Source organism: Rhyacophila brunnea, unplaced genomic scaffold (genome assembly GCF_057557595.1).
Source record: "Rhyacophila brunnea isolate RB1 unplaced genomic scaffold, BYU_Rbru_1.0 scaffold_28, whole genome shotgun sequence".
NCBI lineage: Eukaryota > Metazoa > Arthropoda > Insecta > Trichoptera > Rhyacophilidae > Rhyacophila > Rhyacophila brunnea.
In genome coordinates this window covers 3,414,224-3,486,312 of record NW_028232945.1, presented here as the reverse complement: position 1 = coordinate 3,486,312, position 72,089 = coordinate 3,414,224, and positions in this window count along the sequence as shown.

The window sequence follows — 72,089 nt, the reverse complement described above, 5'->3', positions numbered from 1 at the left end:
GTTACACACAGTTTTATAAAAAATTATAAATTTATTACAGTGTATATTAGCGCTTGGGCTGTAGCTTATTTGTACCTATTGTATAGTAGCATTTGTTTTTTCATCAATTAATTTAGAATTTCCACTTCAAGTGATAGAAATTCAATCATTTTTTCATTTTTCAATCTATAATGATTATTCAATCAGGTTACAGGCATATATTCACCCCAATTTATAGTATTTTTTTGGGAAATGCAATTTTTTCATATAACTATTATTTATCGACTTTTCTTTTCAAACAATATCAGTGATAAATCGTGGGATAGGGAAGCAAGAATGGCATTTTCGAAATAAAAAAATTATCAATCTTATCGTTAAATCTACAGCTTTTAGTTTGGCTGGTGTTTTTAATTTTTTAAAACCTCAGAATGATAAAAAACAGATCTCTATGTTCTTTTCATAATACAATCATTATCTATTTTATAAACTGCCTGCTTTCAATATTTCTCTATTTTATTTCTGAAAATTCTGGCATTTTATTTTTAATGGCTTTTTTTTATTTTTATTTTTAGTACATGTAAATAATACCTTCTTATATTCAATTCGAATTTTTTGTTTGCCAGATGAATCTCGTAACTTTTTAAGAATAGGTCGATCTATTTTTTATATTATTTTGTCATTTTAATCATTAACTTCCAGTACATATGATTAAAGCACTAAGATTTTTTATGTCGTCGCATGGTCTTACGTTGTTTTTTTATTTGAGTACTATCTTCTTGCACTTTAATAGAGCATTAAGTCCGTTTTATTCCAAACATTGCATAGCTTTTTATCTTCTTTTAATGTAATTATATGGTATGGGTGTTGTTTCTTTTTTTTATGATCTCTTCGTAATCTAACTGAATGTATTGCAGGATCATGAAAATTATATGCAAATTTTAGGTGTGATTAATGCTTGTCTTTATCAAATTATATATATCAGAAAATACTTTCTTATTTACTTCGTGTAATTTAACATTCTTTTTATTTGAAAACCATTATATCTTGATTTTAAACCTCGGTATATACTTTATGATAATCGGATTCACATTAAAAAGAACTAAAACTTCGTATAATCTGTATTGAGAACTAAAATATCATCGCTTTGTATTTTAACTTTTTTTCAAAGTTTCGTAATATAATTTTCGAACGGGTTTTAGAACATTTCAAACCAATATTATTATATTTCATAGCTTCTTTACTTGTTGTAAATTCGAGTGCGGAGCAAACTTGTCGTTATTGTAAGTCATTACTTTCATGCAACCAAGGATTGGCATTCACCTAAAGCATGAAAGGATAGTTTACACCATCTTGAACAAATTATTCTATTGAGTAAGAGCATTTTCGTACTTTTTTATCATAATGATATTATTCAAAGCATATTATTTTTTTTCTGAACTGTTTTAGTCTATTTATTGCTCCTTTTTTTTACTGGATCATTTTGGATGTTTTTGCTACATTAGTTTCTTTGTTCTGATATAATTCATAATTACAATATTTAATTTACGGGTTAATTTTTTGATTTAATTCTTTTAATTCTCAAGCACATCATAAGGTATAATTCTTCGCAAAACTCTGAAGATACTTTTTAATATTAATTCCTCTTCTATATCCTCTTCGATACCCCTTTCTATCTCAAGATTAACACATAAAGAAAATGATAATTTTTGTTGCATTTGGTATAGTAGAAATAATTTCAAAAAATTTTGCTTTATAATTATAATCAATCTGATACCATAATTTGAATTCACATTCTGTATATTTACAACTATACTTTTCACGGTTTCAATTTAATGATCTAAAAATACTTGAAAACGCTTTATTCAAATTTTATGCAGAATAATATGGTTTGTGTATTTTAATCCATTTTTTTGATTTTATCGCATTTTGTTAAGATTTTGCATTTAGATTATGATTCAATATCCATAATTTTATTGTACGAGCTTAGATAAAATAGTATGGGTACTTGTCTACTTTTGTCAATTTGAGACTTTAATAAAAATCGGTCTCAAATTTTACAATATATTTTTGTACAAAATATAATCTTATAGGCCTTAAAAGGAGAAAATAATCAAAATATATCATAATGTAGAGTAATTTATATCATAATTTAAATTCAATGTTCATTATCAATAAGCGGCAAGGCCAATTCTAAAATCGTTTTAACTGGATCAGAACCCACGGATTCATTTCTAAAAAAAGTGTTAAACATAAGCGCTATGACATTTTATTGGGCTGCAAAATACTTTAAAAACATTGTTTTGCAACTATTCATAAACATCTTGTTTGTATATATTCATGGGTTAATATGGTTTTTAACCGCTCGAAATTTTCTGGTAGCACTTGAATTACTTGAACACACGATTTGCTAATACTTATTTCAATATTTCTCAAACCACCTTTACTGTTCGAGACTATTTATTTATGCGTCTTTCATTACTGAATACTTTTGTTTGTTTACATGTTTCTGCCTCAGTTGACATTCCAAATGTTTCGATATACGACTTTTATTTGCTTATATTAAATAGCATTTACCAATATCGATAAGTATAAAGTTGTGATAAATTTCTTATTATCTTTTACAAGATATAGATCAAAGTCTTATTGAGGCTTCTAACATGAATTTGGATTTATTTGAAATAGAAAATATATTTTAGTGGTATTATAAATAAAACACAGAAAAGGGTATTGGTAACTTCAAATCTGCGATTTTACATTTTGATTATATGGTGTGGATAAAGGGTTTAACGGCCATATGTGTAAGAAAAGCTATGTGTATTTTATATAAGCTCTATATATATTATATATAATATCGTTTCTAAAACAAATATATTGCATTAAATTATTTTCATTGTACCAAATATCAGCTAAAATGCGTAAATATTTACATATTAGCTTCGAGCAAGATCAATTTGGGTTAAATTAAGTAACTACCCAAATTTTTAATAAATACAATATAATTATAAATTGGGAAATTTAAAATTTGATTTTTAATTAAGATCTAATTCTCAAAATTTATGTCTCGCATCAATTTGAGAAAAACATGTAAACAAAGCTTATGTAATCAAATCCGATAAATCATCGTCTTCGTACCATGATATATGTATTGACTATAGGATATACAATTTTTTCAAAGTAATAATATTGATAATTTTATATATTCTTAATGCAATATTCGTACTTAATATTTCCATTGCCTAGTTAAAAATGTTGTGACATAATATATCATGAAATAAACACTTTACTATAGTGATAAAAAAATACATCTTATTTTATATTTATTTGGCTATATGATAATTTTTCTTCTTTTTTTAGACACATTTTTCGAATAAAGTAAATTCTATACAATAATATTTAATATGACATGATTAATTTTAAAATTATATTAAATAAATACTTTTTCTAAATTCTGAAACTCGGGCAATCAGAATGAAGGTCGAAATTTTTTGTATTTTTTTAATTTATATTTTTCTGCAGATATGCAAATCAAGTATTACTAATAAATAACTATTTTTTAACGAATGAATAATAATAATATTTATTAATTTTATTCTTAAAAATATGATTTTATTATTTACCGTTTGTGATTTCCAGATAAGATTGCATTGTAAAGCTTGATATTGTTTTAAATCAATTTTACGCTAGTATCCAATAAAACATTTTCTGCTTTTGTATTGACCCATGATTTACCACATTATAAAAGTAATATCATTCAATATTTATGCATCTTAAAATATGATTGAAAGCAAAAATTCGTTGAAAATAGTTTATAGATTCTCTTTAAAATGTTTTTTTTTATTCGAAAATGCATTTGAAAAGAATTATGAATTTTTGTAAAGTACAAAATTATGTGTTTTTTATGCAATTAGTAACATTTTTATTAAATAAGACATAAATTGCTTTAGTTTATTGTACACTTCAAGATTTTATTCTTATTACTTTCAAATTAACTTTGCCACGCCTGACTGTATAAAATATAAAATTTTGAACTTAATATGTCTTGTGGAGGAAAAAGGCATAAAATGATTTTATTTTGAAGGTTTAATCGTTTTTATCTTAAACAAAATTATGTTTTGCGTTTTTGTTATATGTAAAACGAAATAATATATTTCCCTGTATTATTTGGCCAGCTTAAAAAAAATATCATGTATTTTTTTATGCTTTATTTTCGTTTTTAAGATGCAGCTTCATATTTATAAAGCCTCTTACTTATATCTTTTTATTTGAGACTATAAAAAAAAATTTCTTCCTTTTCCGTGCATGATAAAAAAGAAATATAATTTAAAAAAAAATGAAAGTATTTACAAACTTAAATTTACCATGTAATAAGAATCAATCTATAAAAAAAATACCATGATACCAATTACGGCTTTTATTATTTGCATTTGTATTCGCATGTTTTGCAGTGCTTTCAGCACCACAATCAGGTGTAGTTTTTTTAGCAGAAAATTTATTAATCGCATAAGACAATCAAAGTGTATGTTTTGTAAAATCGGTAGTAAGATGACTTTTAATTAAAAATTTATACTTAATGATGCCTTTTTTTAAGAGAACGAGAAACTTAAAATATTGATATTGAAAATTATAAGTAAAGATAATGACTCCGCAGACAGCTATCTAAGCGCAAAAAATATTCTTTAAAATCTAAATATTAGGTGTAAAGAGAGGCATAAAGGTTTTCTATATCCCATGCTATATTTTTTTGCTTAATAAAACTTAAAATTCAAGAACACTGCTATTTTCTTATCACTACAAAAAAAATGTACAAACTCATCCAAGATAATAATGCGACTACTTATATTTTATGCATTTTTTTAAAATCGAATATCATATGTTATTCTGTAAATTCTTTACTTGTTCGCATTCCTGTTTTTATACAGGTTTAAATTTAATTTGGTTTGGAAAATTTAAATCAGAACCAGAAAGTAAACATTTTTACAAAAACCTAAGTGCTAAATGTTTAACACAGTAATTCTTTGTATAAGAAAAATGAAGGATTAGCATTCTAACCATGGGGAAAATAAATTCAAAAGTGCTATTTTATTGCTTTTGGGCAAGAACTGCTTGAATTCAAGAAGTTATTATCACAAACTAAATTAAATATATTATATTGCTATATATGTAACAAGTTGAAAGAAATAACGAATATCTTCACGAATTTCTTTGATTTAACTCATAAATTTCTGTTTTTTTATATAATATGCTTTTATAATTTTCATCTCATTATTCAATGCAAAAAAAAATGAAAATTGATGGTTATCATAAGCCACGACAAAGTTTACCTATTTCATGTTTTTTTATGCTTATTTATAAAAACAATATACGTACAATTGAACTAAAAATGGGATTTATTGTGTAGTTATTAGCTGTATAAATATTTACCTTTTGAGCCAAAACAAAGTTAATAAAATTTTGGAAATTACTACCATTTATAAAACGATAATTGCATATCTTTTTAGATTTTATTACTGCATATTTTATAAAAACAATAAGTAAAATTTAACTTTTAATGCAATAATTTTTATATAAGATTAATTTAATTAATTCTTTTATTATGAATTACAAAAAATACATTTACTAAATTTGGATGATTAAAACAACGAGAAATATAAAAATACGAATTTATCGCATATACAACTCAGTCATTTTAGTAATTCAAACTTACGAATAAAGGTTTTTTATTTTACTTTTATATGAAAGGTGTTGTACATTATATTAACCAAAAGCTAAAATTATATTTTGTTGGCAATTAAATTCGAAGATTTTCACTTCAAGAGATTTCAATTCTTACAAAAATCGACCTTGAACCATAAAAGCTAAATCATATATTTTCAGAAATAACTATATACAAACGAATTATTACATCTTTTGCATATAATAAACTCGAATTTGTAAATTCATTTAGATACTCTTTTTATGTAGTGTGAGCGACAGAAAACGTTCTATTTTGATAAATTCAAAATATCAATGAAAAAATCGTTTATATGGTATACCCAAAGATGAATATTTTTTTTAGTTATTTTTCAAACAAATATTTTACGAAATATTTCGTTTTTTTACAAAGAATTTACGATATAAATTTTTTTTTTATTTTTACAAAGAATTTACGATATAAATATGTTTTTTTTTGTATTTTACAAAGAATTTTTGCTTTATATTTGATCGATAATTAGATGAAATTAATTTTACCATATATTTTCTAATTAAAATTGATGTATAAATACGCTTATAAAAACCATGAAAAAATACAAATTCGAGTCTAGAGTATCTAGAAGAAATATTCAACATCAAATATTTAGATCTAAGAATAAAATCATTTAATATAATGTATTTAAAAAGTTGAACATGTTTGTCTGTCGATAATTAATATATTTAGTTCCCTAATTTATACAAAAAAAAATATTTATAAATTTAGAAATTATTTTAAATATGTTTTCATATGACTTAAAATACAATTTTAATCACAAATATCTTTTTATTGTTTTTAAAATCAAACTTTTATATTTTTTTATAATGTCAATTAGCTAAGTTTTTTTGATGACTAATGTTCTTAAAAATTTTCTATGAGCTATTTTTCTATTCAAGATTTTTTAATTTATGTGTATTTCATATTCCTGTTGTTTTTTTGTACCCTTACACCATCCCGAAATTCTTAATCAGTTACACATGATTAATAATTGTGTTTTCGAAATACTACTAAAAGTAATATTGTGGTAAAATTATATGTAAAAAACGCCTTTTATATAATATAGCAATAATGATTTTAAGGAAACATAGTTAATCAGCTAAAAGAGATTAATTTTCTTAAATTGTTTGTTTTAAAGTTAATAAATTTATTACACAAATCACAGTTTTGTTCAAATTTGATATTTTATTTCTCTATAGGGCAAATATGGCTTATAATTCTTGAAATCATATTATCTTTGTAGCCTTCCTCTATTTATGTACCCCTCAAAACTAATGAACTTATTATGCTTTTATCACAGCCATTGTTTATGAATATTCTCCTTCGATTGTCATTTCATACTAAGTATTTATATTTAAAAAGTATATGCGCTGAAAATAAAATATTGAATACACCTCTTAGAAAATGGCAAATTCGAAGAGGAAAAATTTACATTGATATCTGACAGATAAATTAAGACAAAATATCACAACAAACTTTACTTACTTACCAATAGATGATTTAACTGTTGTATAATTCTTTATAATCTATAATTTCAAAAAAATAAGTTCTATGCAATTACAATCCAAATACTATAGTATATACTTTTCCTGTAAAAAAATTTTGCAGCAAATTGGTGCATAAATCCATTTTGTGTTTTCATCTGGATTTTTTTTCTTTTAAAATAACACTATCATCCTTATTATTTTCATAGATAATTTAAGAATTTTATTTTGTAAAATGGCGCTATCAACAAACCAAGTATACACATTATATAAATTTGAAGTTGCAAGCTTAGTTATATTGATGTATTATTATAACCTTAGATATTAAATTTACGTTAATCCGTAGCTTTTCGCTGTATGATTATGGAGAAAAGACGTATGGTTATTATATGTAAACTTCCTAGCCGAATGTATGGATGTTATACATAGTTTGACACTATCGATAAAGTTTTCTGAGTATTTCATCCACTCATTATTCAATATATCATTCAAGTGTCTGATTTCACCTAAATTGTCTCGCTATTTTATTTTTTTCATAGATTATAATAATATATTATTGCATACAATATAATTCTGCTACAGTCTAAATCAAATAAAATTAAATCTGCGAACGTCTACTAGAATGCGTCGATAGCATATTCTTATTGAAATACAAATCAATAAGACTTACAATTAGAAACAAGTTCTTCTAACACTAAAAATGCATTACCTTCCCCTAAAAGATATTATCGAATCGAATCAGGACAATATTATTAATAAAGATTATAGTGAAGAAAATATTTAAAACTAATATATTCTTCGCTATAATTACAGTCGATTTTCATTTTAGAATCTTTTCTTGTCTTCTCATTGCAAGATTCGACCATACAAGTAAGATTTAGAGCCTTCATAGATATTCAAGCGTATAAATAAATTACATCTGCTAAGTTCAAATTTCATTCGGAAGATTAGTTATTTTTGTACACCGATTTTCTATATACTTTAAAAAAACATTAGATCTACTCATATTGTTTAGTTTTGAAATTATAATTTACCTCTTATACTATTATTAACCAAATCGCAAATATTCAAATATAAATAATAATGTATGAATATTTCTCTGCTGTAAAATTATGTATGAAACTTAAGGATTAGTCCATCATAAAAACTACGAAATAATAAAGCATTATAATTCAAGTAATCAATAATTCATATATTACAAAACATATAAAAATTATGCTAGATCATAAAAAATCGGCATGCTTGCATTTAGTCTGCAAACAAATAGTCATTCTATAGAAAATTGAAGCTAATAGGTATTGATTCTTTAAACTTTTTGTATTGGTGTTTGTGAAATCCTACGTACGTCACAATTTTTTAATTTATAAATTGTTCAATAGTTTTATATGTCTTTATAAGCTAGTTAGGTATCAGAGTAAGTGTCTAATTATTCTATAACCTTTAATTTTTTTATGTTTCAGCTAATTATTTTTTTCGAGATGGCTTCAAAGTATAAATACGTTGCAATCGCTTCAAGGTGAATCACCTAACACATTGTAATGATTTGGTAAATGACAGATTTTTGTATTTTAATAACTAGTGTTTGTTGAGAAAAGGTATTTTCAGAACAATTTTATCGTTTAAAAAAAGTCACAGAATAATTTTATGTTTTAAATACAAAATTAAAGCTTTATCTTTTCTATATGTTTGGTTAGAAATGAGGCCAAAACATGAAAATATCAATAAAAAACAATTTATAGGCTTATAAATCTTCGTCAAACGTTGTATTGAAGCTGAAAGATGTAGTTATAAGGGCTACTATATGTGAAGCGTCTGGATTACACTTGATCATAAAATATAAAATATAAAATTATAATTATAAATTAAACAACTTCTTTACAAAGATTCTTAGATATATGACCAATAACATTAAAATGAAAAAAAAACAAGGCATCTATGAATTTATTGGCTATACTTTTATACTTGTGTATTTTTTTTGACGCTTTATTTTTTGTTTAAATGCTATCTTTAGTAAAAGGGGTAATTAGTGCAGTATTTGGACATCTCTGTGTGGATTCTAGACTTTTTATTTTAACAGATAAAAACTATTGAGAGCATATAATTGTATTTTTCTGAAGATGGATCAGGTATGTAGTTAAAATCATGGAACTTAGTCTATTTTATGACTTCAACTAAATATATTTGTCGATAATGTAATTGAATCAAGTTCATTTGGTTATTGTTTAGCAAAATATTCCGTCATTTTTTTGGTCTTTAATAGCAAATCCAATAAAGGTAATTTTGTGAATGACAAGAAATAAACCATACTAAGTAGTTTCACAATCTAATGCAATATATGAGTTTATTTACACTGGATAACATATTATTTTAGATCAATCAGCAGTTTATCTACTGTTAATCACCGGTCGATAAATTTCTGACTCTATACATTAATTTCCCTAACATTGTAAATATTAATTAAAAGAAGGCAAACTTACTGGAGCCTGTATATAAAAATAGACAAGTAGTTGTAATTAAAACTTTTATTTTAAATGGGCAAGAGTATAGATGTGAATAGCTCACAGGAAATTAGTCACATTATGCTTGAATATAAAATCCAAAATTCCAGTGCCAATATGTATCCACACATAATATGATTGTTTTTGCTGCCTTTGGTATAGTAGAATATAGTTTCAAATATTTTGCCCAATAATTTATAACAATCCGATACTATAATTTAAATTCACATTCTGTATATTTTCAACACTATTTTTCACTTTTTTTAATTTAATGATCTAAAAATACTTAAAAACGCTTTAACATAATTTTATGTAAAATAATACGGTTTGTGTATTTAAATCCTATTTATTTTTCGATTTTATCCCATTTATTATGATTTTTATGTTTTGAAAAAATTTAGATTATATTGAGATTTCAATTATTATTATTGTACAAAGCTTAGATAAGATATTATGGGTGCTTTAAATATCAAATAAATTCGAACCACTTTAGAATATAGGCTTTAATTTTATACTATATTTATAATAAATTACAATCTTATAGGTTCTTCAAAAGAGAACATAATCAAAATATTTCAAAATATAGAGTAATTTAATCCATAATCGTAATTTCAATGTTCATTATCAATAAGCGGCAAGGGTAATTCTAAAATCGAATTAAATGGATCCGAACCCACGGATACCTTTCTAAAAAAAGGTTTTATATATATGCGCTAAGACATGCTATTGGGTTGCACAATATTTTGTAACCATCGTTTTGCAACTTTTTATAAACATCTTATTTGTAAATATTTATGGGCACATATGATTTTTAACCGATCCGAATTTTCTGTAGGCGCTTTAATTACTTGAACACGAAAATCTGCCAATAAATACTTATTTCAATATTTCTCAAACCTCCCACAACATTCACGACTATTCATTCATGCGTCTTTCTATACTTAATAGTTTTGTTTGTACATATTTTTCTGCTTTAATTGGCATTCCAAATGTTTTGATATACGACTTTTGGTAGTTTATATTAAATAGCATTTACCAATATCAATAAGAAAAAAGTTGTGATGGATTTCTTTTTATCTTTAACAAGGCATATATCAAAGTCTTATTGAGGCTTCTAACATGAATTTCGATTTATTTGAAATAGAATTTAAATTTTAGTGATATTATAATTAAAATACTAGAAAGTGTATTGTTTGATTCAAATCTGCGAAATCACATTTTGATTATATGATAAGAATAAAGGGTTTTACGGGCATATTGAGCATGAAAAGCTGTTTGTATTTCTTATAAACTCTATATTCATCGCATCTTTTATCGTTTCTACGACAATAAAAATGCTTTTAATATATTACTATTTTACTATTATACCAGCTAAAATGCGTAAATAATTACATCTTGGCTTTGTGAGAATATCAGTTTGGGTTAACTTAATCTACCCGAATTTTTTTAAATAAAATTTAATTAAATTGGGAAATGGATTAATTTGTATTTTAAGATCTAAATCACAAAATTTATATTTTACATCAACTTGTACAATAACATGCAAACAAGGTTTATCCTATCAAACCGAAAAATAATCTTCTTCGTATCATGATATATGTGATGATTATGGGATATTTAATGTTTTTCAAGCAATAATATCAATGATTTTCCATATTGAAATGAAATATCCATACTTTTTTTTTCCATAACCTCATTAAAAAAATGTTGTGATATAATATATCATGAAAAAAACAGTTACCTATTGTGTCAAAAACTTCATCTTATTTAAATTTATTTGGCTATATGATAATTGTTCTACTTTTTTTAGACACGTTTTTCGAATAAAACTAAATTCTATACAATAATGTTAAATATGAAATGATTAATTTTAGAAATATACAAAAAAATAACTTTTTCTAAATTCTGAAACTCGTGCAATCAGAATGACGGTCGAAATATTTTATATTTTTAATTTAAATTTTATATGGAGATATCTAAATCATGTATTACTGAACTAAAATACTATGTTTTAACATATGAATAATAGTATGGTATTTTAAATATTATTGTTTAAAAATTTATTTTGATATAAAATTTGCAAGCTTTCTCTATCCGATTGTTCTGATCAGCCCGATTTGTTTTAAATAGATTTTACGCTAGTGTATATAAAACAATTTTTGATTTTGTATTGACCCATGATTTGCCGCATTATAAAGATGATATATTTTAGTCTATGTTTATGCGTCTTAAAATACAATGGAATACAAAGATTTTTTGACACTAGTATGAAGATTCTCTTTATAATAGATTTTTTTTTATTCGAAAATGCATTTGAAAAGAATTATGAATTTTTATAAAGTACAAAATGATTTTTTTTATAGCGGGCCGTAACTTTTTTTATTAAAATAAATATTACACTTCTATTTATAATACACAATTACAAGATTTTATTTTCATTATTTCAAATTTATTATGCCACGCCTGACTTTATAAATTACAAAATTTTGTACTTTTTATGTATTATGTATTGTAAAGGAACAAATGCCATAAAGATGATTATATTGCTCTAGTATTAACCTTTTATATTTTGAATATATTTTATATTTAAGTTATCGTATTATGTAAACAGAAATGATATATTTCCCTGCATTATTTGGCCAGCTTAGAAAAAAAATTACCCTGGACTTTTTGTCCTTTATAATCGTTTTAAGATGTCACTTCATATACATAAAGCCGCTTGATTATATCTTTTTATTTAAGAATATAAAAAATGAATTTCTTCTTTTTACGTACATAAAAAAAATAAATGCAATTTAAGATTAATTAACGGATGAAAACTCTATTTTACCTTGTAATCAGAATCTGATCTTCTTTAAAAACACCATCATGCCAAAAACGGCTTTTATTATTTGCATTTGTGTTCGCTTATGGTTCACAGTGCTTTCAACACCACAATCAGGTGTAGTTTTATAGCAGAAAATTTGTATATCGCATAAGACAATCGAAGTAAACGTTTTGTAAAATTAGCAGTAAGACGGCTTTAATTAGTGCATTTCTTCTTCATAAAAAGCTTGTTTAAAGAGAACGAGAAAATTCAATCATTATAGTGTAAATACCAAGACGCAATGATATCTACCCAGACGGTTATCTAATCAGAAAAAAATATTCTGAAAAATTTAAGTATTACGTGCAAAGAGAGGCAGAAAGGTTTTCTATGTCTCATGCTATTTTTTTTGCTTAGTAAAACTTAAAATTTAAGAACACTGCTATTTTCTTATCACTACAAAAAAAATGTACAAACTAATCCAAGATAATAACTGCGCTGTCTTATATTTTATACATTTTTCTTAAAATAAAATACCAGATGTCGTTCTATAAATTCTTTACTTCTTCGAATTCTTTTTTTTATACAGGTTTAATTTAATTTGGTTTAAAAAATTTACATCAGAACCAAAAGTTAAACATTATTTTTACAAAAATAAATCTAAGTGCCAAATATTTGACACTTTAATTTATTTTGGAAGAAAAATATAAGTTTGGTATTATAGCCATGGAGCAAATATAATGTAAAGTGCTATTTATTTGCTTTTACGTAAAAACTGCTTGAAATTCAAGAAGTTATTATAATAAACTACATTTCATGTGGTAAATCACAAAATATGTAACAAGTTGAAAGGAGATAAGAATATCTTCAAACATAAATTTACATTTTTTTCATAAATTTTTGTTTTTTTTTATATAATGTACCTTTTACAATTTTATCTCATTATGTCAATGCATAAAAGGATAAGAATTGATGTAGAATATAAGCCACACTAAATTTTACCTATTTCATGGTTTTTTAAAAACATTTTTTTAGAAAAAACAATTTAAGTACAATCGAACTACAAATAGGATTTAATATGTATTTATTAGCTGTATAAATATTTACTTTTAAGCCAAGACAAGGTTATACAATTTTGGGAATTGCTAACATTTAAAAAACAATACTTGCATATCTTTTTAGACTTTCTTACTGTATCTTCTATAAAAATAATAAGTAAAAGTATAACTTTATATGCAAGAATTATGATATATGATTAATTTAAATAATCCTTTTATTATAAATTACAATAAATTCGTTTGCTAAATTTAGCGGATTAAAATAACGAGAAATATAAAAATAGAAATTTTTTGCATATACAACTCAATCATTTTAGTAGTTCAAACTTGTGAATAAAGGTTTTTTATTTTTCTTTTATATGAAAAGTGTTGTACATTGTAATAACCAAAAGCCAAATAATAAATTGTTTGCAATTAAATTCGAAGATTTTGACTTCAAGAGATTTCAATTCTTACAAAAATCGACCTTGAACCTTAATTGCTAAACAATATATTTTTAGAAACTAAATTAGCAACAAACGAGTTTATACATTTTAAAATATAGTAAACAAAGATTTGTAAATTTATTTAGATAGCCTTGTTCTGATGTCTTAAAACGGAACACATTCTATTTAGATTATATAAGAATAAAAATTCAAGAACGGTTCTATGGTTTAGACAAATACCAACATTTTTATTCTAGTTAAATATAGGCTCAGGTATTTCACTAATTATATTGTATCTTAATTTATAATTTGGGACATAAATATTTTTTTTTGTATTTTACAAAGCATTTTCGCTTTATATCTATTCAATATGTTTTTCATTAATTTCAAAAATATAAAAATATAAAAATTCGAGTCTAGAGTATCTAGAAGATATATCAAACGTAAAATAGATCTACTCGTAAAATCTTTTAAAAGAGTGTATTTTAGTGTTGAATATACTTGTATGTCGATAAGAAATATATTAGTTTCCTAATTTATACAAAAAATTTATTGATAAATTTAGAATTCAATTTAAATATATGTGAATATGAGTAATTTATTTACAAGTATGGTTCATGTATTATCTTTTTGCTGTTTTTAAAATCAAACTTTTATATTTTTTTATAATGTCAATTAGCTAATTTTTTTGATGACTAATGTTCTTAAAAATTTTCTTTTAACTATTTTTCTAATCAAGATTTATTAAATTATGTATATTTCGTATTGCTGTTGTTTTTTTGTACCCTTAAATCTTCCTGAAATTCTTAATCAGTTACACATGATTAATTGCTGTGTTTTCGAAATGTTACTAAAATATACATGAAGGTAAAATTATTTGATAAAAACGTTTTTTTGTACTATATTAATGATTTTAAGGAAACATTGTTAATCAGCTAAAAAAAGATTAATTTTCTTAATTTTTTGTTTTAAAGAAGGTAATTTTATCACACAAATTATAGTTTTGTTCAAATTTTATATTTGATTTCTCTATAGAGTTCTATGGCTTATAATTCTTGAAATCATTCTATCTTTGTAGCCTCCCTCTATTTATGTACCCCTCAAAACTAATCGACTCATTGTGATTTTATCACAGCTATTGTTTGTGAATATTCTTCCCCTTAAATTGTCATTTTATGCTAACTATTTACATTTTAATAAAATATATGCGCCGAAAACAAAATATTGACTACAACTTTGGAAAATGGCAAATTTGAAGAGGAAAATTCACATCGATATCTGACAGATAAATTAAGACAAAATATCACAAAAAACTTTACTTACTTACCAATAGATGATTTAAATGTTTTATCATCCTTTATAATCTGTAATTTCAAAAAAATAAGTTCTATGCAATTACAATCCGAATACTGAAGTATAGACTTTTCCTGTAGAAATATTTGCATAAAAATAGCACAGAAACCGATTTTGTATTTTTATCTGGATTTGTTTTATTTTAAAATGACACTATCATCCTTTATATTTCATAGATAATTTAAGAATTCTATTTTGTTAAATGGCGCCATCAACAAAACAAAGATACGCATTATATAAATTTGTAGTTGCTAGCTTAGTTTTATTGAGCTATTTTTACGACCTTAGATATCATCTTTACGTTGATTCGTAGTTTCTCCGCGTATGATTATGGATAAAAGACATAAGTGCATTATATGTAAACTTCATAACTGAATTCTACGAATGTTATAAATGATTTGACACTATCTGGTAAAGTTTTCCACGTATTTTCCAAATGCATTCATAAAATATCATTCAAGTTTCTGATTTTACCTAAATTGTCTCCCTATTTTATTTTTGACATAGATTTTTACAATGTATTATTACATACAACCTACTTCCTCTACAGTCTAAATCAAGAAAATTATATGTGTAGGCATGTACTAAAATGGGCCCAAAGCATATTCTATTATAATATAACCGTAAAGACATACATCCAGAAACAAGTTCTTTCTAACGCTAAAAATACATTGCATTGCCTTAAAAGATATTACGAATCGAATCAGGACAGTATTATTTATAAAGATTATATTAATTAAAATAACAAAAAAATATTTTCTTCATTATAATTACATTTAATTTTCATTTTAGAATCTTTTCTTGTCTTCTCAATTTATAATTCGACCATACAAGTAATATTTAGAACTGTTCTTAGATATTTAAGCGTAAAAATTAATCTCACTCTCTTATTTTAAATTTTATTTTGTAGATAAGTTATTTTTGTACAGCGTTTCTCCGTATACTTTCAAAAAAATAGATCTACTCATATTGTTTGGGTTTGAAATTATAATTTACCTCTTATGCTATTATTAATTAAATCGCAAATATTCAAATATAAATAATAATGTATGAATATTTCTCTGCTGTAAAATTATATATCGAATATAAGGATTAAGTTCATCATCAAAACTACAAAATAATAAAGTCTTTATCATCCAAGTTATCAAAAACTCCATAATGCCAATATATATAAAAATTATGCTAGATCATGAAAAATCATTTGCTTGCGTTTAATCTGCAAACAAATGGTCATTCTATATAAAATTTAAAATAATAATATTGATGTTTTTAAGTTTTTGCATTGGTGTTTGTGAAATCCTTAACACATGTCTATTATTGGATTTTTTTTGTAGTTATATATGCATTTTAGAGCTATTTAAGTATCAGAATAAGTGTCTAATTATTCTACAACCTGCAATTTTTTAAGGTTTCAGCTAATTATTTTTTTCTAGATTGCTTTCGATGTTTTAATACATTGCAATTGCTTCGTGGCGTTTCAATGCTCGAAGCGAATCGCCTAAAAAACTTTCATGTAATTGTTAATGGCAAGTTTTTGTATTTTGAAAACTAGTGTTTGTTGAGAAAGGGTATTTTCCGCACAATTAAATCGTTTAGAAAAAGTCACAGAATAATTTTATGTTTTAAATACAAAATTAAAGTTTTATCTTTTCTTATGTTTGGTTAGCAATGTGGGGAGATCATATAACTATCTTCAAAATGACAATTTATAGGCTTATAGATCTACTGTAAACGTTATTATTTCGCGTAAAGGTGTAGTTCTAAGGGTTAATGAAATTCAAAGTCATCATTTTAGTTGATCATAAAATAGATCATTAAAATTATTAAATTAAAAGTATATTTTGGGCATTTAAAATAAAAAACCTTTTCACTAAGATTCTTAGATATATGACTAATAACATATATATGAAAAAAATCTAGACATCTATTAATTTATTGGCTATACTTTTACACTTTAATAGTTTTTTAACTCGTTTTTTGTTTAAATGCTATCTTTAGTAAAAGGGGTGATTAGTGCAGTATTTGGACATCTCTGTGTGGATTCTAGACTTTTTATTTTAACAGATAAAAACTATTGAGAGTATATAATTGTATTTTTCTGAATATGGATCAGGTGTATAGTTAAAATCATAGAACTTAGTCTATTTTATGTTTTAAATACAATATATTTGTCGATAATGTGATTGAATCAAGTTTATCTGAATATTATTTAGCAAAATATCCCGCTCGTTTTTTTGGTCTTTAATAACAAATTATTTTTGGAAAACGATATAATAAAATTAAAAAAAATTATTATTGTGTAAATCACCAATACGCAAGAAAAGGAAATGATTTTTTTACGTTCAACGTTCAATAAAATTGTATTAATTTATAATAAAAAGTAAAATAATTTTGAATATGAAAAAAACCCTTGCGACGTTATACAAAATTTTATACTGTATTTTCAGCCACTGATTCTTAAAATTAATTTTTTTTTATGTATGGGCCATTATATGCAAGATAATCAACGAAACAAATGAAATTATAATAAAATGCGGCATAAAGTAATACGCCAATAAATTTTGCAATGTAAATTACAAAAAAATTTATAAATTGAAATTAATTTGAAAAAAAAACATAGAGAATAATGTGAATATTTTGTGTATGATATGAATTTCAGGTCTAATCCTGTGAAAAGATATCACAAAGTGTTCTATGTCCGTTTATGTAAATACATGTAGGTTTCGGATGCGAATAAAGATTAAATTATCTTTTAAAAATAGCATTAAAAAAATAAAGTGTTTACGTTTAATTCTTTTTACACTAACATTTATATAATAAAAAAGCATATTTAAAAAATTGCTATTTATCGCTTGAAAAATATTTTAAAATTCTAATATAAGTTCAAAAAACTAGATTTTACAAAAGTTATACCATAAAAATCTTACTTTAATGTTGATAAAATTTATGTATGGATGGTTATTGTTTATTTAAATATAGAAAACTTCAATTACATAAAAATTGACGAGAATCAATTACTTGCTATATATTTATATATAACTTGCAATAAAGATATAAATAAAATATACTTAAGTGTTTACAAACCTAAAAAAAGGCAAAGAAGAATTTTAATACTTTTTTATATTAATTGGTGTTGGAATCGAAGAACAATATTGTAAAAATGTAAAGATTTAAAAACATGATTTTTTCATATAATAGGAAAATAAAAACCTAATTTTATAAAGATACAAAAGCATTATACGTCATTATGTTTGAATCAGATTAAGGTGATGTACAGTAAACTTATTTATGCGAATAAAGTGAGATTATAAAAATGAAGCAATAAAAAACTATATAATCCTACTTTGTGGCTATTATGGATTATTCTGCGTAAATTTTAAGCATGTATATGTTTTTTTAGGTACACCTGATATAATATAAATAAATTTGGCTCTATGTATTTTAAATTTCTATTCTGGTATATTTCAAATTAAAACTTGCCTGTATTTTTTGTGCATTGAAAATATAAACTACAATCCATTTATATATACAAGAAATCTTTATTTTATGAAATCTAATTTCTTATCACAAATAAAATCTTAGTAATTGATTTTCGCGCGAAACGTGATGTACTAACGTTGTGATTTACTTTAAAAAATATATTATAAACGTATTTTCAAATGATTAGTCGCTGCTTATGAGGAAATAAATATAATTTACGTACGAGATTTTTTTGAGTGATTCATTTTATAGTACAAATACATAAATGAGTAATGTCATATAATATCTTTAAGACATTTACTGTTTGAATTTGTTCAAAAATAAACATTAAATTTTTTTAAAGATGAATATGCACCAATATAAATTTTCATCACGAAATTGTCATGAGTAATTATATTGTATAAAATTTTAGATTTTCTATTACAATTTCATTATGTTCCATTAATAAATTTCATGAATTTAGGATTTATATTATATTTAATTTACTTGTGTAGGTAAGATAATTACCTTTCTCTGGTATAATACTGGCAAATATTGAGTTTAAATTGAAACTCGAATTTTTTAAAATACATAAATGGCAGATATACATAATAGGACTTAACAATATAAAATTAATATATAAAAATTTGATGTCCTAATAGGTTTTGAAGGAAGAAAAGGTATCTAAGAATATTAATTAAAGAATATATAGCCAAGAGTACAGATATTATAGTCCCACAGAAAATCAATCAAGTATAGCATTTTAAAAAAATAAAAATGCAATTCCAAAATTAACCCTTAAATAAAAAGATAATTTTTTAATTTAATTTGATTTAGTTTTATTTGGTATGGAAATTCATATAGTGTATAAAATGAGATAATTGTAAATAGAAGGAATAAAATATGCACATTTATAAAAATGTTTTTTATTTTACTGGTTTTCAGGTCTCTGAAAAAAAAGAAAGCTATGATTTTAGCTCTATGATTTATACATAAATTACTTCACACCTTCTTTTTTTATGCTGTAAATAAAATTTCTATTTATAGAAAATTTAAAGTCAGTGTCGAATTTTAGATGTCGAATATGTACTAGAATATATTTACAACTCAGACGGACTTTCTAAGTTCTTATTCTTTGAATTATTGTAATTTACATAATAGAGGCAGTAGATAAGATACGAATACTTATTATATAACATGGTAAAAAATGTGGATTATTGTCAAAAAATATTTATAACTTGCGAATTTCTTCTTTAAAAAGTATGTTAAGAATTATTTTTTTTATGATACAGTTTCGGTCATAAATATTGATCATTCCATAAAAATTATGTATAATGTCTGTGATTAGATCTAAAATACTCACCCTCTGATTGCATAAAATATATTCGAAATTTATTATTCATCTATGATTTTATTAGACAATATCAAACTATATATTACAGTGGACAGGACCAACGCGTTGGTTTCTTTTTTATCTTAAAATATATATTTTCTAATTTTTCGTGAGAACATTAATCAAGAAGCATTCTTTTATTTATGGAATTAATTTTATTATGCTTGATGCTCCGGAACCTTATATAATAATCATATTTAAAAATTTTAAAATATTGTATTATCATTCTCCCTCCGGAGTTTTATTCATAATATTGTAATTATTCATATTAAATTAATTATTTTTATTCCTGTCGAGATAACACAACCACAACTCTCACACAAATAATATATTTACAATAAAATTTATATGTCGGTTAGATTTAATATTTTATATAAATTTAAAAAAGCGTATTTTATGTTTCATTACCTATAATTAATTTTTAACATGAACGATTATTATAGAGAATATTTTTTTATTGAATGCATTGTACCAGAACAAACTATATTTTCCATAAAATTTTAGATTTAAAATATATATAGCTTATATTTACTTTTCGTATTGTATTTCTAGTCATTCATATCTATCTCTAAATATAGATCATTTTAATAGAACCAATACTGCGTTATGTCCACAAGCTATTTTACGATCAAGCACGATAAGTTTTTAATCTATAGAAATTTACATGTAATTAAATTACAAAAGATATAGTATTTAAAGGAGTATATGCATTATATATGAAAAACAGAGCATAAATTGTTTTTTGAAAAATAGAATTATTATTTAGAAATTTTACAACACGAAAAGATCTTTTGTGTTTTAAATATGCTGGCTAAAATATTTTATTTATACAGGTTTTTAACTTAAAATTTTTTTATTCTCCAAAAGAAACTTATTTTATTGCTTAATGTAAGTAAAAAAGTCATAATCTTCTAATATATGTCTTTTTTAATATGGGCTTTCGTAGTGAATAGTAAATTTTGAAAAAAGAATAAAACGTTTCAATATGCAAATAAAAAATCAAAATCTCCTAATATTAGTGTTATTATATGCATTCTTGGTATAAAATCCAAATTCTCCAAAAATAATCAATATATGTTGTATATAAATTAAAAAAATATTGGTTTCCTTCAATTAGTGCTGTTTTAATATGTAATCTTTATTGATAACGGCCTATATCCGTTTCGTTCTAATATATGAATTGCTAGTTCTGTAATCTTATAAAAATGCAGCAATATAATTTATTTTTTCTTTTTTACTGGGAAATAATTCTTAGATTTTTTTATGATTTTTATATGATTTTTATGAAACGATGTATCAATTCTAGAAATGAAAAAACTTGAAAATCCGTTTTTTAGCTTTCACAATATGAATGTGATATTATTTTAAATTGATTTGTTTAAACTGATTTATAAGGTTCTGATCTAATCATAGTTAGTAAATGCAAATTTTGCCACTGAGGTAGGTAAATTGTCCTGGATGAAATTGTCGTCTATCATGGCTTATTCAATCAAACAACAGCATAAAATTGTTTGAATTACGATCATGCGTCATAATGTACATATTTAAACAGTTATATCCGTTCTTTTCATTAACTTTAGAAAATAATATATTTTATTTTAAAATTAAATTTATCCACTAGAATTTTCTTCGTTCAATAAACATTGTACAACAAATTTATGGATTGCCTAAATTTTTAGCTATTTAAATTTGAATTTGAAAAAAATTAGATGGCACCACACTAGTTTAAATATTCTATCTCACAATCACATTAGCCGTATTTATTTCTCTCAAGACCTATTAACATAAGTTTTTTTCATTATATCTTTTTATTTGTATTTTTAAGCTTCAGTTGATTTTCTTAGCTGATTAATATACGACTATAGTTATAATGTGAACACACCATCCCATCATATGATGCATGAAGTTGATTAATTTTACTCAAAATGTTATTTTATATTCATGCAGCAGTATTTCAATAGATTCTAGTTTGTAGAATTTGAATAATTGGAGCAATTTTATTTATTGTCAAATTTTCGTCCCATTTATTTTTTCATCAATTATTTTATATTAATTTTATCATAAAATATTCATTCTAAAAACACTGAAAATCAGATGAATACTAGGATAAATGTATTATTATTTCTTGTGGCTGTTTTGCTAAATTTTATGTGTATTTATGAAATCAGCGTTGTTTTATTGATTGGTTTCGATTGGTAAAATAATATTTTGTGGAACTTAAAATTTTAAATAGACTTTTATATAAATTTAGAGTTTTTTAAATATTACTGGCTTTTTGCTTGTGAGTATTTAAATATTCTTTAATAAAAAGATAAATTTTATTTTTATTTTACAGCGTAATTCGATTTAAAAAGCATTGTGTGAGAATTCATGAAATTTATTTTGTTTCAAAAAAATTTTAAAATTCAAGTTATATTTTCTGCAACTTTGCACTAACTCTATTATTATAATTAATAAAAAAATGTTTATGTAGCCAGCACAAATTTAGTTTATATTTATCGCAAGCCACAAAATTTGTAATTAATCTTTATGATGGTGTATTGTATTATAGATTTTTTATATTTAATCTGGTGATTCTAAAATATAGTTTAAATTTTTTATGGCAGAAATTGAAAAAGTTTCCTAAACTCCAATCTTTGTAGTAATTCGCCGAAGTATAAAAACATTTGTTATTTTACCACGTAAAACAAATTTTAAAATAAAAACTGTATGTCTAATATAATACTTTACAATTTACAAAATAATTTATTTTTTTATTAAATTATTTTTTATGACTCAGCGTATTATAAATTTAATAAAAATAAAAGAATATGTTTTTTATATCAATTACCACGCAATCTTCCAAGATGCAATTCTTTTTTTTCTTTTTCTGGGGTAGGACATATTTCAGGGCTACCAGGTGGAGCTTTTACAAAAATCGCATCTTTTTTCTTATCATCAGCAATGTTTTCAGGCTGTGTTTTAGTTCCTGTATTTTCATCAACTACATTTTTTGAAGTATTTGTCTTAGGTGTTTTCAACAATTCCTTCACTCTGTTTAAATTTCCTACATCATGGTTAAATACAATACTTCCTCTTTCAAATTTAGGCGGTACACCAGGAAAGTTCACTTCATTTTCATTAGAAATAACGAGTCTTTCTTGTGTAGAATTAGGATCCTTTGGGGAACGATTACTGCCAAATCCTACCCTTGTAATATCACCCACTGTTATATCGTTTCTGTTAGGAATTCTAATGTCATTTGATTCTGGCATATCAGCAAGAATAATTTCACTCTCTTTCTTTCCTTCTTTATCCACTACACGTATTCTTTTCTTGAGGTTGAGATCGAATGGCCGCATAATTGCCATGGTTTTTTCTTTTCGAATAAATCCTTTTCCACCTAGAGGTATTCTTGATTCCGTAGTGGTTCTTACCGGAAGATATACCCTGATTCCTGAAGCGACAAGAGTTCCACCTAATGTAGTTTCTCTGCTTTCTATTCTTACAAGTTCATCATTTATCATTTGTTGCACTATTGGACCTAATTTACCGAAAATCATTTTAAGCTCTACCTCTGTTTCTTCTTTCTGTACTTTTACTTTTGTCTTTATGTCATCTGGTGCTTTTTGACTTAGAATGAAAAAATCGCGTATCCTATTCAGTGCCTCATCGTTTATCTTATCGACCATATCAGATATTGTATTTAGGTTAGGCAGATTTTTTTTATCTTTATGATTGTTTTTCAATCCCCTTTCAATTTCTGCTTTAAGATTATTTTTCAGTGATTTTCGGATTCTATTTTTCCACTCGAGCCATTCAAGGCCGTTTTGTCTAAATCTTCTGATAAACTCGTGTCTGTTTTCCTGTAGGTTATTAAACCCAAGTTCAAACCGGAATTCCCTCATATCAGAAAAAGACATGTGAATATATTTTTCAATGATTTTCACAATTTCAACATCCGACTTAAGTTTGATACTTCCTGAAGATCTGATATACCTTTCTATCCGTATCTCGAACTCCCATTTGTTACTAGAGGTCATTCCTTCTTCGTAATGGTATTCCCTTTTCAAATTATTTACAATCTCAATATTTTTCTTGATTTTTACGATTTTCTTTGATTTTTCAAATGCTGTTTCCCCGTCTTTAGAAATTTTCAACATAGAATCATCCTGTGCAACATCTGCTATTTTCTTCCAATCCACGCCGCCGAATACAGGGATTGAAATTTCCTTGACAAGATCTTCTTTTTCTTTTACTACCTCATTCGTGAAAGCATTTCTTGTATTTATCAAGAATCGCGTTTCTGCGTCTACGATCACTTTCATTCCACCATTAACACCAAGTTCACTGACACTACCACCCTCAACATACTTCTTAGTATCTCCTTCACCAGTGATTTCTTCAATACCATTTTGTCCGAACCTGATCTTTGATCTTGGTTTGATAAATGTACTTGGAATTATTTTCTTTGTTTCGTCAAGTCTAATCTGTTCGGCCACACCATATGCTGGTTTGAGCTGGACATAAACTTTTCCATCTGGGTTTACTATAATTTTCTTTTTTACAGTCGATATTTCTTCAACCATCTTCCTATCTTCATTCATAATTTCTTGTGCCTCATCTCTGACAGCATTTATTTTCTTTGCTTTACGAATAGTCTCTTTACTTGGAAATTCTTTTATAATTGCCAGATTGACTCTTGGTCTTAGTCGTCTTAAATATTCACCCCATGGAATAAGGATCACAGCTCCTTTTGATATATCAACACCTTCAGCTTCACTTAAATCAATGAATTTATCTTCTTTATATGCCATGTTGACAGGGTGTTGAGCAAGAGGTGTCGCAAAATCAATATTCATTCCCGATACATCAACAACGTAGTATCCCATACCTGCTGCTATGTCACTTCTTTCACCCGTGTTTATTTTATGTGCTAGATATTTAATATCGATACCATTCTTTACCATCTTCGCTTTAGCACTCTCATTGAAATAGGCTAGACCTTCTTGTATTTCAATTCTCTCTCCAGATTCTGGTACATTGAAATACCCCTTTTCTGTTTTTATAACATTCAATGCAGAGTCGAACTTACGTCTCGTAATTTTCCCTCTAAGATCATCTCTCAGTCTATTCTGTGCTTCAAGCGCCTCTTTCTCAACTAAATTTTTCGCAATCTTAGAATCGAATACTTTTAATGGAAATCGCAAGCTGCTATTTTCAATTTCTATTCTTTCTGCAGATTCTGCTATAGTTTCAACTATCCCAAGAACATCATTACTCGCTTGTTTCTTTTGCTCCATCATCAATTGTTCTGCAAATGCTTGTTCTTGCTGAATTTTAATCTTTTGTGCCTCCTTCTCAATAAGTGAAGCTGTTATTTCTTCTGCATTCGCAACAATAAGAGCTTCCTTGATTGGTGGCGGCTTAAATTCAGCAGAAACCATTTCGTTAATAGCAAGTGCGTCAAGCATTTTCGATGTAGAAACCGCGGCAAGAACATTTCCTGCTTCAGCATTCGCTCTTTTGTGTGCACTACTCTCATTTTTTAGTGCCATGTCTTCTATTGTCTCAGCAACTGCTTTATTAAGTGTTGCATTACCTGTCTCAATCATTCTCAAATTATCTTGTGTCGCTATCGCTTCCTTGATTCCTGCTGCTCCTACATTTTCTAAAGCTGTCATCTGTGTTTGAACTTGTTTGTTTGCACTTATCTTGTTCAATTTCTTTCCAAACTCACCTTCCGCCCTACCTTCTGCATCTTCTACAGCTGCTGCTGCATGTATGGCATTCATAAGATTTTCACTTCCTGCTGATTGGAGAATAAGAGCTTTTGCACGCATTTTTTCTGCCTCTAATGCTTTTGCACGAGCCATGGCTGCATGTTCTTCGCTTCCAATAAAACTTGTTTGGTCGAAATGATGGTCGAGTGCACCTATACTGGAGGCATATGCAGCCGCAGTCTGTCTGCCTCGAGCTGCCATACACTGTCCAGCCGCTTCAAATCCAGCTGCTGCAATCATATCACCATGTAACATAGCATCTCTGGCAGCTTGCATATGCCAATTAGCTGCTTGATCGACTCGTTGTTGTGATGCATCAATATGGGCCAGGACACTTCTCTTCATTTTTTCTTCTGCGCCACCGTAATTTCCGACCATAGCATCAAGTTGTGCATTTCTAGCATAAGCAAATCCCTGCCTATCCATTAAACTCGCTTTACCCTCAGCACTTATTCTCTTGAAATTTACTATATGTTGCATAGCCTCGATGTCACCACTCAAAGCCTTTTTTTCCATTGCTACATGCTGGGCCATAGTTACATCATGTCGATCACGAGCACTCAAGCCATCAAATCCAGTTGAATGCCCTTCTACAGCACCAATCATGGCATTATGTCGATGAGCCATTGTTGGTAAAATACCACTTTGACCATAATGCATGTGTTGATGTCCGAATGCTGCATCTGCCAATGCACCTTCATCGCCTTCAATTGCTACAGCATGTCGAAACACATTTCCATTTGCCATATTTCTCGCTATTTCCATACCTTTTGCATGTTGTCTTGCATGATGCCCAAATGTCTGCCCATGTGCATGTCCACCTCTAAATGTTCCTGTGACTGGATCTACAAGACCTTCATCTTCATAGAAATTAACTACGTTCGCGCCTATACCAGCATCACCTGCTAATCCAGCTCTACCAAAACTTGCAGCAAGACCGTGCATTGCGCCCCCAAAAGCCAGCTCATCGCCTGTTGCACTCAATAGCCCATGCCCACCTAAAGCTCCATTATGCTCAAGACCTCCACCATAAAGACCACCATATCCGTGTCCGAACATATCACGACCATGTGCAGCAGCTTCACCTGCCGCAAGATTCCCAACACCCCAAGCATGTCCACCAGCACCATATCCACCGGCTCCATATCCACCGGCTCCATATCCACCGGCTCCGTAACCACCTGGCCCAGCAACTCCGCCGAATGCGCCTGCTCCACCATGAACACCACCATGCCCAAAAAAATACCCATCACCATGAACGCCACCCATCGCAGCACCACTTCCTTCTCCATACAACCATCCATCCGCACTATGACCACCATGATCTTCACCACCATAGCCATCATTCCAGACACCAAGTGCTCCATGATGTCCATTAGCATCCCACATAGCATTGTCATGCAACTGTCCACTACCCATTCCCGAATGCGCTCCGCCATGACCTGGACCACCCATATGATACATCATCTGATGTTCCATACGCGTGTGTCCATCATTGAACTCACCATGTAGCTCATGGGCTGGTCCGTATTCTTGCTCGTGTGCATGGAAGTTTGCCCCACCACCAGTTTCTGCTTCATGACCTTCACCTGGATATACACCATGAACAGAATTTGAACGAATATCGGCGTGGTTATTTCCAGCATGATCGTCGTGATTTACGGTAGCACTCAATTGATAATTGTTTTGCCCGATGGATTGTGTACACCATGTGGTGGATAGCATTAATACCGCCATAAGTCCGATGTTTAAGCAAAATGGATTTCTGTTTTTATTTTTATAGTAGTAAATCTCTTGATAATTTATTGCTAATATATAATGGCTCAATATAAGTCTCGTTTCAAACACAAACCAAATTAAAGAATACCAAATCTTAGTGTAAACATTTTTACAATCGATGATTTCTTCGTTTACCATGAAATTAAAACTCAATAATCTTCTTCTTGCGAAATAGCTGAATCTAGAAAATTCATCGAAAATTAAATTATAAATATCAGATCTCCTAATAAATTTCCAAAGTATAATATTTGAAACTAAGCAACCATATTCCAAATTTAAATTAAACATATATAATGTAAGTATAAATATTACGATTTCTGTTGAGCCCATGAAATGATTTTTTAAAGCCTTATCCCAAAAATTACTTGATTCCACATTGCGTTTAGATCCACATATTATCTCCGTTATATACTCAAAGTATTTATAACTGCTATGAATTTTACGATTCTTTATCATATTAAGATAATCAATTAGATTGAATATCCATCGATTTGCGGATGTAAACTTTCTTTTTCTTGTAATAACTTCATTGGATATTGACTGATCCGAGTGAATCAACTTTCTTTCTTGATAATACACATCTTTCGAGATATCACCCATTCGATTTGAAATCATACTCTCTTTTGTGTTTTGCCTTTTGAAGTAAAAAATGTAACTGAGTTTGGAACTTCGATAAGAAATAACGTCATGGAAAGTTTCAATGACCAGTGAAACGGAGCTTACGTAAACACATGACTGGTATGTGTATTACCTTGTATTTTACTTGTTTTTGTTGGCTTCTTTTGTATATTTTTGGTATTCAACTCACTGTATATTTATTTATATAGTAAAAACCGGAGAAGGCATATAAACACTTCGCTTGATTTTCCAATTGAAGTGGTTATAAATTATTTTATTTGTGAGAATTTATTCAATGCTAAAATCCAGTTTGTTAACTATTTATGTGGGATTTAAGATATTCTTTTTGATGTACTTAAACCTATATCATAGATAATTTAATTTAATTGTTTTGTTAATATAATACTTATACGCAAAAATCAAACTAAAAATTCATGGTTTGTAATTATGTTGGTGCAATATTTATTTCTGAATTAGATTGACTATATTTCGAGATATTCATAATTTCAATGATATTATATTAAAGGTTATATATCAACATTCAAAATAATACAAGAAAATAATTATATAAAATAACGCTTCTTTTTATTAGATTTCTATTTTCCTAATACGTTAATTAGAAAGTAAAATAGTTCTCAATAAATAGTGATAGATTAAATGATTATATGAATTTTAATTCGATATAAAGAAGTGTTGCTTTTTTCATCAATTAAAGCTTCTGTATTTTAATTTTTTTATTGCTCAAGAACACATCTTATATTTATTTAGTTCTCTAACTGTAATGTGAAATCTAGAAATATAAATGCTGTTTAAAGTATATTTGAAAGCCATAATCCTTATCTATGAATTAAAAGAATTTTTTATTATATTATTGAAATTAAAAATAATAAAAATTGATTTATCCTTATATATTATTTATGGGTAAATATTTGAATTTTTTTAATCATAATTTATTGTATCAAAATCTTATTATTATTTGTTTTTGAAAAATATTTATGGTATGAGATATGAATTATTATTATTTTATATTATTTCTCTTTAACAAATAATCTATTTTATGAAATATAATTTGTTTTTTAATCATATATTATCCTTGAATATTTTAAACGAATTATAGCATTTAATTTAAATTACTCGTTTGTAAAATTACTGTTATTTTGAATGTAATTTAAATGCATATTAATGTATAAATATTGTTATTGTTATTAAGATCACAATTTTATTTCCAAATAATATTTGTGTATGGTTAAGGATTTATAGTTCTTTTTTCCCCATATACATTGTATGTATTATATCATGATCACGAGTGTATCACAAAAATTATTTCAATTTTTAAAATAAAAAATCACTTGAAATTTATAAACAATTTTATATAAATCTTAATAACACTGCAGCATTTATCGAGAATCTAATAATTAAAACTTATCGGGAATATCATATTTATAATCTAAAATCGAAATGCGTAAATATATCATTTGAAAAAAGACTACCTGCTAAATCTATATTTTCATTTTCTGTGTTTTTATAAATGAAATCCTAAAAAATAAAATTTAGTTTTATATTTAAAATTTAGGATTATGAAGGTTATAGAATAATGGTTAAATCAAGAAAGCTATAATTTTAAAATAATAGTGAGTTCGTGAATTTGATTGAAAAAATTTAAAATGCCAATCAGAATTCAAATACGCATTTGCATATATGCAATTTCAAATTTTAAATGGCAATTAATTCCGATTATAGGATGCCAAATATAAGCATGAATGATTTATATGAATTTGCTGCACCAATTTTAGTTTATATGTATATATTTATAACAATATAGATGTTTGTATATGTTTATTAATTTTTATATCATCGGCAAGAATTTCATTTATGTGTTAATTTTTGTTTAGTCGTTTATATTTTGTCTAGCCGTTTATATTTTGTCAAGCACATTGAGTTGTACAATCCTTGGATCAAACTTCATCAATAATTTTACTATCTCTTTGTGTGCTAAATCTTCATCAATACCCTTTTTTCACTCAAGACTTTTCAATCCAAAAATCTTTCTCAATCTAAAACTTGATCATATGCCTCGACTTCGTTTGATTCTTTAAATATTCACTTGTTTAATTTGTATCCACCACACACAATCCTATTTTATTACATATGATGTAATTATTTATTTAATTCATTCATAAAATTCAATTGTGCATGTTATATTCGCAGTAAAACAACAAAAATAATTTTTTTTTATCGTTATCAAACAAAGCGAAATAAATAAAGGTTATTTTTATATTTTTAAGAATATGAAACTAGCCTATTATATTTTAGAATTAAAGATTGTAAATTTCATCTAAATAGTATCACAAATTTATATGTAATCCTTAAAATATAAATTATAGCAGAATTGATGTTTCGTTTGAAATCATCAAAATATTTTATAAAAAATAAATGGCATTGTAAATTATTATTTTCTAATGCATCCATGAATATGTAAATATTATTTAATTTTAAAATTGTTCATTATATATTTATGAAACAGGGAAAATCTTCGATATGTTCATTTTTAGGCATTCCTTTTATATGAAATAGCATGATTACATTGAAAATTTAAGTAAAATTTATGGCTCCTTATTTCACCCAAAAAAAATTTACTCGGAAAAACTACACATTAAAAAAATTTTACATAAAGTAGCAGATTATAACTATATTTATGACGAAAAAAATCTGATAAATCCTGTAAAAAAGATAGAAAAATTGTTTTTATTGGGCGAATGTGTTCGTTTTTACTTTTTTAAGAAATACTAAAAGGGTTTGAGATTAGTATTAGGAAATCAAAACTTTAATGGGCCTCGTAAATGTTTTTTTATTCTATAATATATACCAGGTTTAATCTTAAAAGGCTTTATAATAATCTTTTTTTTATTTAGAACGTCACAAGAATATATAAACCATCAATAAAAAATATTGGATAAATTCACTGCATAATTTGAATTAATATGTTTAATTGCACCTTAAAAATGCAAATTAAAACTCACTTAAACGCAATGAAATTAAGTTATAAGTATGAAACTTTCAAATCTTTATTAAACATGTTTTCTTAGTAAATTGTTTATTTAAATACATTATGTAATAAAGTTTTCACCTAAATGTATTTATTTAACAATAAAATAAGTGAAAAACATTTTATATGTTTGTCAAAACGTACAGTTTAGAATAAAAAAGATAAATCTATGAATTTACATTGCCAGATGACACCCATCTATATACTCAAGCCAATTTATGCAACAGATGAATTTTTATAACTAAAGTTAGACCCGTTTTTTTAAATCTATATGTATATTTTTTTACAAATGATGTATGTAAAGACAAATAAACTCTATTTCAGAAAAGTTGAAAGATTTATGGATATAAGTAAATGTGATAGAATTTTACAAACACGTTTACACTTTTAGATGGTATGTGAGCTATTAATTATAGAATTATTTTCTTTTTTCTAAATTGAATATTACTGATAATCCCAAATAAATTAATAAAATTTATATCTCATAATGTTTTAACTGTTTTAAAAATAAGTATAAAATAACAAGAAAATCATAAAAAGTGAAAATATATCCACATATGAAGGTTAATTTAGAAATAAAGAGTTCAATTTATAAAAATGCTAAAACAATTGCACTACTATTAACAGATAATATAAAATCATTATATAAAATTTTGACTTCATATTAAATTACATGAACCAAGCTACTAATAGTTTTATTAACTTTGAAAAAATTTTCTATTAATATGTTTCCATTACTAAGCACAAAAATGAATAATAAACAGAAAAATGAATTTAAAATTTCAAATAATTTATAATTGAGAATACTCAAAAGTTATGATTTGTAATGATGTCTGGAGTTTATATATAAATTTTAACGTTTATTTTTTGTGTTTTATTCAGTTATTTTTATAAATTCTTGACAGTACTTGACTAAATTATTAGCATAAATATATTTCACCTGAATGCTGACTTTAAACAAAGAGTACTATGATATGGGTACGTATGACATATCACCCACAAAAAGAAATATCCCCATGCAATTTTGTATTTTAAACTAGTTTTATGCGTAAAACGAATTAATATGTTAATCAATCGAAACTGTTTTATCTAGTTGTTTTCTAAAATTTATTTACGATCATTGACTTGTAAGATTTCTTTTTTAAATTAATATTGTATCACGGATTATAAATATTATAGCATCAAAAATATCAATCATAAAATAAACACAGAACGAAAAAATTCAGTTTTAAACTATATTTATCAATATTCTTATGCACATTTTATCTTTTAGATAAACATTTTTCTTTAAAATTCACATACGATCGTGCTGTATAAATTTATCATCACAATAACTTGGTGTTTTATCACTGGGTCAATATTATTTCACATCATTTTTGCCAAAATTATTTTTTTCTGAATTTTTATAGATTCTCTAGATTTTATTTTTTTTTGGGGTGACATTTTATCCTTGCATTTCCTGTTGTCAAGTATATTTTTGAATATTTTCGAATTATTGGAATAAGAAAAAATATCTTTAACTGCATCTAAAGTATTTTAAGTTCAGTTTCTATATTTTTTCAATATTTTACATCGAATCATAATATATTCAGGCAATGATAATATAAATTTATTTGTATTTTTTTCATAAAATTTGCGAAATCAATTTTTATTATATTTACATCTACAATTTAGATAACTACGATTATTTAATGACTAAATTTTAGCAACGATCTATTTTTGCCACCATACGTTCAGTAAAAAAACAAGAAATTACCATTTTTAGGTTTTTTTAACTAAAATAAAGAAAAACCATAATGAAATGGTATTATAGGATATATTCAAAATAATATATTTTTAACGTATCATATTTTGTTTTATCAATAGTAAGTTTACCATATTACTTTCATAAAAAGTAGTAATCATATTATTTACTATTTATGCGATATGTTTATAAAATACTTTTGATCGAACATAAATAAAGGATGTTTTTGAGCCGGATTTTTAGAACAGTTTTTTGAATAATGTTAAACCCAACATGGTATTTCGCTGTATTTATGTATTATTTTTTTGTTTTTTTAAATGTGTAAGATCAATGTATATTAGAAATCTTTGGATATATATTATAAAATACAAATTCATTTTTCAATGTAAAAGGTTTAAAACCCTACAACTAAAAATATTACATTTTCAAATTTATACTTTTATCGATTTTTAGAAATTAGAATTTTTATACAACCGGAAGTATTATTGAATAAAAAAATATGGCTGATTAAATATTAACAAGGTATAGTGAATCTACATTACTTGATATAGTATTGTATATTTCGAAATACCAGTAAAAAGTGAAATTTGAACGCTTCGAAATTCGATATAGTATCACATATTCTGGATTCTACTGAGGATGTTGAAGGGCTAGATAAAAGATTATAAATATTTTTTTTATTAATAGTAAATTAAAATGCAGATAACACCGTAAAGCCAAAATTTTTCAAGAACTATCCTATCTTAGCATGGAGGGTAGCTAAATATACTTTTTAATATAATCAACACAAGTAAAGCTGCAAAAACACTTCTTTCTATGTATGAAACCATTTTAATAGGTTTATATGTATCTGTTCTGATTGAAGTTTTTACTAAATAAATGAATGCAAAAAAAATTTATACTATTATGATCTAAACAGATTTACGGAAATTTGGGTGGAAAGCTTAGAACCAGACTATGAGTTTCATTTGATTGTAAGTTTTTTTTAGTCTGGCTATTGCAATAACAAATATATATTTTATAATTGGAATGTACATAAAAATTTTGATTATTAAATTGCTTAATGTCATGGATTACGAAAAAAACGTTTTATCTTTAAGTTACACATGATTTAGAATTATGATAAATATAAATTATGATGCAAAAAATTGATATATTCACATGTATAATTAATAAAAACCAAACTGGATGTAAATTAACATTTATTTTTTAACTCTTTTTCCAGATGATGATGAACTTGATGATGAGGTTCTTTTTTGTGGATTTGGTTTTTGCAAATCCTTTTGCTTGCCTTCACAATTTCCTAGCAATTTGCATTCTTCACTACTTAATGGCTTCACGATTACCTCTTTTGACTTTCCACTTCCAACGGTTGCTGCTGCTGTGTCTGCAGGATTATATTTTGAGGCTTTGGGGTCCCCCTTATCTTCAGTGATGTTATTCATTGAACCGAGGTCGACCATTTGGTTTATTTCCCGATTTAGACCAATGATGGCTGCATTATCACCCAGTTTTATTTTATTTCCAAGGGTTCCGATTCCGCCAGGACCACTTAAAAGAGTTGTGACAGTTTGAGTACTTGGGTTGAATGATCCATCCGGTCCCTTTTTCGCTTTTGTACTTCTGGTGATCTTTACGCCAGCAGGAAGCGATGATCCCCCCGGACGACGATTTTTTGCTGAATCTGGCGAAACTACAGAATTATCTGGTTCTGCACCCGTAGATGTGCCATTTGATGTTAAGCCTCCATTAATAGTAGTTGAGCCCGGACCGTTGCTTCCTTTCTGAATGATTCTTCTTATTGGTATTCTTATTACTTTGGTAACAGGCATCATTTTCTGTATGGAAACAGTACTTCTTCCACCATTCTTATCAAAGATATTTTTAGTGCTAACAATTTTAGGAACGAGCGAAGTTTCTTTCTTAATAAGAACGTGCTCATCGGGATCACCTAAACCATAAAGTTTAGTGATGTTAGCGAAAATTATTTTTTCGAAGGTTTCGAAAGAGTTCCCAAAAATCATATGTAAGTCATTCTTAGCTTTTTCGAATGCCTCGCGAGACTCGTCTGACGTTGTGTGTGAACTATAATTTATAAATGATGAGAAGGTTTTAACGCTTACTTTTGACACCATACTGGTATATTCTTCTTGACTCATCCCCATTTCCTGTGAAATCGTGCTTGAATCCTTTGTAAGTATAGTTTTTATTTCACCAGCTTGTTTGATTTCTTTTTCAGCTGCTTCAATCATTTGTTTCATATTCTGTCCTTCCTTGGTTGATTCATTTATTAAAGAAGACCTTTCTCCTCCGGTTATTTCTTGTCTTGCTTCTTCTTTTGCAGCTTCCATTTCTTCCTCAAGTAACTCTTTGGAACCTTCATCACCTGCAATTCTTTCGCCAGATATTCCGGTTTCAGCTTCAAGATTTCTTCTGGCTTCTTCAACAATTTCAGCCTTATCCCCATGCATTTTCTTGTCAAAGGCATTCACTTTCTGGATGATATGATGGGTTTCAACTTGATTACTTGCCATTTCCAAGCCTATCTTTCTTAATTCAGCCTCTTGATTCGATGCCGTAGATTCCCCACTTCCTTCAACAATATTCAATGACTTAGTCTTCATTATTTTCTTTTCTTCGGCAGCTGTTTTAATATCACCATCTTGCATAGCAGAAACACCAAGTTGGCCATGGCTTTCTCTACAGGATTGTTTTATTCTGTCAAGATTATACATTGCTTCATCATATGGAATCTGTTCAGATACACCATACGGAGGGGTAACTCTTATAAATGATTCGCCACTTGGATTTGTAATGATTTCACTCTTTGTGTTAAACATGGCATCTGCTTCTCTTAATGCACGTTTAATACAGTCATCATCGATCACTGCCTCAACTACACTTTCTCTTCCCGTGCTCTGGATTTCAGTATTTACTTGTGGTCTTACTCTTCTACCATACTCACTCCATTTTTCAAGTTTTAATTCACCTTTTTCGATATCCATTCCTTGAGCTTGACTTATATCGAGAGTCTTTCCACCTCCAACGGCTACTCGTGGTGGATCTGGATTTCCTGGTGAAGGAAGATCTATCTCCATTCCACTTGTGTCTTCAACATAATATCCTAATCCTATACCCATATCAGCACGTTCTCCCGTATTTATCTTATGCTCCATCTTGGATGTATCAGCGCCATCTTTTTCCATTTTAGCAACTGCTGCTTCAGTGAAATAAACACGACCCGAGTCAACATCAATTTTTTCTGCATTCTCAGGTACATTCAAATATCCACCTTCCCCTTTGATTACATTTAAAGGTGAATCGAATTTCTCTGCAGTGACTTTACCCCTAATATCATCTTTGACCTTGTTTTGTGCCGCGATAGCACCAGCTTCTGCTTGATTATGGGCTTTTGCCGCACCAAATGTTTTGAGTGGGAATTGAAGAGACGAGTTAGTTATAGCTACAGTATCTGCATCATCAGGAATTGTGCCAAGTATCTTATATGGATCTTCTGTATTAAATCCAGCAGCTATAGCAGCTTCTGCTTCCTCGTTTGCCGCAGCAGCTGCTTCAAGAATTTCTGCCTCGGCTCTTTGCGCAGAGGCCATATTAGCAGCATCTGCAGCAGCTGCAGCCTCCTTTGCGGCTTGTTCTGCCACAACTGCTGCTTCTTGGGCTTGTGCTATCTTTTCTTGTTCGGAATTTGCAGCCATAACTTCTTCCGTATGTGCTGCTGCTGCTAACATATTTCCTTTAACACGTGCAGCCCTTGCAATCGCATCTTCACCTGCGCCAGCTGCTTCAAGAACTTGACCACGTGCTCTGGCTTGTTCCGCGAAAGCTGCCTCTGTATTCATTGCGTTGGCTAATTCAGCACCGCGTGCAATAGCCCCTCTTGCTACAGCGGATTCACCAACAGCTGCCGCAACTTCATTAGCTGCAGCCATTGCTTTACTCATATCTTTAGATGCCACACCAGCAGCAACAGCTTCTCCCAATCTAATAGCTGCAGCCGTTCCTCTGGCGTTCGCAGCGTCTTGCATTGCCATTGCATATTTCTCAACCTCTTTTCCTTGTGCTGCTTTCTCTCCAATCGCAGCAACCATCGCCTCATCCCTGGAAATGCTTTCTCTCCTCTGATTAGCTTCAAATTTAGATTCTTCTGTTGCCATAGATGCTGCCTCAATAACTGCTGATTCTTCAGCTGCCATTCTTGAGTTTTCTGCCATTTGAGCTTGTGTAGCCAATGCACGTACGCGCCCAATACTTGGAACCAGTGCAGCAGCTTCTTCACCTGCCTGTAGCTCTGATACACGTGCTTGTGCAGCAGCTTTAGCATATAGATCATTTGCTTCAGCAGATTGAACAGCTTCTGTTTCTTGGGCTGCTCTTCGTTCGGCCTCACGCCTTTCAGCATCACGCATAGCTTTTTCGGCTTCGAGTTGTTTGGCTGCAAGTTCCGTAGCGGCCCGTCTTTCCTCTTCGGCTGCTTGTTCGCTTGCTTTGGCCGCGGCTGCGTCTTCAAGATTTTTACGTATCATTTCTTTTAAAGCTTGGTCAAGTATTTCTTTGCCCATTGTAGGTCGAGTTAGACCTGTCTTAGCGGCCGCACTTTCAAGTTGATATAAATCTGGATTCCGGGCATGTGCACTCGCATGATCTGCAACAGCTAGCTCTTCATCTACCATCTGTCCATAAGTCTTATTTGTTCCAGGTATAGTCGCACCGAGATTTCCGTTTGGTGCTTTTGCAGCAATCGCAGCAGCTTTCATCTTAGCCGCCATTTCATCACGTTCTGCTGCCGCACTTGCATTTTGTTTAATCATCTCATTCATATCTTCAAGCGCCTTCTTTCTTCTTCCCTCTAGTTCCGCCTCTAATTGCTGCTTCTTAGCAAGATTTGCTTTCAAAGTATCGTCATGAACGGTATCAAGAGACTCCATTATTCTTTGCTGTATCGTTGGATCATCGGCTTGTAACATATTTGAGCTTAATGCGCTTTGTGAACCAAAAGGCCCTGCTTCGTGTAAAGCGGCTTCCAATGGATCATGGAATACATTCGATGCTGCTGCTCTTGGATCGTTTGCACCACCCATGTTGAATCCTGTAACACCTCCGCCCATAACTTCACCAGCTAAGGCTTTTCCATACGCATTAGGATCCCCAAAATGACTATTCGTAGGCTGCATTGCTGAAGCATACGCAGCTGCGGCTGTTGGTGACATACCCATTGCAAGTGCTTCTTCTTGGCTCAAGGCTAAATTTGATGCTGTTGTAGGATCAATTCTCTGTGTAGCCGCATCAATTGCAGCAGCATCTGCTGCTAGAGCTGCTGACTGTGCAGCCATCTGTTGTGACTGACCACGTGGACCAAACATTACCTCTGGTCCCGCATGGGGGCTATGCCCACCATGTGGTGAATGTGATCGGCCTAAACCATGTGCACTGGGACTTCCCATTCCATGTGCTTTGTGTCCATTATGCGGGGAATGGCGTGGTAAGTGACGTGGGGTCGATCCATGAACATGTCGGGCACTATTGCTCAAAATTAAACAGCAACACAATATTATCTGTATGAAAAAGGTAAAATTGGTTCTGTTCCCATTTCCCAATACACTTATATTTTTTTGTCTTTCTTCTTTTTGAAAGTAGCTTTTTAAAAATCTTATCAGTTTCTCCATATCACTATTCTGTGTAGAATCTGTAGTCGTCTCTTTGCTTATATAATTTTCTGCTACGGTGTTACATATTTTATTCTCCAAAAGACCAATACAGTTAAAACAAGTATCACATTTTTTAAAACAACATAAATCTCGGCCACTTACATTTGGTATAATAGTTTCACTCGACAGCTTTTCTTTTTGTGAAACTACTGCTTTTTCTTCTTTTAGAATGACTTTTCTCCCCTCATACTCTTTCTGTTCTTCATTATTTCCTGCTAATTTGGTAAAAATGACACAACAAATAGAGCATTCCTTGTGAATATTTGATTCTAACATCCTTTTCGTATATCTTTTCTTTTCATCATCATTTTCTAACATTCTAGTCTCATAAAAATGACAACACATAAAACCTTTCCTCATAGGTTTATCTTCCATATCGCATCCCAAGATAGTTTTATTTAATTTCATATTTAAAACATCGTTTTAAAACAAAACAAACTCTTATCGTTAATCGAAACAAAATCATTATCGTGATATCCGGAATGTGTTCGTTGATATATGTTACCGATAGTTCGTAAATATCGAATCATATTTAAAATTTTTTAACTTTAATTTACTTTTATAAATATTATAAGATTGAGTTTTTCTGATAATACCAGAATAGATCTATAAGTAAAAAAAATATTTGGAATTGAATCGAATATTTCTATAGCATATAAATAATATTATACATCAAAATTATTCATATTATACAAAATTTAGTTCGTAAAATATATTATGCGAATAATGATAGCTACAAATAATATTTTAGAAAAAAATGAAAGAAATAAACAAAAAAAAATTAGGAAATAGAAAAAATTATAAATCTTGATTTAATAATTGCACAAATATTTCGACACAAAAATTAATTAGCAATATAAACTTGTTAGTGAAATTGTGTAATAAAGGGAGCTAAAAAATATTATTTTATGATGAAAGACAAATAAAGGTAGGCAACTGAAAATTTTTGGTGCTAGTGATTGACAATAGAAAAATTATAGTAACAATGATTGTCTGACATAAATTTTTATTTTCTTAATCATTTTTTACCCAAAATAGCCCTGCATGATATCCAATATTAATAATAGATCATAAATAATATTTATGGACAATAATTAGGATACAATAATGTAAAATAATTATAATAATTATTTTATCATACAAATTCTTCTGTATTTTAATCATGATTAGGTATATTATATCTTATATAGGGCATGTGTTTTTTTCATTCCGTTAATTCACCATAAAAATATTTATAAATAAAATAATCAGTTAAATTAAATCTAGAACCAAATTTATAGTTTTATAAGTTTATTTCTCATGTTATATGGTAAAATATATACGGAGCATCGTTACGTTATTATCTAAAGCTCATTCTATTGTTAATAATGTCAATCTAAACCGAAAAACCAAAAATATTTTTTATAATACATTTGTTCTAAAAAAATATTTAATATATGACAGATACATCTCTCAGATTAATTTCAGTTCGATCAATATTTTATACAATCTAAATGAGTCATGTATGTTACCAATAAAATTCCTAAAATATGATCGGAATTTGTCGTATCAACATAGTTATATAAAGTATTAAATCTAATTATAATATTAAACATAATTTTTATTTGTTATATAGATATTAAAGTATTATTCAATTTTTTTAACAAAAATTGAATTATGTATCTTATTAACTATCAATTAAATAGATTTGTAATATTATGATATAATATTATACGCTATTTTCATTGAAACTTGCATATATCATTCTGTAACCATCAATATCTTTGATTTAAATAATATTTGATGAAAATCCGAGGCTAGATCATAAGCATACTAAATCTGATTATTATATATTAAAATCTTAACTCTTCAATGATGAAATAAAAAAAGATTTTTGTTGAATCGGTCTATATTTTACCATTTAAATTCAAAATAATAGAAGTGCCTATACATATACAAAGAAATATATAAACTAAGCAATCAGAATTGTAATATGGTAACAAAAAAAGAATTTATATAAGAAAATTAAACATTTATATTAAATCTATTTTTTAGTCACAAAAATAAGGATATCTGAAATCTTCGAATAAATTTTTTCATCTTTTGTGATCAAAATTTATGTAACATAATTGAAACACAATGCGTGTTTGTTTAAAATCAAATGTAGATAAATGAGTTTTAATCATATAAAAAAACATAATAAAATTTATTCATGGTCAAATCTTTATTTTTTCGTGACAAACTCTAGTAATTTAATTTAAAAATTTATTAAATTTTAACAATCGAATTGGGATGAATAGTAATAAGACCTAGAGCATAATATTATGCGTCTTATTATTTGAAAAAATATTATCATTTATATTTATTTCTTTTACAACTTAGACTTGCATTACTATCATAAAACGTATAGTTTTTGCCAATAAATTTTATAAATCAGGGATTTAAAGCTAGTTTTTGACAACTATCGGCTAATATTCGATTTAAAAACCCACAATTTTTATAAAATTAATATTTTTTTTTGTTGTGTGTAAGATTATGCTTATTAACCAAGGCAGTAATATCACATACTGAAAACATTGATATATGAAATAAAAAAATATCGTTATTGTTTCGTTCAATTATTTCTATATTCTATTCTTACGTATATCGACCTCAAAATAATTATAATTTATTTATACACATTACTATTTTATAATGAATCACTTTGTTTATTTAATGAAGTTCAACATCATATGCTAAAATGTATCTACACAATGAATTTAATTTTTTTTCTACATAATATATTATAAATAGAATATTGCTGTCGACACATCTCCCCTTTGATTCTATATCGAGAGCCATGAAAAAAATATTAATTCAATAATCAATTAAGTTATTTTGCAAAATATTACATAATTTAAATACGATCATTCAAAATACTGTATATTTACCTTTAAGTGTTCATTTGAAAACAACACTTTATTTATTTGCTTTTAATTACTAAGGATTATATGTTTGATGGTTTGCAAGACCAAAAGAAACCAACATATCATTCACGATTTATTAATGGCTCTATGAACACCTATTATAGATTATACACTGCTTCGATATTGTAGTTTCATTTCAATATGACTTATTATATATTTGTGTATAATCACCGCCAAATAATAGTTAATAAGAATGTTTTAAATGATATCTATTTCATATATTTTACTTCAACAAAAATTTATAACTAAATTTTAAAATAAATAAACACGGAGAAGACAATTTTTTTTTTAATTTTTGAGTATACATGCCTTTTTTACTGATTATAATGAGGATGAGCGACTTGTGTTTTTTGTTAGCTGTCATGTTAATATTGCACTTGAGAATTGTTAAGGTAAGAAAAATATTTTTACAACAAAATTTTAGACAATTTTAGACAATTTGATCTTTGATGTTTAATGCTATTAAAAGACCGGTCCTTTAGTATATCTTTCTTTATAAATTTATTTGAAGCTTTGCATTTTTGTTTTTTAAGCATTATTTAGCAAAAAAATTCGTACTATTTATATTCTCTTTAATCAATTCATAAAAATAAAAAACAAAACATAGTTTTTCCATTTATAAAATGAATAACTTAGGATGAAAACAATATATTTTGCTAAATAATTGGCTTTATTCTGTGTAACTTAAAAAAACTTAAATATAAGGTATTTCTTGTTTAAAAATATTGCTAAGTTTCATATTTGAGTTGTCAAGTAAACAGTTAATAGCGATGAAAAGGCATTGGATGCAGCTTTTTGACCCCTTTTTAGGGATTGTAAAATCATAATAACCAATTTAAAACGAAATTTTGAATTTATAATAAATTGCAATTTATTAAGAGATGCCAAAATGCCGGCTAACTACTATCTGTGTATTTTATACGGTGATTTATCATGCGACGTCAAAAAGCAATTCTTTTGAAAGATTATAATAAATAAATTTATGAGTATATTTGAACATTTAAATTATGTGTTTGATTTTATGGGTATTTAAATCATATTTGCAAAAAAAAAGTGCAAAATACAAATTAAAAACTACAATAATAGAAGTGATAAGCAAATATAAAGCAAGTTGGTCTTTATATGTAGCCATTTTTTTTAGATCTTGATTCCTTATATTCGGATCTTTTCTAAAAACTTTATTACATTGTGGATTTTATCTCTTTGTTTAATGGTGATTTCTAATGGACAGGGCACATATATTACCCAGGAGTATAAAAATATACTTGTAACCATTAAAGTACATGATTCGAATTGATAAAGTATTTTGTACATTGTAAAATAAGTAAAGCCTGATGTTACAAGTATTTTCAAAGATTTAAAGATTAATTTAAAACTTATAAGATTCGAATGCTTAAATTATATCTAAACTAAGATTTTTAGTACACTGGCCATGATATTTTTCTAACTGTTTTGTGTTAAAGCAAAAATATGAGTTTTTTGATTTGTCATTGATGAATTAAAATAACATAATCAACTATATTCTTCATTATCAGCATTTTATTTTCTTTGAAAATGTAAATAGTATTGTTTTTTCTTGATATTTTGTGCAAAACAAGCTAAAACACAGATGTTATAACATTTATGATATAAATTTTATAATAATCATCTAGAAAATATGTAAATAATTATAATTTCTGTGCAGTGCATTTTGATTCATGAACGAAAAATCCTAGCGATTATACTAAATATAAGAATCGTATGATTTTATATAGTTATCGTATACTATTATTGATTTATTTATGAGAAATTTTTAATTTTTATTCCATATTTTTTTCATAAAAGATATTTTAATTTTTGGTTCAATTTATTCAAATCTATTCGATTGTGCTTATTTTATAGTATCCTTCGTGCGCAGTATTCTATCATTTTTCAATAAAATTTTTGGCGCGAATGAATTTTTCTGTTGCTAATGTGATATACTTTATAATTTAAAAAAAATATTATTCCAATTTTATGTGGATAATTTTATTAAGGTTACCAAAAGAATGCATCATACATTTTAAAGTTGTTATCGGCATAGATAAGTTTGCTAAAAGAGTATTTTAATGTGCAGAAATAGAAATATCTTTAATCCATTATTTTAAATTTATTTAATATACATGCAGCATAAAATATTAAAGAATTTAAATTTGTATTAATTAACATAGCAATTTAATTTCAGTTTATTACTATCGTGAAAATATCAATGGCGAAAAATATAATAGTATGAAAATGTTACTATTCTGGGTAAAGCTATGAATTTTTTTTAAATAGTTTAAAAAAAATCAAGTGGTAAAATCAGAGTGATTGCATGAGCATTTTGAGCTTTATGTGAAATTGCATGTATTTTTTAGAAAATGTCTATAAAAACTTGGGGCTGTTTTAACTGGATTTTTTATAATTTTTGTATGTTTACTATTTATTTCGTTTTTAAAATTAAAATTTTTTATTTATAAAGCGTTCAAGCATTAAGCCCAATTGTTCCAGATTTTTAAATATTTTTTTTTCTAATCATTTTTTATATTTTTCAAGATTAATAATTTGACGTAGAAAAAACAAAAACTCGTATATTTTCTCATAGATTTTATTGTAAAATTTTATAATACGACAGAATATTCTAAAGATTCTTTTATATTGGCCTGCTTTATGTTCTAGATGGTATATATTGTGTTTTATTATTATGGAAAAAGATCGCCTCAAATTTTTAACAAAGCTTTATTTAAAAACCCAGTTACTATTTTATATATAAATTTAAAGTATTTTTATTTTCTGCCATCAACTTAGTAAAAAAAGAACCAATAAAATTTTCTTAAATAATGGATTTCATGCAGTTAGATGCCCATAATGGCATATAAAGTTTTCTGAATGATTTTGGTGTTTTAAATAGTGAGTTATGTGATTTAAAACCACAAAAATTATTTGGTATTTTTTTAAGCATGAAAAGAATTTAAATACTTTCAGATCATATAACAACGCAAATATTTTTGTTTGCATAATTCAGTTGTATTTTTTCATAAAGTTCAGTGAAAAATAAATTAAATGATAATACATCTGGGGTCAAAAGATTTTATAAAAAAAATTTGTAGTATTATACAAAAATAAGAACTGCAAAAAATTTTAAAACTAAATAGATTAAGCAAAAATAAGCTACTCTATCTATTTCTATGTTTATAAAAAGAATTTTGCAGACAAAAAAATAATCATAGTTTTAAATGGTCAATTCTTTTGTAGAGATTCCAGTCAAATCTATTTAGTATCTCTTATCAGTTTATTTAATTTTTAACTCCGATGTTTCATAAGAAGATTTTCTAGATTTTACTATTTAATTGTGCAATAATATTTTTCGTATATAATTTTTATAGATATAAATTAAAATTTCAGCAGTTATTATTGCGATTGATAAATATTGGGTGTTTTTCGATTTTAAAAACATACATAAAATATTACAGGCTTATTCTTAGATCAATTTTAAAAAAAAATTTCTAAAGTTTTTACTTAATTTTATATAAAATAAATATATGATTTTAAATTTATGTGTATAAATTAAACATGCGTATTTCTTGAGAGTTATGATTTATGAGGTTAATACTTGATTGAGTTGGTTTTTGTGCTAGATAAAAGAAATAGAACACAATGTGTATGCCATCTTTTTAATTTAAAGCCATATTTAGTATATGTTTTGATTTGATTTAACTTAAATTTTCGGATTTATTTGAATTAGGAGAATTTTTTTAAGTTTATATGAAAGATTTCTTTTTTAGCTTTGACACATTTAGGTTTTGAAATTTTATTCAAAATTAATTTTATAGTGTTTACATATTTTTTTAAACGACTGCAGCCAATTTTTTTTGAGTTTTTATGGTTTAAATTGTTTTTTCAAGAAAAATATTTCAAAATTTAGTAATGAAATCAAAAAAATACGTGAATAGCGTCTCTGGCTATTATACATCTTTTAAAAAGAGCATGTACTCTTTTTTTTTTAATAAAAACAACAATAGATGAAAGGTAAAACTATAAAACCTTTTTCTCTATTTTAAAAGAAATAAAATTCTTTTCCTCAAATATATTGTCCCCATATATAATGAATGGTTCATATATATTAAATTTATATTTTCTAGCCTAATATGGATATACACTGAACAAAATTCTTGTAGCCAGCAATTTTTTTGTGTAAATATTTCTAAAGAGGATGAGAATGCGACACAAATGATGCAACTTTTTCTGTGCATGTGTTTTTATTGTATAGCTTTATTTTTTTACAAACCTATAATTAAATAGGATGTTAATATGATTATTTTTAAAGGTACCAACCTTTTGATTCTTTGCATGCAAAACATTGCGGACTCAGTTTTATAAACGCCTGGAATTCATATCTTTCTAAGATTATTTGTAGAGTATATGTAGTAATGCTGTGTTAAATCTTCTATAAGAATATATTAAGACCTCTTTGATTCCATTTGATTCGAACAAATATATTAACAAAATAAATCCTTCATATAGATGGGGTGATTTCAAGCGATGTTTTATAAATTGGCTATAAATGTTTTTTTTGAGTTCCGCTCGATTTATCTAAACAACGATAGTAAATTATAATACTCATTAAGACTTATGCACTGTAAGTTTATGATTTTTTAATAAATGTAGCTAAACAAAAATTTAGTGCTTGCAAAATCAGTATTAAATTTAAATAAATTTTAGAGGTTTTAAAAAAAAAGAAGTCTTTAAAAAAATAAAGCAGAAAATATATGAAATATATGATCTAATTCTATAAAAATTTGGATTAAATATATATTTATTTTTGCGACTCTAGTTTGCTTAGATATATATTAAAATTAATTAGGTAAAAGCCATATAAAACACAGCCGAATATATTTAAGCAATGAAAAATTAAAATAGATGGCTTAAATTCATTGTAAATTGTCTAATATTATAATATAAATATATTTGAAACTTGATATATTGTTAACTTACACATTTGATTTTTATAGAATAATTACACTGAGTCTGATAATAAAATAAAATTCCTTTTTATCTTAGTAATTGTTTCAATAAGGAAAGCTTTGCTTATCAATCTGGTAATAGAAATTTCATAATAATTCATTTAAATATACTTTCTATAGATAACAAACCAGTACGTTTTCGATTAAAAATTATAGCTCCTCTTTATAATTACAGTATAAAAATGGAATTGAAAGTAATAATGACAGAAAAAAATTACAAAAAGTGCCATAAATTATCCATATGAATTTTCAATCGGTCAAGAATATGCATTTTTTTAAATTTGTTTATAATATATATTTTATTGGTTGCCAAAATAAGCTTTGTAATATATTGTATTGACCATCAAAATTATGACCGAATATGGTTTTTCTTTCTAAGTTTAGTTACGATTCTTTAAACAGCTATCAAAAAAATAAAAAATCAAGTATGAAAAAAAAAACAAAGAAAAATTATGATTAATATTTTGAATTTTTCCTTAATAAAATTTAAATTTTTTAATGAAGCAATAATTTAAAAATTATGCCTCTAATATTTAATCATTTTAGAAAAAAATACAACTTACTAATGATTAAGGCACTTAATGCAAATATCAAAACACACAAATTTACTTAATTCTTATACCTTTAAAAAAAATACCAGGGAATTATATGCAATCGATAAAATAAACGAACAGATGAATTTATTCAATACAAACACAAAAATGGTTATTTATCTAAGAAACTTCGTGTAAAAGTCAATCACATATCTCTGGGGTTGGTGATTTATTATATGAATAATAAAAATACAGAGATTTCAAGATTTGATAATGCAAAGATAACAAATGAAAGATAGAAAGTAAAAGCGAAAATTTCCGCATCAAGCATTTGTATTATTTACACTTCATCTTTGTGAATCAATCTATTGTCACTTATTTTTAACTTAACTCATTAAATGTACAATATTATCAACTTCACCGTTAATTATGTTGAACAAATATGAAGGGGGTCTGTTGTTAAATAACAAACCACCAACGAATTTATTTTGAGCTTGACTATCTATTACCAAAAAACTTATTTTACCGAAAAAGCATAATTTTTGTCACAAGGTGTTGTTTTGAATACACTGGTATATTATGAATTTGATAAACTATATATTTATACATAGTCATGCATTCCCGTAATGATTTATACGATTTATCGATTGTATAAAAAAGGTATTATTTAATTTTACTGATTTTTTTATATCTCTATTTTATCGACAATTATTTTAGATATCAGAAATTTCATAGATTTTACTTTGATTATTTTATTTAATCAAAAAAAAATTATTTATTGATATGAAATTCAGAATTGCTTCATTTTTTTAAAAGTGAATTATAGTAGTCCTTTAATAGATAGTTTGGATTTAATACTTATATTTAATTTGTAGGTGGATTTAAATGATTCGTTAATTCCAGTACTTTTATAGTGATAAAAAACAAACAAGATTAACAAAATGTTTTTAATGCTAATTCATTTCACAAAATGTTTTTAATGTTAGTTCATTTCACAAAATTATTTATCAACCATTCTATCATATTAGTTTTTGGATTTTTAAGTAATTTCATAATTTCATGAATGATATATATATCAAGAAAAAAAAGTTAAGAACATATTTGAATGAACATATAATAAGGATTTTTTCCCCAAGTTAAGTAATTCTAAAGATATCGCAATAAATAGAAACAAAATATGGAAAAAAATGAAAATTCATACGTAAGTTGGTTTATACGGGGACTTTTTTTTATAAAAAAATCATTAGATTGCTGTTAATGAACTTCAAAACATATGCAGAATCTTCATTACAATGAGCCTGGAGGAAATTTTATTTTAATATGAGGAAAAAGCTTCTAAATTCAATAAAGCTTTGCAGTGAATGTAACTAATCTCTTTGGCCCGAAAATTGTGAAATTTAAGTCGATAAATAAGCATGAAGATAGATAAAAAAATTAAATGTCAAATATCCACAGGCTTATATCTATAAGAATTTATTTTTCTAATTACTAGTTCAAAATTTCACATAAATAATACATAAAGTCGGCTTTAGTCTAGTCTAAAGACTAAATCGATACTGTATTTTAGGCTCAATAATATTTGCGAATTCTATTTGTAAAAAAAAATATTATTTTGATCTTAAAATCACAGAAAATGTGAAAAATAGATCAAGTATGAAACTTATAATAAAAGTTTAAATCTAAATGGTAATTCTGAACGTTATTTATGAGTGCCATCATTAAAGATCATTTCTAAGTATGTATGTATCATCATATATTATTTAAACTGATGTGATATTATCATATATTAGCTAAAAATGTTTCAGACAAAAAGATAAGCCCCATACTTCATAATTCCAAAATACAATTTATGTATTAAATCTAACAACAATACGGGCAGATGAACCTATAACATACAGTTTTTATGTCTAAAACAATATTTGTAATTATTCTGTGCGTCATAAATTCGATTTATTAATACAAAAAAATGGAAAAAGGCGCAAAATGTCGAATTCCTAAATAATTTTATAAAACAAGAAAACATTAGCGATAAAGTAATAATAACTATTACTCTTCAATATTTTTCTGGTGGGTTTTTAAGTAATTGAAAAATAGGGGAAATCTTTGGACCAAGTTGTGAAAATTACGAAATGTCTTTTAAATTAAATATTAATAATTAAGGTTTTATCTTTTAAATCATAAAAAATAATTTATATTTTTAAGGCAGAAAAACCGACTTGATCCCATGTATCATATAAATTTTGTGCATAGTATATACTATTGGATTTATACAAGGATTTCCTATAAAAAAATCAAAATTTTTTTAGAATACTCAGTTTATTTATCCTAATTTATTCTATTGAGGAAAATTAAAACTTTTGAATCATGAAAAATGTATTTTCACATGGTTTAGAAATAATTCTTGAACAGAAAATAACTTCATTTTTATATATTGCTTCAATTTTCTAAACAAAAAAAAAGCCGATATGCACATGAAAGTGTTTATAATATGCACGAAGATAAGATATTTATCCATTAAATTTAGTATATTTTACCATTTGTATTTGTATCTGTAATTTTAAATGGGTTTTTGGCTGTATTTATTAATTAAAGATGTTTATCAACATTAAAAAATTGCTCGATTTTCAAAGTGTGTCGGCATAAAAAAGATGATTTAGAGAACAAAATCACAATCAAGAATATAGATCCATAGATTATAATAAAAACTATAGCTTGATCTCGTTTTTTCTACTATCTTAAAAATCATAAAACCAAGATTAGTTCCCCACCAAAAAAAAAAAGTTTTAAATATTATTTTCTCCTTTTTTCATAATTTGTCACTATATAGATTAAATCCATAGAAAGCAGGCTATAAAAGGTAAATAGAGTAAAAATTTGCTTGCGGCTTTCCGTAAAAGAAATATGCAGATAGCCACATTTGTATTGTATATTAAATAGTTGCTTTTTATAAATATTAAATTGAATAAGAAAATCTAGAATAGGGAAAAAATCTTATTAAACTAAATTACCTTCATATGATAAGTATACAAGAATCCATGTGTAATCTTTTTTAGAAACCCATTTACGTGTTAAAAAGACACACAAAACGGGTTATTTAATACTTCACCAGCAAAACAAAAATTTATAAAATTATAGATTATGTTTAAGATTATGTTTTTCATTCTTAAATTCTATAAATTTGGCTAATTTTGTGATCACACCTTTCTAAATAATAAGATTCGGCCCCATAAATTATTTCAGACACGATTTGAGCTAATTATTCTATATTTTTCTTAATCAAAATTTCATCCTTTTTCTATAAAATTTATTTTTTTCAAATTCAATAAAAAATTTTCTATTTATGGTCTAAAAAGAAATCATATTGAAAGATTAAAATTCAAAGTTACGTTATTTGCTATATTAGATAAATTTTATGGTTTCATTAATCATTTATAGATAATTTTTGTTTATAAATTAATTTGATTCTAAGCCCTCTATTGATGTGTTTTATTTTGGCCTGCTTGTTGTTATTTATAACAAAGCTAACAACTTCTTATTTAATGGATGATCCAGATTTCAATAGAAATAAAGACTTTTTTGACACTTGGAAACAGGATATATTTAAAACGATTATAAATTTTTCAGAATTACAAGCGACAGCTGTATGTGATAACGAAAATAAAATTCTCGTAGCAATAAAATATCCAAAAATAATTTTCCATGGTGTAGAGCATCAAAAATTGCATGAAATTTTTAAAGAACTTCATGGTACAGAACTATATGGATCGTCTTATTCCTCTTCGCATATTTATCATGCTCAAAAATATGAAGAGATTCAGAAGTCCATGCCATTTTTCCTCTCATATGCGGGTTTTACGAGTGAAAATACCGATGTTTACGATTTCAAAGATGTGGAAATGATTATAGACGATAGAGATACCTTTATGTGGGAAACACTTTCTACAGCTATTTTGAAAAGAATGTCAGCTAAAGAAGAATATGAGAAATATATGCCCATGATTATAGAAATAGCTAATCAAAAAAAGAATGAAATATCTACGGTGAGTGACATAATTTTTTTGAGGGATAAAGTTCTTGATGATTTTTCATTTGAGTTTATCAATAGAATAGTAATCGAGTTAACTACAGAAAATCTTGAAAACATAGACGATTCAAACCTTAATTTTGTTGCAAAATCGATGGGTAAGCTCAAAGAAATAGTGGCTATTATAAAAAAATGCAAAGAAAACGATATAAGTTCCCTAAATTTTGAATTTTTAAAAATTTTTGACTCACCTAGCGTAGTAGAATTAATCATGGAAATAAATGGGTTGATAGATGTGTGTCGCAGTCAACTAAATTTAAGACAAAATAACAAATTATACAATATAAATTTAAGTATTCTCCTAGAAAGACCTTTATTCGCTTGCATATTTAGAAAAGAAATCGCACAAATATTTGATAAAGTTTCAACATACTTTTTTATGTATTTAGAATCTGATAATATGAAAAAAATGAATAAACTTATAAATTTTATAGGAAACAAAGTCGAACAAAATGAAATCTATGGAACTAACGACTTGCAGATAGATACCTATAGTTTTGAAATAGATCCGCATAAAAAAAATCTGGGATTAAAGCATAAAGCATATTATACACATAAAAGAAGCAATATACATAAACATATTTTCGTAAAAAGATACCCCTTAATTGAAATAGAGCATACCTATGACCTTTTAAAATATAAATCTGTACTTTTTAACATAGAGTCATCGTTAAAACACCAGAATTATAGAAAATATGAGATATTTGAAGGTTTACCCAATGTTGGATTTTTTATATATTTAAAAGTAGAAAATCATAGATTAAACTTAATGACAGAATCGTATCTAGCCTTTGTTATAGATTGTAGTAGTTGTACGATTCAAAATCTTTGTTTATCAAATCGTGCAACAGACCATACTTTTTCGATAAAGGATATTTATGAAATATATAAAATGTATATGGAAAAATTGAAATTTGTATTAAAAAACATAGACTCTATGAAGGTATATAGAACATATTTTTATGATTTTCATATCAGTAATATTTTCATTAGATCGTATGAAATATATATCATTTTTCGTGATAATGATTTTCTTAGGTGTATTGAGCAAGAAATCTGTGTAAAAATATGCAATTTAATTAGTAACTTAAACCAGTTTTATAAAAAAAGTAATGGTTTAAAACTTATATTAACAATAAATGATCCTTATATTAATGACAAAATGAAAGACGAATCATTCGAACAATACAATATAGAAACATATAAATTTGAAGATGTGCCGCAAAATATGCTTCATTCAAAAATAAAATCAAGTTTTAGTGGGGCAAAAGATGTGCCATTGCATAAAAGGGTAAATATTGGACAATTCTCCATTTCCTATTTCTGTAAAGATATGCATAAAAATAAATATACATTCTATTTCACCTTTAAAAGATATGAAAATTCCAAAGAATATATGAATAGATACACAATATTTGTTACAAACGAATTATCAAACATAGGCATTCCAAACCTGTTGAAAAACTGCAACTGTAATATTTTTGAAGGAGAATTATACATAAACTTAGTTTATACGCTATTGAGGGTGATAAAAAATACGGAAATATGTGACATTATATACAATTTTAGACAATCAAAAATTACTTTTATTTCATTCTGCATCGATAATATTATTTTATATTTAAAAGTGAGAATCTTAGAATTTTATAAAAATTCAATGACAGATGGTATTTTCGATCCCACAAAGCACATAGATTCATTTCCTGTGGAAGCACTTGGATTAGAAGATGAAATAAAAAACCTCATAAATGAAGAAATGTTTAGGCCTGGTATTTATAACAAAGAGAAACATTATAAGAAAAAAATAGAACATTTTTTGAAAAGAGAAAACAAGACTTTGAAATACGTGGAAGTTTTTATGCAAATTTTTATCAATTTTTTAATTAAGGGTGAATCATTCAACAATGTGGAAGCTAGTACTATATTTATACCCCATGGCAATTTAATATCAGAAATTCCTGGGTCAAATAAATTAGACAGCCAACTTTCAAATTTAAAAGATGAGATATTGCTTGGATTTCTTTTTGAAAATATCACAAAATTATTTAAAAAATTTGGGAGATCAATAGATAAAATTCTATGCTGTTCCGAAAAATCCTACGAATTATCAGAAAATTTTGCAGTCATTGGATGTGAAATAAGAACCCAGAAAATATATATAAATAAATCTTTGATCGCTCTGAATTGTTATCTAAAAGACCCAAAGAAATTTGAACACGAAGTTAATTATACTTTACCGCAAGAATATTTAGAAAATTTTGATTTAACAGCCTCTAAAATGTGGAATATTGTTGGTAAAAAGGAAAAAAAGAATGATGGTATTTCGGATATAATCACCGAGAAGCTGTGATTCTATATTATATAAGTAGGCCTTACGAGTTAAAGTATTAAAGGTTTTTTAAACATATATTTTTATTTTTTATTGCATTTATGCCAAAGGAATTCAAATTTTGAATATTTTAAGATCAATTACTGAAAATGTTATTAAAAGCTCAGTATAAAATATATTCCACCCATGTTTTTTTTTCTTTTTTTACATCAAAAATTCTATTTGAAATTCAGTAAACCCCAAATTCGCTATTTTAATGTCTAAATATTTAATTTATCTACAGCTCATCAAGAGATATCTCAAAGATTATGGTATTTTAATTTACGTAAATTCTTATTATTGTATATTTATGCAATAATTAATTTGTTACTGAAATAAACATTAATGTGCCAATTTTTTATTTGCTAGATTGAAGTTAGCAGCTATACAGGAAAAAAATGTATAGATTGTTATTTTTACACGCGAAGTTGTCAGTTACTCTTTAATGTTTATAAGAAAAACAAGAAAAAAAAATATTTTGAAAAAATATATCACATAATCCTTGTTCTAATATTAAATTATAATATATAATTTTAAAAATTTAATGGATTTTTTTAAAGTTTGAACATAGGTATTTCATGGGACAAATCACACAATTTTGATAAATTATAAATCAATAAAATTTGATAGCTTGATATTGAAAAAATCAAAAAGTTGGTCTTTCAAAATAAAAATTTAAAATATCTAAATTTCTAGATAAAATAAATATTATCCCAGATTTAATGCATAAGATATTCTTGGTGCTATGATTAAGCAATCATATGTTCTGGTATAAAAAATATATTGCCAGATGAAGTAAAAGCGTATATACTAGATTTATAAGGAAACGGGATTATAAAAACAAACATATTTTTATAGAATGGTGGCTAAAAATAACTAAAAGTAGCCCAAGAATGAATCAGAAAGTCTAGACTGGGCACTCAAATTTTATGAAACATAAAAATTAAAAGTTTAGTCGCGACGAAATCTTTCTATAATGAAATTTAGAATATAATTCAATAGTTTAGATCTGAAACCAATTTTACATGCACAGAAAATAAAAAAATGGCAAAAAAGCACTATGTTAGCATTTTTGTTGAGAAAATTATCCTAGGGTTTATTTCGTTTATTTAACATAATTATTTACGGAGAATTTAAAAAACTTAAATAATACGTAATCATTATCGGGTACTCTTTTTCTAATTTTTATTCTTTATTAAACGTCTATTATCATTATTTTTTTAAATTTTTTATTTTTAAATTTTTTATATAATTTATACTAGAATATGCAATCAATTTGTTCTTATTTGCAACTTAATATTAAAATTTACATAAATATGTTTATTAAACTTACTTTAACTCTATTTATCTAGATTTTGTGGCATTTAAAATATATTATCCAACGGTTTACTTTTTTAGCCATTTGATTTATGTATTTTTTTACCTCTTCAATATGTAGCATATATATTTTGAGGATATATTGATGTTGATCGTATTTTTAAAGCTCTGGGTTATAGATTTTTAAAATTCTTGAATTGTAGGTTATTATATATTTTGGTTCTCAGAGTAAATAAATATATAATTAAAAGATCCATTGTCTATCATATGATCTTTACATATAATAGAAACTGCGGAATGTTTGCATTCGTATGAACCGAATTATTTATAGTTTTAAAATATATATCGTTCAAACTTATCGTTGGGTATCTAAGATTACCATCCTAAACTATAAAGAATTATACTTAAAACTTTATTTATGTATTAGATTGTGTATATCATATAGTTTAAATGTCTTCTAATCAAATAAATGATGGCGCGCTATATTCAGTCTTCCAAAACAAAAAGGATGATCTAAAAATCCATTAAATCTACCCGAAAAATTGCAATTTATTTACGAGCTGCATTAATTTGATTTTATCTCTGGAATACTAATATTCAAAAATAAACAATGGGTTTCTCTAAGCATGATTTCTTCTTAAAAATAAATTTTAACAAAGGTATTACTTTTGTTCCCAACGTATTTTATAATTGGAAATTAAAGAAGCTAAAAAATAATTAAAATAGCATAAATATGTTTTGGATAAAATATTTATCGTATTTTATATCACCAAAAAACTTACCTGTCATCTATAATGGTGATTTGCACCATAAAAATGCATTATGAAAAATAATTAATTTTTGGAAAAAAATTATAAAATTATTCTTTAAATATTCTGAATAAATCAGACATTTCTGTTTATAAAAATTTTTATGCATGATTTATTATCAATTCAAAGTCTTATAATTTACTATATTATCTGTAATATCTTCAAAGTAATTATAATTAGCCTCGAAAAAACATATAAAAATATTTAAATAACCTACTTTATAGAGTGTTTAAAAATAATCACTACTATCAATACAAAAAATCAAACATCACAATAAATATCGATAATAATTATAAAATAAAATATAGAGTATAAAAAAATCTTAAAATTTTATCTATCACCCCAAAACATACTTCAGTAATCTAAAAAGCGATATTTTTTTTAAATTTGGAGAATTTCTGCTTATGAGGTCTATAATTTAATAATAATTATATCCCACAAAACTAGCTTATTACTCCTTAATAAAATTTAGATAAATATAAAATGATTGGTTATCTATATTTGCAATTTTTTGATAATTTATTTTAATAAGAGGGGATTTGAAAATATAAATAGAATTTTTAAATATTAACGGTTTTATAGCGTATAACGAATTCAGAAGTTTTCACAGATTTTTATAGCGTGAATTTTATGATTTTTTTATTCTATTTTTCTTCCTAAAAACAAAATATCGCATAAACAATAAATTCATCGAATAATTAGGTAGAATTCATTTATCAAGTTTCTTACCATGCAAAAAGATTTTATGACTTAGTATTTCGTTATTGTAGTAATAAGTTAAAAAGTAAACAAATAATTAATCCAAAGAGAAATGTATATGATTCATATTCTGTAGCCAGTCTATTATTTTCTGTGGCTTTATACCTCCTTCAAACATAATTTTTTATTCATCATACTCGGTAATGACGATAAAATAGGAGTTTTATTGTTAATTTTCAGCACTCTAAAGAAGTATAGACCTTCATCTATATTTAATTCCCACTCGATTCTGCTTATCATTTTTTTATGCACCATACAGTTTTTTTATAATAATATAGACTTTCTTAAAACAAAGGCCGGCTTATCACATAAGTTTGTTAAAAATTTTAAGTATTTATTTAATGATATAATGGTCTAAATATTTTTTTAAAAACGAAAAGCAAGTTATTTACCACATTGAATCAACAAATCGCAAGATTATGCACTCGTTATTTCATTTATATTATTTGTATGTATTTTAGAAATTATCCAGAAACGGGCTAATATATTTATTTTAGCTTTTATCACGTGTACACAGGCAAGATAATGCATCTTAAAACATTTTACGTTTTTTGAATAATTTTATTAATATATATCGCAGGATTTTTTATTCCACAACTGAAAATTTGTCACAGTGAAAATCTTTGTGAATCCATAAAAATACAGACCAAAAGCACATTATTGACCAAAATTATGCCAGCTGTTGTACAAAATACATGGATTTGTTCATATAAATAAGCATATTTTATTGCTTCCTACAATTTTAAAATAGAAGTTTCAAAAATGGTAAATAAATTATATGATATTTTTTGAATCAGAGATATGTAAAACATGTGCGAAAATATCGCATGTTAATAAACAAAAAGATGATAAAAGTTTTATATTAAAGTATGCAAATTACAAGAATAGCGCATATTCATGCCGAGATAAGCTAGAAAATCTTATTTACTTGATAATATGAATATAAGACATAAAAAATAATATTAATAACATCAAAAGTATATTGGATTTTATTTAATTTAATTTCACATATTTGTGATCTCTAGATTCTTGAAACCTATTGATTATCACCCATATTTATATAATTGTATATCGCGCCATTGATGTTTTTCATAAATTAATTGGGTTTTTAGATAACTGAATTTGTATAGTAAAATATTATATTCCTAAATATAACGTATTTTATATTTTTAACAATATTAACTAGCTAATTTTATGGCTTTGAGGTGGCATTAATAATGTGTTTTCATAATCAAATTATTTATGCGAAAATTCTGTTTTATAGAGAGTTTACAACACCTATATATACATTTCATGGTTATCTTGCTACCAAATCATCGCATGTTATATGTTGGTAATGTATTTTATAGCATTTAGAATGAACTTTTTCTAATTTTTTTATAAAATATTAATATACCATATGAGGGAAATAATAAAATCCTTTTTTTTTGAGGAATAAGGCGATACATAAAAACTTTTCAATTAAATACTATTTAAATTATATTAAATTCTAACAGACGAAGAGTCTTAATGCAAAAACGGGCAATTTATTCTGTAAGTGGAATTTTCTGTTCATAAAATATAAATCTATATATTTTATGTTGCTTAAGATATTTTACTTTTTTTTTAGATTTTGAATTGTAAATTTTATCTAAATAACCCAGAAGCTTATGGTACAATTAATGGATGCATATATAATTAAATTCAAGAACTAAAATCATGTATATTAAGTAATATAAAAAACTTTATTTTCTATAATCACCATAATTTTTCCTGATAAAACTATTGATATGACAAAAGTCTAAATATAAATAAGAAAAAAAACAAATATAAAATTAATGTTAATTGTCAAATTCTAATGATAATAAAATAATGATTTGGAATGTCGCAACTAAGAAAAATGTTTTTAAAGTGCTATAAAAGGTATGGTATGCTATGTTAATATGTATAATATTTATTTTTATGTATATAAAATTAATTTCAAAAAGGCTGATATTTATATTTTATATAGATATTACACCAATTTAAATAGCATATCTTAGAGCATTTGCGCAAAATTATCAAAATAATTCCATTTATGAGACAATTTATTAGTGTTATAAAAATAAAATATTGAATATTTATAATCTATTAGGCTATCTATTATACGAGTAAAATGTTAAAAACCGATCTAAAAGCACATAAATTGTCAATGGATAGAATTTTTCTTTAATATTAAAATCCCATCACCAATCACTAATTAATTATATTTATATCTGAGGTCCAAACTAAAAATAAATATTGATAAGAATAGTCGAAAAAACAAGTAAATTTTAAAACGATATGCCTCTTCGAATTCCATATTTCGCTTTTGAATTGCTTATAAGAGCTATTTTATAAAATATAACAATAAGGGAAATTTATATATTGAAAATATCGAATTTTGCTCGAAGAGTTACCAAAAATTTTCAAAAACAATAAATTTTGTATTCGCCAGTAAAATCTTCGCTTCTAAAAATATTAAGCTTGAAGAAGAAGAATCATATAAAATGAAACCGTTTTTCAAACCCAGTGCAGTAAATATATTGTATTTAGTTTTCATAGAATCTTCAAAATCGATTAAAAATGATATTATTTAAAGAAAAAGTTAAAGAAGTAAATGTTCCAGGTCATTGATTATTGTTAAGTATTTTATAAAAAAATATGGGTAAAAACAACCACATTGTTATAAAGAATATTACAAATAAGTATAGGAAGGTGAAAAACAAATAGAGGAAATTTGCTAAAATACTAAATGTAAATCTTATAGGCAAAATTTGTTTAATATAACAATTAAAAGCTTTATTTGTACTGGTATAGATAGTTGAGAATCAAATTATCCCACAAATAAAATAGGAATAATAATTTATATTGAAGAAAAAGCCAAAAAAAATAAAGAGATATAGAATTCAAGTTCAAAAATGTACCAAAATTATAATAATAAACATTCTCGTTAAAATGTGGACTAAATATAGATTTTAAATACAACTTATAGTGACAAGTTGATGTTTTACATTTTTAATTGGAAAAGAAAGAAGTAGAAGTTAAATTTTAATGTTTTGAAGTGCCTAAATTACACCTAAAATATACACATGCATATGCGTAGATTAAAGTAAATTGCGAAAAATAAATTACCCAATTAAAAGATTAATCTTAAAGTAAAGTTTTTGAACAACATAATAGGATTGCGCTCTTTTTTTAAAAAAATTTGTTTCCAGTCCCAAATAATTGATACTAAAAGAAATGAAAGTATGCATGTCATTGCTTCGAAAGAAGTTTTCGAACGATTTCTAGTAGGCATAGAACTGTAATCTGACCTATAATTTTATACCAATCATCTTTTAAATTCTGTTTTAATATATTTTATGTAAGTTTGCGTTTTTATACCTGCTTCAATACCTTTTGATAAATAAAAAATTAAGAACATAAAAAAATATTTTAGGTACGTACCAAACAGCGAAGTTCAAGATTCTAAATCACCTACTAGATAAATCAAAAGTTTTTAAATTGTAGCTTAAAAATTTGTTATTTCTTATATAGTTTTATACATGGTTTCAATTGCAAGTTAATAAAGAAGTTTGGATGTAGCCTTCACATGATAAAAGAAATCCAATAAAACACTAGTTCCCTTTTAATTATATGCGTAATTTAATGATATACTTGTATTGATTATGCTTAGAATACCATCATAACACAAATTGATGCAAAATTAGGCTGGAATATGCCAGAAACCAAAGAATCACAATAAGAAAATAATAGAAGGGCTTCTATGTAAACAATTTTTCTCAGGTAAAATATTTTTTATTTATATAAATTTATTTTATTGGAATGCTCGCAAAAAGAATATATTTGTCGTATTTATATAGTATTTTCTTTATATTTCTTAAGAAGCGAAATACGGATCGACAAAAAGTAAATTTGTTTAGTAGAAATATATTTCTTATTTTAATACTGGAAGTATCAAATGCATTTTAATTATATCGATTTTAGAGATTATACAGGTACGGATAAGAAAATGAATTTAATAAAAAATTTATTTTTTATATAGTTCTTGATAGTTTTTGTAAATATTCTTATACATATAAAAGCGATATATTGTGGGTAAAATTGTACGTGGTATTAACCGTTATGGTTTTTTTTGTTAATAATCATGCAAACTAAATACAAAATGAATGAAATTGTATATTTATTTTTTTATATAGAATAAATTTATCGGTCATCTTACAGGGGGATTAAGAAATGTATTTATCTGGAACATCAAGACAGTTTTATAATCCATATGATAAGCAAGGGTTTTAATAAGCATCTTCTGTGTGAATCTTAAGCAGACAATTTTATGGTTATATTACAACCGTTTTCTCAATTTTTTTTAAATGAAACGCATTTAACATACAAAAATCGTTAACCATGTTTATTCGTTAACTATTTTCACTTCCGAAATTTCATGAAATAATAAAATATATTTGTTAATTATCATGTTATCGATATACTAAAGAATCTTCAAATCGAGAATTCCCATATTTAGACTTATTATAATCGGTATATATAATGAATTTTGTTCTTGAATTAAAAATCATATATATTTAGTTGTATGCAAAGTAGGAAATCTAAAATAATTACTTTTTGCTTTTTTTCAGACTGTATAGAAACAAAAATCATATTTTTAGATGTGTATACATGAAAAATTATATAAAAATTTTTATTTAGAAATACATTATTATAATATTAGATTAAAAGTTAAAAATCAAACACTAAGTTTACAAAATCCTACATTTAGAAAATATATTAAAAGTAAATATAATGCCTTAGAATGTTTTCTATGTTATCCGCTTGAGCAAAAGGTTCCAGAAAAAGTATAATAGAATACATAAATACAAAAATATTCATAAAAAAAACTTAAATAAGATCACAAGATTCTTCTAATTTGATAATGTAACATGTGTATGTGATAAGAGAAAATATACATTTTACTTTATTTTAATAGATATAAAAATTTTACACACGAAAAATTGCTTTAAAATATTCTCATTGTTTGTATTATGTGAGCTCATGGTTATTTACACAAATATTGGTTTTTGTTAACACTTTAGGGATACATAAAGGTGATATATAAAAAACATGATAACTTATCTTGATAATGTTTTGATCGGTTTGGTGATATATTTTTTTTAATCAACACTGCAAAAGTGATAGCAAATTATAAATGAGCGAAATGATTATGGATAAACAAAAAAAAATAACAAAAAAAATTAAAAATAGGCCATTATTTAATTCCTTTTTATCGAATTTATTATATTATTATGTTTTTGATCTATATCTTTCAATTTTTTTATAGTTAGAAACAATTTTTTTATGTTAAAACGAACCAAAATAAGATTTGACAGTGTTTATAAATACCATTTTATTGACCAGAAATTCTTGTATGAAAGATGAAATATAAAATGCAGTAGATAATTTCTGAAAAAACACAAATGTATGTATGAGAAATAGTAAGGATGTAATATTTTATTAGAAATGAATTTATAGTAAAATAAGATTATAATTAGACTCTAAAAAAAAATAAAACCCGCAAAATTATATTATCTGTAATTAAAATTTTTTATTCTTTAAATATATTTGTAGTTAAGAGATGATAAAAATCGAGCTTTATAAATTTCGAGGGGAGTACAAATGAATATAAAGGATATTTAGAACACTAAAAGATCATCAAGTAAATTTTTAATCAATTTATATCGTAAAAAGTTTGTATCATATGAAAAAAAGAATATCCCTACGAATATTTGAATTGAAATTATACCTAATGGTACATAAAAGCATTAATAAGATATTGTAGTATATTCCATAGAGGTGTTAAAATAGGAATGCCTGTATTATATTTGAATAAAATTAAACAAGATATTGTAGTATATTCTATAAAGCTGTTGAAATAAGTATGATATGCATATATTCATAATACAACAATATATTGCTGTGTATTATGTGTAGGTGTATAAATAATAATGCCTGTATTATATTCAAATCAAATATAACAAGATATAAGAGTATCTTCTATAAGGTCTTAGAATAAATATGATATGCATATATTCATAATACAACAATATATTGCTGTGTATTCCGTTTAGGTGTTAAAATAGGAATGCCTGTATTATATTCAAAATAAAATATAACAAGATATAAGAGTATCTTCTATAAGATCTTAGAATAAATATGGATACATATATTCAAATATATTTACAGAATAATCTTCTATGCTTTGTTACGACATTGTAGTTTCGTCTATTAACACGAAATATAATGATCTGTATCAAATTCAAACAAAGAGCTAGAAGAAAGTTTTTTTAAAAAAGAATGCATTAAATTTTCAACTATAAAAGTGTTGAAATAAGAATGATCAGCAATGAATACAAATAAAATAGCTAAAAGAAATAATATAAAATACAAGTTAAAGTATCTACTATTAAAATTCCAAGGAAAAATTATTTAGATGAAAGTTATAATATTTGTGCGACATTATTTTTTGAAGGATTTATATATAAAAAAATTCTAGAAATTCAATTGATAACAATGCGTTTGGTATTTTATGTTCAATTCATTTCACTTAGATTTCTAAACACAAAAAACCAGGAATGTTTTTCTATATTAAAAATTGTAATTTACGGTACCTTTTATGCTTTATTACATCATATGCTGTATAAATATTATCAAAATATGTTTTTCATTCAAATAAAGAAACCATTTTGAGGTTCTTATATTATTAAACTCGAATTGTTATAATATTTCGGTTATCATAGCAGTTCTAAGCTTATTCTTTTGCCTTCATCTTCTATATTTCCTTTCTTGCCTTTCATAATCTTATTTTAAGGTTGTGTATTCTTATCAAAAAAATATGAATAGAAAATGTTTTAATTTATTACATATATTTGGAAAATTTGTATATATTTTTTCATTGCTATAATTTGAAATGGCTGGAAAGGACAATAGCTTCTAAATTGAAAAAGAAAGCATGAAACTTTCAGTATTTTCAAAGCCAATTGGTTAAAAATTAAAAATGAATTTAAAAGGTTATGTATTGTCATAATATAATATTCAGAAAAAAATTGGAAAAATAAGATTTAAGGTGTGCATACTATAACAACTTAAAGAAAGAATATAAAGAAGTAAATCTTTATATAAGATAATATATATAAAAAAATCCTTCAATGAATTTATAATTAAGATCTTGAAAAAGGTTTTTTGGGAATTACAATAGATTTCATTCCATCTTCACATTTCTCGATTCGTTTCATTTTCAAAACTTCAAATGGTTCAAAACAATTCTTGATGTTAAATTGTTCTATATTTTTTACTTTATACGGTAAATTTAGGTTATTTAAACATAATTTCGAAGTTTTGGCTGTTAAAAACCGTTTACCCCTACAAAATTGATTATAATAAAACAAAAAATGAATATTGTAGCATCGAGATATATTGCCATCATTTTTTTTGTAGAAAGAATCAAATAATGGATGATTACTAAACTTCGAATAAACAGTTTCTAAAGTAATTTCTAAAGGTTCTAAAACTTTGTAAGTAATACAAATCAGAATATCGAAGATGGTAAAAAAATTAAGAAGGCCCGTCTTTCTTTCGTTCTTTAAAAATATTTTGATTATCTTGATTATGTTTTCATTTATGCTGTAATCGAAATTCGATATAAGTATATTGCCTATGATTTTCAAAGCTTTTTCTTTTCTGATACAAAAAATATTTTTCAGTAAAATTCTATCTTTGATTTTTGAAAAATAAGTGTCGAATGGTATGTTCTTATCGATATATGTATTTTTCAAAAAAACCAAGTCGTTGTAAGTTCCTATGCTGATATTTTCTCCCAATTCTTCGTTTTTAAGAAATAAAACCACTATTTTTGTAAATTTACTATTTTGAAAATGATCAAATTCAATGTTTTTTAAATGATCAATTTCATTTTCCTTCCTTGAATTATCATTATTGGCACAAAAAATATAATATTTATATAACCCCAGAACGATCTTCTTTTTTATGTCTGTATTGATTTTAAATACATCCATCTTATACAAAAATACAAAAAAAAACAATCCACCAATTTTAATAGTAGGTATCAATATAGAAACCCGATTCTTATCATTAAATATTTTTGATTCAATTCCTTTATCAATATAAACAGCACGATTCGATCCATTCACACAATAACGGATATTTTTAGACACAAAACGGCTACAAATTCTTTTTTCGAATGGTACGGGATGATATTCCCGTATTTCAAATCCCTTGGTCACATTATCAAATATGGAAAATCTGTAAAAATCTTCGATTTCTGTTTTTATTGTATTATTTTCTATATCGTGAAAAGTTTTAGTAAATGACGAATCGGTAAATAAATGCTTGTAGTTTTTGTTGAAAATTGTTTTATATTCATCTAGAATCGGTTTATAACGTTTTTTATTGATAATGGTGCTTTGAATCATGTGTAAATAGTTTTACCTCCTATTTATGTCTTCTTATTTTTTTTATACCATATCTGGAAAGGTTGTGGTATTGAAAGATTTGTTTTATTGACTTTCAAATCTATCATTTGAAAACGGAATATTGTCACAAAAGAATATTTTTTTTATATTCTTGTGATTTTACAAATCTATCATTTGAGAACAGAATTTTATATGAAAAGTGTGATTTTTGTTGCACTGGCTAATAAATGTGTCATTTGAAAACATAACTTTATAGAGACGTATGCTTTATTGTTTTATTGATTTTATAAATGTGTCATTTGAAAATATAGTTTTATAGATATCGTAGATTTTTTTTGTTTTATTGACTTTTTAATTGTTCTTTCGAAAATAAGACTTTTTGGAAATGTATATTTTGTTGTTTTATTGATTTTCATAATTGTCGGGAATAAGAAATCGCAATAAATCACAAATATTTATTGAAAAAAGGTAATTTTGTAACGGTGGTAATTTCACATAAATGAAAAAATTTCAGACAAATAATTAAAAACCACAACAAAGGCAAATATTCAAACACAAAAAATCAATTGTAATCTAAAACAAATGAAAATTCATGTTATGATGATTTCCACGCGCCTTCAAAATTATAGTGTACAAATACGTATAAATTAAAAATACACTGAGACGTAAAAAAGGAATTTATTTTCTAAGTAATATGCTGAAGAAATTTCAATTTTTGACAGCTGCTAAAAAAAAAAAATTACAGCACTAATTAATATATCGTCCTATATTTTTTTTATGTACACATCATCTGATATATTCATTTAAAGGCAAATTTTTCTTCAAGCCTTTAATACTAGCTCGTGTAAAATTTTATATTGCTCATTATTAAAGATTTTATATATACTTTTTTAAAGAAAATATCCTTACGTTTTTCTCAATTCATATTCTACATTCAAGTGGTTTTACCGATACTATTGTTTTTGCATATGCTTCCGCTTCAGTTGGCATCGCAATTTAACGCGCACAGCATAATAAGTAAAAATTAGCTGTAAAATCAATTTAAAAAATATGAATTAAAACATTTCTAATATTTGTAATCTATGGATATACGACTGGCTAGACTTCTATGATATCAGTAAAATTAATCACCAGCCCCAAAATAAGAAATTTTATTGATTCAAGTTATCGTAAACATCAAGTCATCAAAGATATTTTCCTATGGAAAATATCATGAAATTATAATTTAAGTTCGTTTTTACCTTTGCTTTAATTTAATTGGCAAAAAATCCTTGATCTGTTGATTTTTATTAAAATTTATTTAAAGAAAACGCCATCAATAGTTCAAGATTTTGTTCCTTTTTCTTTTTTAGTAATAAAAACCTTTTACTGGCTAATTTTTTTAATAAAGATACGTCTGCAGCCTCCCATTACAGGTGCTTTTTTATTTCTAGCTAAAACCATTTATTGTAAAACCCTCAATAATACATTAGTCATTGTTAAGAAGTCTAAATTCCCAGACTTTGAAGAATCATACATGCAAGCTCTCACACTCTGCAAGACACTTAAACTCATCTAATTCATGTGAAGAAAAGTAAAATATAGAGATAGATCAGGGGAAGGTGACATAATATGCTATAAAAGAGTTGTCAAATATTCTCAATAAACAGATCACGTCTAAATAGATTAAAAAAAAACTTTATCCATAACTAAATAAAAAATGAACAGGGTTTTTTTTAAACATCCCGCATAATTATAGGAATAGAATTATCGAAGAAAATATATTATTATTTGTAGATTTTATCTTCTATCAATAATATCTATTTAAACGTATTCAGCCTATTGGGAATATTGCACAACACTTTGATACATCCTTTCAATATTTCCCCTGATCTATATCTATCCATTGCTTTTCTTCTCATGAATTAGATGAGTATAACGAACAAATCAACAATAAAACAAATTATTTTTGAGAAACGCGGAGTGATTATTTTATTGTAACTATGTAGCTACAGCTAAAATATATTTATGTAATGATTACAATAAGAGTTACTAAAAAAAAGCCAATTATTCAGGGAATAATGGCTTTAAAGGCATCTTTGTTATTGTTTTTACAAGATCAATAACATTTCAAAAAATTACATATTTAGAATTAAAAAAAAGTTCCTGTATATTTTTTTCTAAATAGATTAAAATGTGAATTTATGTGTCCTACTAACAATAAAAACAAAAATCTGTTAACTAAAATTCTTTCTTGGGTAATTGATAACTTTAACAAATAATATGTGCTAAATAATCCTTTTTATTATTTACCATATCTGTTTTTTAATGCTATATTGCCATGCTCTAGGTATGATTGATGCCCAATTTTTCAAAAAAAAAATCGCTTATGCCATTGGCACAAGTAAAAAATTCCGACTTTGTTTACCTTATTAAATATAGGGATCTTTTTTCTTATATTTTGTCATAATATGTAATTGTTGAGCTAAAACGATAATTTTTATCGCTAGAAGTATTACAAGATATTCTAAGAAAGTGTGCAAAAAAAACAATGTATTATATATACAAAATTTTAGTTCTAAAACATTCAACATGAGTATTCAAACAACCAACGCATATAAATTTTTTTTGCTGCATATACTATAAATATACGAGATTTAGGAAAATTAATATCATAGAGATGGATAAACTCTAGCATGAATCAATAAGTTAAATCTAACATTGACAAAATTTAGAATTTTACAGTGCCATCATACGGCATAAATGCTAAGAAAGACATTTAAATTCTTTTAATATGGCCAATATAATTTTATTCATCAAAATCTATATAGCATTGTAAATTCTAATCATAATTTCAATGGTTCTAAAAATTTTAATTCATATGTTTGTAATATCATGAATATATAATTGAAAAGACAATTTTAGCCATCTAATTATTATATTTCAATAATTAACCCTTATGCACCATCGTATAGATATCTAACAAATACAAATATTGATCCATCATAAAATTCAAGAAATTATAACGTATTTGAAGAAATATTCCAATATACTGACTTAATATATTCTCTATTTAATAGATCGAGCTCGATGGAAAATCTATATTTTAAAAATGCTCGTAATCAAACATATATACTATGTTATTTTCTATGAAAAAATTTTGAAGACATTTAAAAGACTAAAAAGCTTAATTTACAGCGTCTTTTTTTTAATGTTAGTTTCGATTCCTCAAAAAAAATATATTATTTCACACAAAATACGCTAAGCGTATTTTTTTTCACGTAATTTATTTATATCCATTTTTACTTAAAACTAAATATTCCTTAGGTTATTATTTTTTGCATATAAATGTATTATCTGATTAAAAAGACGAAAATTAACGAATATATCTATAGTAAAGATATGTAAATAATTTTAAGATTAAAAAACCCTTTCTTTTTGATTTTTCTCGTTTTTATACTGATTTTGAAACCCTATAAAATTTAACATGTTTCTATATGTCATAAAAAAATTATGCTTAAAATTCTAAATCTACTATTTAAATTTTCATTTTTTTATAAATGGAAAAATAAATATAATTTCGAGCAATATAATTGTATTTTTTCTTTTTTAAATTGTCTAGTGCATATTAATTATCTTAATATTCTCAAATTTTGGATCAAATAACTCACTTACCGGATTTTTATTTTTCTGGAACTCAAAAGTAAAATAATAGACTGAATCGGTAACATTTTTAGGCAATTCTACCTGTGTTTACAATCATTACGTAGAATAATTACAGACATGCGCTTTAATGAATTACCAAAACGTATTCTATGATTTTTTTTGGTTGATCTAAGCGATATATTGATGGTTTTTTGATAAAATAAGTCATTTAATTGCTTTTTTAAATTAAGCTGTGGTATTTACCTACTTTGAAACGTCATTACAGTTTTATATTATTACTATAATAAACAACAAAATACTGATAAGTTAATTCGTTCTTTTTTTATTTATAAAATCAACACTAAGTGAACTTGAAATTCGATATGGTATGAATAATTCGGTAAAATCACATAAGACATATGAATATCATAAAATTTAAACTTTAATTTTTTATATTTTATTTTATAAAGAATAATTTTCCTGTTTTTTACGACTAACATAGTTCTGGGAACACAAAACTGTTTTTACCAATATTCTGTGCTATTATAAAGTTTCATATATATGAATGTTCATGATGTGTTTTTTTGTGAGCTTTTGTATATAACTAAAACTAAACCTCGTGTGCGCTAATTAATTTATGTTGAGTACTAAATAAGTTAGAAATTTTGGATACAAACCTATTTAAAAATTATAAATAAGTTAGATGTATCTTTTAAACTTTAATTTTTAGGCTTCTGTGTCTTTTGCATAGGTATTACTTGCTTAAGTTTACAACAACTAAAAATAATGAATGTATATTAGGAATAAAATAAACCTTTGTGAGTGATTGCAATTTTAATTTGTTTTTAAATCTTTGTATGAAACAGTGGATATTTACGGATTTTTCGTTCTCTAAAGTTTAATCAAGCCCGATGATCGAAAAGATGAGCAAATCAATATTTAAAATCAAATCTAAAAAAACGAGGAGCTTCTACTTTTTAGACGCTATTTTAAAGTACATAGAAACGATATCAACCGACTTCAATTTTAATTTTACTGTTTTTGATGCAAACAAATTTAATGAGAGTACATTAACACACAACGTTTTTTATATATACATAATTGTTACCATAAAATCTGCAATAAAAATTATATTTCTAGATTTTTATTACTCTTTTATCAAATATATTTAGTGTACCTTAATTTTTCATAGAAAAAATCATTTTGTATATTTTAGATTATTATTCTTGCTCCTATAGGGTGATACGGTTGAGTAGTTTACAAGTCGGAGCCCCAGTGAGGGGTTGCGGGTTCCCCTTCAAACCACTCACTAATTTCCAAATAAACTTACTCTAAAGCAAAATACTTAAGGGGGCTATCAGTGAACAATAAAAGATAAATCATATTTCATGAGAAATAGAACGTTGCTGTGTGAGCTATTAAACTGTTCCTCCGGTATGAAAAAAAATCCTTTATCAGTTTTCAAAGATATAGATAAGTGTAGGTGTGGTTATAGTTTCTATACCTTAGCGATGACCAGTTTACAGAATAACATTCCCTCCATATATTGACTGCCGCCTATGAGAAAACGCTTAATCCACGGTGATTACGGGTAATAAGATGTGCGGAGAGCATCCCACAGAGAGCTGCAGCAGTTAAGCAATGTTTCTATTAATATAAAGCTGACTTCCTAAAAGTAAATAAAGTTAAACATATATAAATAGAGTACATTCGATTAGAATTTTTTAGCACCTAAATATTAATATTATATATAAAAAATATTGATGCGAGTTTTATGCATTTAAATGCTTATTTTCAGTCTCATCTATTTGCATTTTAAATAGTATCGATATCAAGTTTTTAGTAAATTTAATTGGTTATTTGTAATAATACCAAATTTGAGTTGTTGCATGTTTTAAAAAAAAAATCATATTTTCTGATAAAAAATATTATTTTTACTTTCTTCGGTGATTATCAACGGTCAATTTTATGATATTTTATTCTTGAAGTATACGTAATAATGATAATAGAATTTTTACCATAAATTTTGCTTTTCATATATCTGTCACTATTTGCCTATTATTATAATATGATTTCTTAAAAAATATTTAGGTACTTCTGTCGTGTTTTTAAACCAAGCAAAAAAGATTTTGAAAATGCTAAGCCTTCTAATACATCTAACGCACTTATATATTTTTTTTTCATAATTTCCGTATATCGTTGTGATAAACATTTATGCTTCACATAAATCGACTTCAAATAGATTTAGTTTAACCAATATTTACTTAACGCAAATATCTTCTTCTTTTAGCAGAAATATTAGATAAATATTCTTTAATGCTTTTCTATTGTACCTTTTAGATGAATTTTATTGTAAGTTTTTAGATTATTTTGACGTTTCTACCATATATTTAAATTTATTTTTTAAACTAAAAGAGAACACACAGTCTACTCACTAATACCATGGATATTAGCACATATATATATAAAAGACGGGTATAAAAAATCCCCAAACATTGAGATTTGTAATTAAGTTTAATATTTAGTCAAATTTTTTATGATAAAAAAACTTCTTTCGTAATATTCGTGTAACATAAAGATAATTAAGTGATGTATAAGATTAATAATAAAAGTTATTCAACATAAAATTTATAATTTTAAAATTTAAATGTGATAACAAGCACAAGCGTATATAAATTTGAAGTAATTTAAAAAATATTTTAAGGTTTTATGTATAAATGATCTATAAAATATATAAATATTGTGCTAAATTGTGCATATATACTGACATTTCGAGGATTGTAGACAATATTTTATATTAAATTTGAATTTCTGCATTGTAAATTTTTTTAAACAAATCTTTAGGTTCTCTTTTAATATTGATTATGTAAATAATTCTTTGTAATTATTACTGTACGGCATATAATAATTACTACCCTTTCCGAAGTTATTCATCAAATATATCTTATTTTATTATTTATGCGTTTTTTTTTGTTTAAGGGGAATTTTTTACCTCTTTTATGTTAAGACTTATAGTATATTTGATATGCATACCATTCCATTTTATGATTTAAGATACTATTTAATTATGAAAATATAATTATATTATATAAAGTATCTATTTATAAAAATAAGTTGCACAAAAAATATATATCCATGATGCTTGTAATAAGTACAAAAAAGTAGGTAAAGGATTAAAATTCAAGTAATAATTGCATTTTATCATAAGGAGAACAAGTATTCCATAATATACGGTCTTAAAATGCATTTATTTGTAAATTTACGGATCGTTAATTGAAGAAAGTGTTTAGAATA